Source organism: Lathyrus oleraceus, chromosome 5, assembly GCF_024323335.1.
Source record: "Lathyrus oleraceus cultivar Zhongwan6 chromosome 5, CAAS_Psat_ZW6_1.0, whole genome shotgun sequence".
NCBI lineage: Eukaryota > Viridiplantae > Streptophyta > Magnoliopsida > Fabales > Fabaceae > Lathyrus > Lathyrus oleraceus.
This window is the reverse complement of record NC_066583.1, coordinates 312137936-312210024: the sequence shown is the minus strand read 5'-3', so window position 1 is coordinate 312210024 and position 72089 is coordinate 312137936. Positions and strand designations below refer to the sequence as shown.

General features: G+C 37.5%; 1 protein-coding gene across 4 annotated transcripts; it reads right to left on the bottom strand.

Annotated features, from left to right (window-relative positions):
• Positions 1–23734: 23734 nt before the first annotated feature.
• Positions 23735–37309, bottom strand: LOC127084236 (uncharacterized). 4 transcript variants are annotated; one of them, XM_051024648.1, is made up of 28 exons: positions 37117–37309; positions 36836–37022; positions 36611–36738; positions 36373–36489; positions 35943–36089; positions 35240–35632; positions 34998–35152; positions 33459–33580; positions 33249–33340; positions 32872–33118; positions 32730–32787; positions 31028–31176; positions 30851–30921; positions 30587–30757; positions 30065–30136; positions 29823–29924; positions 29222–29311; positions 27223–27298; positions 27058–27151; positions 26878–26947; positions 26400–26579; positions 25416–25538; positions 25246–25329; positions 24971–25155; positions 24746–24884; positions 24605–24664; positions 24320–24424; positions 23735–24230 (listed from the first exon to the last, which is right to left on the bottom strand). In XM_051024648.1, exons 1-28 carry the CDS (start codon positions 37222–37224, stop codon positions 24117–24119), a joined length of 3639 nt encoding a protein of 1212 aa, XP_050880605.1. In that variant the 5' UTR covers positions 37225–37309; the 3' UTR covers positions 23735–24116. The 4 variants fall into 4 exon arrangements, with proteins under 4 accessions (XP_050880605.1, XP_050880606.1, XP_050880604.1 ...); XM_051024649.1 differs by having other exon boundaries at positions 35255–35632; XM_051024647.1 differs by having other exon boundaries at positions 34998–35632.
• Positions 37310–72089: the final 34780 nt, after the last annotated feature.

Sequence of the window (72089 nt, the reverse complement as noted above, 5' to 3'; positions counted from 1 at the left end):
TGCGCCCTCACTTCTCTTGTTATTTTTCATGTTTTTTCGTCTTTTCCATCTTTTGCTATTGTCGCATTACGCGAAAAACCGGCGGGAAAACAAAACAACAGAGCCGCCACCGTGCGTTATTCATCCCAAAAGAGGGAAAGGAAACGCTCGAAGTAAACCTGGAAAAGACGTGGTCTCGCGACCAAAGAGAATGGGATCGGGAGTCGGTTATGCGAAGGGAAGGTATTAGCACCCCTACGCATCTGTCGTACTCGACGGGATCCACGCACAAAAGGAAGGAAAATGGTTGCTAAAATACTGCTCAAACAAACACACACTGGCTGAAAGAGACACAGGAAAACAAAGAAACTGACTCGGCAGGATATCGCATCTCGGGCCTACTTAGTCTATCAAGCATATACATCAGAGTCGAAGTAGTTCGGACTGGGAAAAACATGCTCGCTAGGATGTCGCATCCTATGCATACGTATCTTCTTGGACTAAGAAGAATCAGAGCATCCGTAGCTCGGCTCACGCACACAAACAAAACCACACAGGCAAACATGGAATCCGAATGCCAATCGATGGACTTACGTCAGATTCCGAACCAAAACAACCCACACTGGAAACCAGATGCCACTTGATGGACTTATACCGGACTCCAAGCACACAACAAGAGGATACAGAATGCCAATCGCTGGGCTTACATCCATCTCCTAACACACACAAAGACAAAACAAAAAGGGCGCCCGGAGAGATCAGCTCATCTCCTGCCTACGTACCTCATCTGGTATGAGGATCAGGGCGACGTAGTTCCCCTATGCAGGGACTAAGGACTAGCCTAACCAGATAACAAAGGGAGACACAACTAGGGAGACTACGACTCGAGCCTAGATGTTATCATGCATATCATCCCTAAGTTAAGGTTGCTATCTAACTTGCACAGGGAGCAAGCTATCCTACACAGCATAGGCAAAGCAATCAAACAATCACAAATAGCACACACTATATACACACAAAGTGGGCTCACACAAGGGTTAGGTTGCAAGAGCAACACAACTGTAATCGGGTGATGTTAGCTCTTAACCCTAACATTGAGAGTTAGGGTGAAGCAGATGAAATAGGAAGTGAAGATGAGACTTCACAGCTCTTATCCCTGGCCTGGGAGAGCTTTAGACAAAAGAAGTGTGGGTTCAGAAAGTGGGAACCCTCCTACACTTATGACACTGACTCAACTGTACAACTGTACAAGGATCTTGGGTTACTATCCACAATGCATCAACACCAGTTGTGTGAGCAGAGGGATGACTCAACTGAATAGCAGGAGATGGATTGCACATCTCTTGTATCTGCCAATTGCCTTATCAAAAGGTCAAAAATAAACAAGCACAAGCATTGCCTCTTAAGGAGGACTTCAAACAGGTGCCTGGCCAAGTAACAGGCCAGGTCTTCCAGACTACATGGAGAAGAGATCATTATACCTCAATGCTCAAGCTAGCAAGAAAAGCAAAATCAAGTTCACAAAGGAACTATAGCAACTAAAGTACCTGAAATCAATCCAACATAATCAGTATACCAGACAAACAAAAGTCAAACAGAAAATTACAAGTCCACAGCACAAACAGACAACAAGCATCAATGCACATAGGTGCAAGCCACAAGGCCTAAGCATAAGTCTCAATTCCTACAAAACAAATTCAAAGTTAGTCATAAACAAGCAATAAACCAACTCCAATTGAGTGCACATCATCAAGTATAAGCAATTGTGCTCTTTGACCTGAAACAAAGCTCAAACATTAAGCATTAACCACTAGTACAAGACTAGGGTCAAAATGGGAGCAATAAACCAAAACAGAACATGAAACTTATCAAAAATCAAGATCAATCAAATAAGAAACAAATCCAAGTGGTCTCACATTCATGTCATCAACCAATATCATTTCATGAGGCAAAGAGTGCAAAGCATGCAATTTGAAGCTCATAGAAGCAAACAGAAAGATACAATTCAAATCAACTCACAAACATTTCAATAAATCCCCAAAAAATTCATGGTCAAACAGCACTCATAACATGATCTACACACCAAATTTCAAGTCATTTCGACCAAGGGAGGCAAGTCAATTAAAATCCATAAGTCAAAGCATGTTCAAACAAGCTCATACAAGGCACCAAATTATACATCAACTTCAAGCAAGCACAAAACAGAATTAGCATAAGATAAATGAACCAAATCAAAGCCATGGCAAACTTCAAGGTGTCTAGAACACACATGCAAAATTTCAAGTCCATCCAATAAACAACAAGAATTTCACAAATCATCTAAGATCATGACTCACAAAAAGTCCACAATTGGTCAAACAGAAGAGAAATTCTCAATAAAATTGGAAATGCACTCAAAAATTCTTCAAAAGTTCATACTTTATCCTAACATCCAGAAGTATCAATATGCAAAAATTCAGATCATTTCAAGTTCATATGGCATGGTAAATAAATTCCACAAATTAGACAAGAAATGGTGTGACACACATTGTCACACCTCTATTCAAAAAATCATATCTCATCAACTAGAAATGCAAAAATAGCAAACTCTATACCAAAATGACCATGAAAATGTCTAGTTTAAGCACAAAAATTTTGAGAGGCATTGGATTAAGCATCATCATTTCCCAAGCAAAATGGCAAGGCATAGCAAGATAACACATGTATGAACATTCCCTAGCCAAAATAAAAATCCACACGTGCACAAATTCTGGAAAAATCACCATAAAATTCTAGAGATCATGAGGAACGTCATGGAAAAAACCTCACATTATTTGGACAAATATTGAATGACTTATGATTTTTGGAAGATTGGCATAACAAATGAAATTAAGATTGAAAACGAAAATGATTAATTGAATTAAAATGAAATAATGGCAAAATTGTAAATAACTGGCCAAGGTAAAACGCTGCGTTTCATTTAATTGAAACGCAGACCAATCAGAGCGCGGCACCTGGTCCTATGCATGAACGAAAAACACAAAACGCATGCAAACATTGGCTCGAGTGGATCAAAATATTTTCTGGAAACGCAGAATTAGGGTTCATCACATCTTCATACGGATTCATCATCAAGAACATTTTGTCACCAAAATCAAAAACGAACATATCAATAGCTTCATCTTATCATGCACATCAACAATCTAACATTGATTTGACCTAATTCGAACTATTAAACACGGATCGATCAGAATAAGATTTGAACATCAAACTTAAAATTCACATATCTTTCTCATTTCTTGATGAAAATCAAAACCACAAAGCTCAGTGTACTCATGGATAGAAGGTCTACAGAATGCACATCACAATTACATGAATCAAGAGTATCGAATTCCAACCTCTATGAAGATGCAGATCTGGAATCGTGGTTGTTTGGCCTTGTAGTATGCAAACAGAACTTCTTTGATGCTCCAGGAGATGAATGAGTGAAGATCCAATGCTCAATGATGCTTGATGTAGCTCAAAAATGCAACTGCCATTGATGGAGCTTGATCTAACAGTCCAAGAAACAGCTCAATAGTGGTGATTTCTTGCTTCAATTCTCTCCAGAAATGGTGGTGGATGATGGTTCAGTGAAGATCCATGCAAGTTCTATGAAGAATTTTCAGAAAAAATGAAGAGGAAAAGTTGAGAGAATTGGTGATTTTTTTGATCTAGATCTGAGATGAATGATTGTTAATCACAAATTCAGTTAGAATTATCTATTTATATGTGCTGCTAATCAATTTTGTTAATCAAGCTTAGCCAAAACCAAAGTGATTAGTGAAATGAGTTTTAAGCTAAATGGCCAAAGTAACCTTCATGTGCATGAGAACCTTGCTACAGTGCACATTTTTCTGTCCAAACACACTCCAAATATCATTTTGAGGCAAAGGCAAGTGAAATTATGTGTGGAAAATGCATATTTTTGAAAGTCACCTTTTTCCCTCCCTTTTTAAAATTCAATTCAAGTGAAAAATGCAATTTTTGTGTGATGATTTTTGATGAAATATGATGAATGATTATGATAGAGCATGTTAAAAGGAGATTGTAGCAAAAAACCCCACATGATTTGGCCAATTGGTGTGAAAGTTATCCAACTTTGAAGTTCAAATTTCCTTGACAATGATCAATCCATAATTTCTCAACCACAAATTAGAAATTCATGTTCTTGGACTTTTTGGAAAGGTGAGAGCAAGATATTCAACTTTCATGTTGGACAAAATTTCATTTGAAGCTTGTATGATGATGTAAATTTGAGGAGAAGACCTTTCCATTTTTGGCAGTTTGAAATTACAGGTCACTTACTATTTTTGGAAACTTTTCATCTGACCTCAAATTCTTCAATGTTGATCTTTGCAATGTCAAATGAGACTTGTATGGACATGAATGAGGCTTCTCAAACCATTTCCCACCTTCAAATCCATGAATTCAGGCACAGTTGACCACAGTTGACTTTCTAGGGTTTCAGATGAAATTCAGCTTGACTGTTGAGCTTTGATCATTCAATCCTTGGCCAAATCACTCCAAAATGATCCCTAGGTCATATGAACTTGTTGAATCAACCCTAGGGCCTTGCTTCAATAGGAATTGCACATGCTTGCTTGCTTGAATAGATCTCCTGACCAGTTGACCTAATCTTGTCTGATGACTTGCACTTGGGCAAAGGACAATGCAATGCTATGCAGTGGACTATGTAATGTTAATGACCTAATGATGAAAATGTATGTACAAAATGGTAGGTGCAAATTTGAGGTGCTACAGCTATGTATTTTTATTATATATTTATGGTTGCACATTGTTATAAGCAATAAGACCATGGGGGAATAGTTGAAGCTTCATGCCTACCGCCCCCATGTTTTGGGTTCAAACTCTTGTTGCCACATTTTCCACTTTTTTTCCTTTTTCTTCATATTTCAACCTTTGTTTTTTTACTTCTTTTTGCAATTTTTTTAACCATCCAAAATTTTTCTTTCTATTTTTTGTGACACGTATTTCTTATTTATGACATTATATTTGTAATTTAAATTTATTTTTTTCCATTTATATTATCCTGATTACGACCATTGTAAATATGTCATTTTAATGTTTAATACAATGTGATACTTGTGGATTTTTATCCCACTTCCTTTGAATTTTTTCATTGCTAAACATCATATTTTAATTTATGGATTCGATATTTCCCATGTTATTATTCCACCGATTATTTTATCGATACATTGATTGTATTCATCCATGTTTTAACTCTTTGAATACAACGTTTCCGTTGTTGTCAATTTGCACAAACCGACTCTAAGCATATTACCTAGGGTTTTGCTTGCACTTCTTAATTTCCATTTGCATCGCACGTCCTTGTGTTATGTGACTTTGATTCGCATCCTCGCATCATGATTTTAATCCGTGCATGCTTCATTTTTACTTCTTTTGATTTAATTATTGAACATGTTGTACATATAACTTATGTGTTGTTATTTCCTTCACATGGATTACTCTTGGGTCTTCTTACAATGAGACAATTCTCTTGTGCACTTACACTAATTTACTTATGTTTGTTGATTGGGCTTGATTTAATTATTTCATTATCTTGTATCCTCATTCGACAAAATGTACCCCCATTCCCATGACGTATAATAAATTTTTACCGCTTTATTTTTGTATGCTTGCTTGTTTAGCTAGTTCAAACACAAGAATAAAATCAATCATTTCTTCAAAAAGATCAAAAATAAAAACTCGATCCAACGTCGAGTACTTTCTCAATAACCAAATCAATCCATGTCTCGCCATTCCAATCCATATTTATCCTCTTTATATTTCAAACTTCCATTTCATTCAAACTCTTTTTCAATCGTTCATCAAATGTTAAATCCAACATCAAGCCATTTTCTCAATAAAATTCCAAAATATGTAATGCATATTCAACACTTTTCAATAAAGATGGAAACAGAACGCGGTGGATACCATGAGCTCCTAAGACTAAGATTCTAGATGGATATCTCGCTCATCTTAGCTCTCGATGTCATTCAAAACCGTCAATACGGTTTCTTCAAACCCTTTCTCAATCAAATCTCAAAACACTTAAAAATATCAAACACTTTTGCAAATAAGATGGAAACGGAACATGGTGGATACCATGCACTCTTGAGGCTAGTATTCGAGATTGATATCTCGCTCATCCAAGTTCTCGCCATTATTTAAAACACATTCAAATAAATCAAACTCTTTTCTCGCCGTCGTGCAATTAATTCTTAAACCTTTTTCTCAAACGAAAGGTATTTTGTTTCAAGACGATGCAAAAAATGTTTCGTCCACTTGAACAAATGAGTAAGCTTACGACGTTTCCCATAAATATTGATTTGTAAATCCATTCAATAGTGATGCAAACGTTCCCTTATCCACTTGTTTTGGGTTGTCCAACAATGTTTTCATCGATTGACCCAAAGTAGCTTTCGTTAAAATCGACCAACAAAGAAGCATTTTCTATCCAGAACTATGTAAGCCTTGAGTTCTCTATTACACCCGTAGGAGCAAAATTTGTAAATCTTGTCAGACTCATTAATAAAAAGGTTAGGTTTAGTCCCTTTCTTCGCACATTAATAAAAAATCCAAAAACATTTTCTCTTTTATTTTGATCATATTGTTCTCTCCCTCTTAATAACTCAAGAAGCCTAACATTTCTAAGCTAACACTAACGCGCATAATTAACCTAACGGTTCTTGTTGAGTATTATGGACGTGAGGGGTAATAATACATTTCCTTTGGGTAATTGACTCTCGAACCCTGATTTTGTTGTGACAACCAATATCATTGTCGTTCTTTCTTGGGTTTTACTGATATTTCCTCTTTCCTTTTTAGGAATAAATAAAGTTCAAAGTCGACTATGTTTAGTCAATCCCACGAGTGTGGGATTGCACTTCACTAAGTTATGTTCTCATTTTTCGAGGTGCGACAGTGGACCCTCCACCGCTCTCATCCACCCAATATTTCTTATCCCCGTCCCTTTTTAACCAAAAACCAAAAAACACTTTTCACACCCTAACCTCTCTCTTACTTAGAAAACTCTTCATCTTATCTCTAAAGCCTTTGCCTCCATAACCAAAACCTCCACTTTCCTTCAAACCCGCAACACAAAAACTATTTTGTTTTCTTCAAAAATTTCAAACCTTTACCTCTCCAACAATCAAAACCTCAACAAACCCACAGCTTTTCTCAATAATTTTTACACATTGAACAATGGCACCGAAGAGAGCTAGTGGAAATCTGGCGGCAACATCACAGCCACCCGGAACGTAAAAAAAAATAAGTGGCACCTCCAATGTCACTAGTCCCAACGGGATAATTTTCTAGATCCCATAACAAAAATAATGCTAGAATACCTTGGCTCATTGTAGGATTACTCATATAAGGTATGTTCATGAACAACCTTTAGAAGCTTTAGGTATATCTAATGATGTTGAATGGACTTTGGATCAAATTGAGCGGAGACACTTCATGTCTCTTAAAAATCCAATTTATGTTAGGGTCACTCTAGAATTCCTAAGTTCTCAAAGGTATATATGCACACTAAGCTTATAGATGAGTACGAAATGGTCACTGTTATACTATTTAATAAAGTATTTATAGTGATCGTTTCCAAACTAACTATTGTCTATCAAATGCCTGCTGGGGGAGGATAAAGTGCCTACTAAATTATTGTCGTTGTGTTTTGACAATAAAGATTTTTGGTGTCAAATATCAAAGGAGTGTTTTGATATTTGTAAATATATAATGTTGAGAATATTTGTATAGAATACTCTCACATCGACTATATCATATAATTATATGTAATCTCTCTATATATAATATAGTCTTAGTAGTGATTTTCAAAATACATGATTTAATTCAAATTGCTCTCTCTCTCTCTCTCTCTCTCTCTCTCTCTCTCTCTCTCTCTCTCTCTCTCTCTCTCTCTCTCTCTCTCTATAATATATATATATATATATATATATATATATATATATATATATATATATATATATATATATATATATATATATATATATATATATATATATATATATATATATATATATATATATATATATATATATATATATATATATACTCTCAACATGGTATTCAGAGGCTATTAAGAGGCAATAATTTATCATGCTTTATCTGATTGATCGACTGTCTTCCAGTGAGAACAATTTTGAAAAACTTTGTCCCTACTCTGGTTTTCCTTCCACTCATTACAGTGAATCACCCTGGCATCTGTTTTTCGTAACCCTATGGTCACCACCGCCTACCGCCACCATCACCACCACTAATTCTTGTGAATTTCCCGCATAACCACCACCGCAGACAGAATCTTCTGCCCCAATCCTGCCCAATCCCAAAAAAATCGCCTCCAAAATCCTCATCACGCGCCCCCATGCGCCGTTGAAACCTCCACGCGTGGGACTCACGCATTGTTGCTAGCACCGCCCGTCTGAGCGCGTTCGGCCTCTTATTACGGCGTGGTTTTCTCCCTTCCATTCACCACCCAATACTATTTCCAGATTTGGCCTCGATTTTTATTTTCAACTTATGGAAAACAATGCTCCAGTTCAAAAAGCCTTGATTTCACTCTGATTTTTGTGTTTTTAGTAATGCGAGACACTGATTATGTCTTGCTTACCAAAGTTCCAAGCTACGATGATTTCATCAGGCGGTGTCAGATTAATAAGAACTCTAGCTCTAATACTTTTGTTGCATACACTGGTAATTCATTTGTTTGCATCTCTCAATCATCTTCTCTTGGCCCTTAGGTCATTGATTCTGGTGCATTTGATCATGTTACTGGTAGTAAAAATCTTTTATTTTCCCTCTCTACCTCTGGTTTCTTACCTACTATAACTTCTGGAAGTGGTTCTCAAACCCAATCCGAAGGGATTGGTACTATTCAAATCTACCTTTTCTATCAATTATTTATGTTCTCTATGTAGATAAATGTCAATTTAATTTACTTTCAGTCAGTCGTTTAAATCGTTCTCTTGATTGTATTGTCACCTTCATTAACAGTAAGGTTACCTTGCAGGATCGGAGTTTGGGACGGATGACTGGCATCGGATGTGAGTCTTAAGGCTTTTATTACCTCTCAGTGTCATCTCAAACATGCTTAACCAAATATTATCCACTCATTATTCATGCTCAGTTAGGTCAATTCAGTCTTCCCAAACTACAAAAGTTGGTATCAAGTTTATTGAAGCTATCTAATTTACATTGTGAGTCGTGTCAGTTAGGGAAACACACTCGTAGTTAATTTCCCAATCGAGTCAATAAACGAGCTTTGTACCCTTTTGCTTTTGTTCAGTGTGATGTTTGGGGTCCCTCATGTATTGTCTCTACTCTTGAGTCTAGGTACTTTGTCACCTTTATTGACGATTTTTCATGTTGCACGTGGTTACTTTTAATTAAAAATATATCTGAATTACTTTCTATTTTTGAACAATTTTATAAAGAAATAAAAACTCAGTTTGATGTGTCTATTCGTACCTTAAAAAGTGATAATGCTCGTGAATACTTATCCTAACAATTTCAAACTTTTATGTCCAACAATGGTATTCTCCACCAAATATATTTTCCTCATGCACCTCAACAAAATATGGTAGCCGAATGCGAAAATCAGCATCTCATATAAACCACTAGGACCCACCTTCTCCATGGAAATGTTCCACTTTGGTTTGGGGGGATGTTGTGTTAACGGCATGTTACCTTATAAATCACAAGCCCTCATTTGTCCTTAACAATAAAATCCCTCATTCAATCCTTTTCCCTATCCCCCCTTCACCCAATTCCTCCTCGAGTCTTCAGGTCTACATGTTTTATACATAATCTCTCTCCTAGTCTTGATAAATTATCAACTCGATCACTAAAGTGTGTCTTACTTGGTTATCATCGAACCCAAGAAGGTTATTGTTGTTATTCATATACTCTACAATGATACCTCATATTGGCTAATGTTACCTTCTTCGAGTTTGTTCCATACTTCGGGTCCAGCCACGTAACTCCGGAATCCCTTCAGGAAAGTGCCTTCACACCCCTTCCGGAAGTTATTAATGTTTTGTCTACCATTATTCGCCATCAGTCTATGGATCCTGGCCCACTAAATATTCCTACGGTTGATCCCCCCCCCCCCCACACACACTTCTTGACCACTTCAAATATATCAGCGCCATCCCCCAATGTCTGTCCTTGAGGTCATATATGTCCATGAGGTCATATATGTCCATGAGGTCATATTTGTCCCTGAGGTCATTGCATACTCTCCTCCGACGCCTTTTCCATCACCAAATCGGATCCTGCAACCTGAATCTGATCTTCTAATTGCCCTTCGAAAAGGTCTACGTCAAACACGAAATTGTTCTCCACATTATATTGATTTATGTTATCATCGTCTTTCCCTTTTACATTATACTTGTTTGTCTTCTTTGTCTTCTATTTCTATTGCTAAAACTCCAGATTAAGCGTTATCTCACCCAAAGTGGAGGCAAGAAATGATTTATGATATGTGTGTTCTTCAAAGCAGTGGTACCTGAGAACTGGTTCCTATTCCCCCTAGGAAATCTTTAGTAGGTTATTGATGGCTTTGTACAATGAAGGTTGGTCCATAAGGTAAGATTGATATATTCAAAGCTTGCTTGGTAGCCAAGGGAGACACTCAGATTTTTGGGTTGGATTATAGTGATATTTTCTCGCCTCTGGCCAAGATGAAATTAGTTTGACTTCTTCTCGCCATAGCAGTCATTCGACATTGGCCTCTTCACCAACTTGACATCAAAAATACATTTTTACATGGTGATCTTGAAGAGGAAGTATATATGGAGCAACCATCTGGGTTTGTTGCTCAGGGGGAGTCATCGAGTATGGTTTGTAGGTTACCCATGTCTCTTTATGGTCTTAGGAAATCTTTGAGAGCTTGGTTTGGCAGATTCAGCATTGTAGTACAATAGTTTGGTATCGTTCGTAGTGAAGCTGACCATTCTGTGTTTTATTGTTACTCAGCCCAAGGGTGTATTTATCTTATTGTGTATGTAGATGATATTGTCATACCTAGTAGTGATCATCAGTGAATACTCTAGTCGAAACAATATCTCTCGAATCGATTTCAGACAAAAGACATTGGTAAACTCCGTAATTTTTTGGGTATTAAGGTGGCTCAATCTAAAGATAGTTTTGTGATTTCTCACTAGAAATATGCTATGGGTATTGGAAGAAATGGGCTTGTTGAATGCTAAACCAGTCGATACTCCTATGGATCCAAGTGTCAAACTCCTACCCAATCAGGGGGAGCCTCTATCTGAATCAGTAAGCTATAGGAGATTGAAATTGAATTATCTCACAGTCACTTGCCCAGACATTTATTTTGCAGTTAGTATGGTTAGCCAATTCTTAAATTCTCCTTGCCAAGAACACATGGATGTTGTTGTCCAATTCTGAGATACATCAAATGTGCTCCAAGAAAAGACCTTGTATATGAAGATAAATGACATATTCAGATAGTTGGATACTCTGATGTTAACTGGGCAGAGTCACCCATTGATAGACGGTCCACCTCTGGGTATTGTGTACTTGTTGGAGGAAACACTATATCTTGGAAAAGTAAAAAAACAAAATGTAGTTGCAAGATCAAGCGTCGAGGCAGAGTATAGGACCATGGAAATGGAAACAGGTGACCTCATTTGGTTAGAACAATTGCTCAAAGAACTTTAAATTGAAGATGCAGGACCAATAACACTTGTTTATGATAAACAAGATGGATTGCATATTGCTTCAAATCCAGTCTTCCATGAAAGGATCAAACATATTGAGATAGACTGTCACTTTGTCAGAGAGAATATTGAATTAGGTGACATCGTCACAATCTTTGTTAACTCTAATGATCGATTGGCAGATGTGTTTACAAAATCTATGCGATGTCCCAGAACTAATTATATATGCGGCAAGCTTAGTGCATTTGAATTATATGCCCAAACTTGAGGTGTGCGTTGATATTTGTAAATATATAGTGTTAAGAATATTTGTATAGAATTGTCTCACATCAACTATATCATGGAATTAGTTGTAATATCTATATATATAATACAGTCTCTATGGTGCTTTTCAAAACACATGATTTAATTCAAATTCCTCCTAGTCTCTCCCATCTCAACTGAGTGTATACATGAACTTTCTAATGTCAAGGCTTCATATATCCAAAACCTCAATTTTATATATATGCAAAAAGAATTAGCACATACCATTTTAAGTAGAGGGGTAGAACTAGCATAGCTAGCCAAAAAGAACTCTTATTTATCTGGTGTATGGTAAATAGTATCCCTGTTAATATTGTGGCTTTTATGGTTAAGCACCTTAAAAAATTTAGAGACCCGAGAAAGGGGACATAATATGGCCAAATATTTGATAGTATTACCCAACCCAGCTATGACCACCGTGAAAAAAATAGAGCCAACTGGAAATATTTAGACATGCCAGAGCTAGTGCTACCATCTGACTCAATGATGATGAGATGCCACAAAAAAACACGTAGGCTTTATCACCCTACCTCCTACCAGACATTACACGTCAAACACTGCAGATCAGGAAAGGATGGACCGGGTAGAAGCCGAGAAAAATAGACAAGTCGAATGATTGAAGCCATGAAAGTTGACCAACACATGAAAAGTCAAATGTTTGAAGCCATGTTCAATTGGCACATTTTATAGGCAACTTTCCTCCACCTCATCCTCAGTAAAATCTTTGTAAGGTGTATATCCTCTCATTTTCTTGTTGCTTTACATTGGGGACGGTGTTAAGTTTAAGAGTGGTTTTTTATAGTATTTCTTGTTTATGTGTAAATAATGTTGTGAAATTTGTTTCCCCTACTGATGAATCATTCTGAAAATGTGAACAATTGTAAAAATGCATTGCACAATAAAAAAATGATAAACTCATGAGAAGTGAGTCCTAAGCTTAGATATTTTGAGAAAGATTTAGCGAATCATTCTTACCTTAACACCTAAATTATCTCGATTGGATCCTAATTTAGCTTATCTTGACTTGTAATCTTTTTTTACTTTATCGAATTTTTCTGAGTGGTGGTTCGGCATAATAATATTTTTGTGTGTTATGTGTCATTGAGATGAGATAGGAAAAAATAAAAATGAATAATGGTAGGAAAAGGAAATACGTATACAAAGTTGGATGACCCTTACTCGGTTATTCAGCCAAAAGGTGAGTTGATCCCCAATGTCTAGAAAAGTATATATATATATATATATATATATATATATATATATATATATATATATATATATATATATATATATATATATATATATATATATATATATATATATATATATATATATATATATATATATATATATATATAAGGACGTTTAATCGGAGTAACACGGATAATCATCATTCGATTTTCCTTCCCAAAAGTTATATAATCCCTAATGGAAAAAAAAATTAGCTCAAAACAGTACACCACATGAATTGAAAACTGGATAGAATTGTACAAAATGCCTTTATTTGATCATAATCATGTTTTGAAAGGAAAAAGTGGTAGGTGTGAAGATTTATAGTCAAGACTATGGCGATGTTTTCATCTTTGGAGGAGACTTTAGTAAGCATTTTTATAAGAACCTTAAGTTGAACAAGTATCGATTAATATAAATTTGGCTAAATAAAACATGGATTTTGAGTGAGTACCCGTGTATGCATCTCTTCAAGTTTTTTAAGAAAACTTGATTTTTCCTAATTTTTCCTATGCTAGTTAAATTTCTAGAGGACAAGCAATGATTTAAGTATAAGAAGATTTGATCAGTAGTATTTTTATTTTTTTCGCAATAAGTTTTCATCATTGATTCCTAGTATTCCTAATAGACGGAACCTCAAACCTTAAGGGAAGTGATGTTGGGGTAGTATTATAAAGCTCAATAAAAATTCTCATAGAGGAATCCTTGAGGTTCGGGTTCAGAGCCAATAATAATGAAGATGATTATGAAGCCCTTGTCGTCGGAGTGAACCTCACCAGAGAACTGGGTGCTTAAAATCTTAGAGCACAAAGCGATTTCTAGTTGGTCGCCAATCAAGTCCTTTGTGAGTATCACACGAATGAGGATAATCTTATCAAATATATCTAGAAACTACATAACATGGGTAAACATTTCGAATTCTTTAAAATATTTTATGTACCTAGATAAGCGGGTCTCTTATAAAAGCTCTCCAGTACCAAGAAACTCGACCACAATATGACAATGATACAAGAGAGACCTTAGTCACTCCCAGCATAAAGAAGAAGAAATTTAACACCATAGATGTCGCCCACGCCTCAAATTAGATTTGGCCTATAATCTTCTATCTAAAATCTAACGAACTTCCATTAAACGAGGTCGAAGCAAAGAAAATAAGAAAGTTAATGACAAGGTACATTGTGGTAGCATGAAAGCTCTACAAGATATGAAGGGTTTCCCAATGGCGAGATTATTAGGCAAGGATGAGATTTCCATGGTTCTCATAGTGGTCCAAAAAGGAGTCTGTGGAATCTATATTGGCTGGCAAGCTCTCACTCACAAGCTTCCTAGAGTCACCTACTATTAGCCATCCCTGATGAAGGATAACACATAGTTCATTAGAAAATGTGATAAATATCAGAGACACCCCAACGTTCACCACACGACAACCAAAATTTTCCACTTTGTCACATCTCTCTGGCCATTTTATCAATGGGGCATGGACATTTTAGATCCTTTCCCCTTAGTGTAAAGTCGACTATAGTTTTTACTTGTTAGAGTGGACTACTACACTAAGTGCATAGAAGTTGAGGTCGTATCTGAAATCTCATCAAATAGATTCTACTTCTATTGGAAGCGAATCATTTGCAGGTTCGGTTTGCCAATAATTAATATCAAACAATGGAATTCATTTCATCAGCTCAACTGTGGTGGAGTTCTACCACCAACTGGGAGTTCAAATGAAGTTCATTTCAGTTGTCCACCGACAAGCTATTGGTAAGCGGAATCACCCAACAAGTAATTCTTTGTGAGATAAAAATAAAATTAGATAACACCAAGGACATTTGGGATAAATTGTTGCATTATGTGTATTCTTTCTTTTTTATTCTAGTTAATTTGACATTCTCTCGTCCAAGGTGTATATTTGTATTTAAATATAATTTCTGCAAGGTTCTGTGGTCGAATCATACAAGAACACACTCCACCACTAAGGAAAATCCATTCAAGATGGTTTATGACATAGAGGTCGTGTTACTCGTTAAGATTGGCATGCCCGCATGTGGCATGAACATTTTAATGAAGAAGGTAAGACACGCCTGAAGATGACCCATTTTTTCTATATATTAACGGGGTATCTGACAATTATCAAGCCAAATCAATGGAACTTCTATGTGTAAATAAAATAAAACAAGATTAGATGCACATCTTACATGATCGAAGAGGATATAGAGATCACCCACATTCATGAATTCGCAACCAAGCAAAGAAATGTCAAGTAATATAATTCAAAGGTAGTCTTAAGGGATATGAAGGAAGGTGATCTCGTGCTCAGGAAAATGGTCACACCTAATTGAATTGTAAAGCATCTTCCTAATTGGGAAGGCTCGTATCGGGTGTATCATAAATTGCCTCATAGCACATACAAGCTTAAAGAGTTGGATGGATGATTCATTCCCGGAACTTGGAACTCAATAAATATGAGATATTATTATAGTTTATTGTGTTATGTTTCCCGTGATGGAATAAGGAGATGAAATTTATCCCGCCAATGTATGAATTATCAAAAATAATTATTGAATAATAAAGGTAAGGTGGCACTCTTTTCCCCTACAAAGGTATGAGTGTTTAATGAGACGCCCTATTTTCTTAACTTACTAGTGCCATGAATTTTTTTTTATATTGAAGATCTAGTTGGACCCTTACAAAGGAACCCTTATCACCTTATCATACTATATATTGTTGGACCCTTAAAAAGGGATCCTAGGCGCCTTATTAGGCTATCTTGATGGACCCTTACAAAAGGACCATTGTTGCCTTATCGGGCAGTCTTGTTAGACCCTTACAAAGGGATATTTGTAACTTTATCGGGATATATATTGTTGTCCCTTACAAAGGGAATATTTTCTCCTTATTAGGTTGTATATAAAGAGGACCCTTACAAAGGGATCCTTACCACCTTATCAGGTTATTTATTATTGGACCCTTACAAATTGTCGCCTTATCAAGAAATTATATTGGATGCTAAAAAGGAGTCATTGCCTCCTTATTTGGCTATTACACTCGACCGTGACAAAGATTCATTATCGTCTCAATAGGATATTCACTAAATCTTAGACTAGGAACACACCTTATAACAATGCCCTAGTACTACAAATAATAGAAAAGCCAAGAATTTTAAAAATAAACCACCAAAAGGCAAGAACATTTCCATTAAAAGTACCCCTGTTACTAGCGGACCTACGAAGGAAGAAAGTAAAAATAAAGGATAGAATACAAAGACAAGACTATAAAGAGAATAGGAAAAATCCTAGGGGTTAGGTGGGGACACAAGTGGTTCGCCCTCTTCTTGAACTCAAACCTCCTCGTTGATATGGGTGTTAGAACAAAATTACTTTGTCAGATATTCCTTAAGTTTTGTTGATAACAAAGTATTTAAAGAACAATTGGATATACTAATATTTGTTCAAGTGTGGAGGATCATATACTAAAATTTCATATAGAATCCAAGTATTGGTTCTGACTATGAACATTCGATGACAAGCATAAAGACCGAAATCTGATGGATCAGAAGCTGAAGACCAGGCTCTGAAGAAGTCAACTTTTGAAGAGGTCAACGTCTGAAGGTCAGAGTCTGAAGGAGTCAGGCTCTAAAGACCGGACTTTGAAGAAGTCTCCTTCTAATGATCAAAACTTGAGCAAGTCAAAGCGCAAGGACCATGGTGACTTTGATGAGTCTCTATCAACCTCTGTGTCTACTTTGTCACGTGAAGACCTAAGCTTTATTTTCTTCATAGAGTCTTCTAGGATACAACTGATAATTCCTTTTGTAGAAAAGATTTTTCAAACTAGCCTTCACCAACATTGACTATTTGGTGAAACATTCCAACGTCTCTTTTGAAACTTCTCAAAGGACTCTATTATGTTGCACCTTCAACGACTCTTTTCTTCTATATTTAAGGAGCTAAAGTCTTGAAGAAAAAGACACCAATTGACACTCAAAGAGAAGTTACTCTATCAACATAAAAGCATAAGCTGAACTTATGATTTCTTATCCTTGTATATCTTAGAAATCCCTAAGTCTTAAAAGAGTCTACTTGCATTGTATTCTTTATACACCTCTGATTGTATATCAAGTGTTTTTACCTAACAATCATTTATCGATTAGGTAAATTGTTAGAAGTCTCTTACTAATGTTTGAGCATTTTAAGTGTCTTGCTTGTGTGCTTGAGCATAGAAGTCTCTTTCTTGTGGGCTTGAGCAATGGAAGTCTTGCTTGTGGGCTTGAGCATTGGATGTCTCCATCTTGTGTGCTTGAGCATAGAAGTCTCTTATTTTAGTGGTTGAGCATTGGAAGTCTCTTTCTTGTGTGCTTGAGAAAATTGTAATCTTGTGTGATTATAGTGAAAATATCTTGTAAGTACAAGGGGATTGGATTACCCTCAAGTTGTGATAGGAACCACGATAACTTTGTGTGTTATTCTTCTTTCTTGCATTTCATGTGCACTGCCTACCTCTGACTGAATCAGACCTACAACCTTATGTTTAGAATCTGACCAATAGTTTTAAAAAGAAAGGAAAATTCAACACAATTCAACCCCATCCCCTTTCTCGTGTTTTTTCACCTTTAGTTGGCATCAAATCACGGTTTGTGCTTAACACTTAACAGTAGTGAAAAAAGATCCTGAAAATAACATATTGAATCATGTTCGGTGTTTCTGAATTTGGAAGTGGTACTCCTAATCCACACGCTACTATAAATCATGATTATAACAATTCAGAAAAGAACAATTATACAGCTAAACCTCCAACTTTCAGTGGAGACTCTACTGAGTTTGAATGGTGAAAGATCAAGATGTATACTCTTATCATAGGTCTTGATGATGAGTTATGGGATATTCTAGAATATGGCATTGATATTCCAGTCAATGGAGTTTGAATGGTGTCTGATAGAAAAACTCTCACACCAGCTCATAAAAATATCTATAGAAAAGATCATATTGTTAGAGGCATCTTGGTTGATTATCTATCTCATTCTGAGTACATCAAAATTATTGATAAATCTACTGCTAAGACCATTTTTGAATCCTTATGTGCTACTTATGAAGGGAATCAACAAGTTAAGGAAGTTAAGGCTAATCTTTTGGTTCAGCAATATGAGTTGTTCAGGTGAAGGAGGGTGAAAACATTGAAACCATGTTTTATAGGTTTCAAATTCTTGTGTTTGGACTTCAGGTTCTGAACAAGAGCTACAATACATTTGATCATGTCAAGAAGATTCTTAGGAGTCTTCTTGATAGATACACACCTAAAGTGATAGCTATTCAGGAGGCTATAGACTTAAACATGTTAAGTCTTGAAAGTCTTATCATTAATCTTCAGAGCCATGAGATGGAGCTCAATGGAGATGAACCTGTCATATTTTCAAAGCCTTTGGCTTTGCAATTTGTTGCTAAAGTTGCCAAGGCTCCTCGGGTCTGGGAGTATGAATAAGCCTCTCATGTAGAAGGTTCTGAAGATGAATCAGATGATAAGGAAATGGCCTTTATCCTCAAGGCATCAGTATCTGGACAAGAAGAATAAGAGATTCTCTAGAAGAAGTAGTGGCTTCATAGGATCTAGCTCTAGAGAAAAGAAGGATGATCAGAAAGGATGCTTCAACTACAAGAAGTCTGACATCTTCATTGTTGGATGTCATGAACTACAAAAGGACAAGTCAGAGACGGGAAGCTTTCAGAAAGATAGCTTAAAGAATAAATTCAAGAAAAGTCTCAATGCAACATGGGATGAACTTGACAATGAATAAGACTCTGACAAGGATGAAGAGCAAGTCAACCTTACCTTGATGCCTCTTACATCTTCTGAAGCAGAATCTGACTTAGATTCTAGTTCAGAGTCTGAGGATGAGGGTGAGGTATTTTCTAAACTATCTCATTCTGATTTAATTACTTTGATTTAAGATCTCATGGGATGGTATCAAGCGAAAGGCAGACACATGAAAATATTGAAAAAGCAATATGATCTTTTGAAGGAAGAATTAAATTATGTTCAAAGCAATAACGAAGCTCTAGAGAAAGATAATATTTCTCTAGTAAAGGAATTCCCTAAGTCTTGAAAGAGTCTACTTGCAGTGTATTCTTTATTCACCTCTGATTGTATATCAACTATTTTTACCCAACAATCATTTATCTGTTAGGTAGATTGTTAGAAGTCTCTTACTTGTGTGTTTGACCATAGAAGTCTCTTGTTTGTGTGTTTGAGCATTAGAAATCTCTTGCTTTTGGGTCTGAGCATAGAAGTCTCTTACTTTAGTGTTTGAGCATCGGAAGTCTCTTGCTTGTATGCTTGAACAAATTGTAATCTTGTGTGATTATAATGAAAATCTCTTGTAAGTACAAGGGGACTGGATTACTCTCAAGTTGTGAGAGGGAACCGAATAACTTTGTGTGTTATTATTCTTTCTTGTATTTCATATTTTCTGCCTACCTCTGACTGAATTAGATTCTACAATCTTGTGTTTAGAATCTGACCAAGAGTTTTAAAAAGAAAGAAAAGACAACACAATTCAACCCTCCTTCTTGTGTTTTTCTCACCTTCAAGGGGTAGCCATCAGATAAGGGATGTTATCCTCCTTAATAGTGAGAACCATTCCTTGATCAAACTCATATACCTCGTCCACCAGCTAATCATTTATAACGACCTTGAACAGGTCAAGCTCGCTCAAGTCCATATTTTGATAGAGATAAGTCACTTGAACTTTATCATTTTCAAAGGACATATCCTTAGAATTAACTATGTCATTATAAGCATCTAACAGGTCTTCTTCCAGCCTTTGCTTAAAAAGAGTCTCAACCTTGACTAACTACTTTAGCATGAGCAGTTCTGCCTTTACTTGGGCGATCTTCTTGCTGGCTTTATCCATGATTTTCTATGTCTCTTTCAACCGCTCACGCTAGTAGATTTCTAAATCTCAGTAAATGTCTCCCACTTAATGTTTAATTTGGTCATAAGATTGATAATTGACATGTTTGACTGACTGTAGGCGTCGAACATCACACGCTCCACCATTAGACCCTTCAGCATGCGGGTCTCTATTAAATTTTACATCTAATTGGACCCTATGTGAGTCGCCTTCTTGTGGTCATTGAGGAAGTTCACCAAAAACTCAAGATGTGTTTGCATGTAAGTCTTGGCATCAAAGTCCTCATTCTTGAGAGATGGTACCTTATTCGCTAAAGGGGTGTGGAATATGCTCTCTTTTTGGGCATTCCTTTCAACTCCACGATCTCTGGAGCATCCAAGTTACTAAGTGGTCATGTCTTTATGTTTGCGACCTTAAAAAGGAGAGCACGTCTTTCCGACCAAATCATACTTTATAGTTTTCAAGGGTCAAGAGGAAATGATGGCTCCCATGTCGTCAATCTTCCTCTTTCCTTTACCTAACAAACGCTAAGGTGGTTGTGGGGATCATCATACCATTTCTCGCCCCGGACAACTTTCTTATTGACATGAAAAGCCTTCTTATGCTCAACAAGCATGAGCATCACCCTTCTTGTGAGCAAATAGGAAAAGGGTTGCTTAAATCAACATTTTAATCACATGCGTTTGAATGGACATCAAACTTAAGCAATCATTTTTAATTTCCTTATTTTCGTCATCGCTCACATGATGCAAATTTCATCCAAGATATCAAGAACCTTAATCTTTATCTCAGTTAGGAAGTCGTAATTGGAACCATTTATCACAGTTGTGTGTTTTGCCCAATAAAATGGAAATTTGTCTTCATCGGTCTCCTCGAACATCACCATAGAAGGATTATCTCGCTATCACACTCTCATGAACTTATTCTTCCAATTCTTATAACTTTTTGGTAAGGGATGAAGACGACCCTCCCAGGCAAGGCGCCTAAGATAACACATTTGATCTTGCTCACGGTCTTAGTACCATAAAAGGAAATGAAGAGACCTGCAATATGAGGGACTTCTAAGTGCCTACATAATATCTCAAACGCCCTAATGAAAACTAATTTGTTGGACAATATCTGAGTGGGACGACATTGATAGTTCTAAGAACATCATACTCAAACGTCGTAAAAGAGATCAACACCCTCAAAGTCATAAACGAAAGGAAGGTACATGTAAAAGAAGTTTCCCCATAATCAACAAGGACGCCATGTTAACCCTTTTATCTTCAGAGCGATGTTCTTGAGGACGACTTCTTTGCCCCCCTTATTTAGATTAATTTAAGATTTTACAAAAGAAATCCAATTTCTCTTGGATGGTATAAATGATCTCATAATCTTTACCTCTTAAACATTTTGAAGATTTAGATGCCACCAATAGTCCTAATTTTCTTGGGAAAGAATTAGGGGAGGGGATATTATCATTACTTAAATCTCAAGTACTAGTATAACTTCCAAACATCCCTAATTCGACAAAGTTGTAATCAATAACTTTTCTGACTGCCTCACATTTTTGACACATTGGTTCTACATCTATATATACTTCACACGAGTAAAAGGCTTTATCACATCGTTATTCTCATCTAAATCTTTAATGACCGTCATTCTAGAAAAAGATAGGACAAGGAAAATGAGAGATTTAATACTTGTGCTGGAAATGATTATGGATTGATGATGAAGTTGAACTTAAGAAAGAAGTACCAAATAAGAGAATTTCAATCAGAGAATGGAGAAAGCGTGGGAAAAAAGCGATCAAGAGTCCATTATTTATAAAGTCAAAGTGCATATGTCGCATAAGTTATCATTGTCGGTAATATGTACACGCATACTAGTAAGGGTGGAGCATTTAGGATAGACACATGATGTAGGACCAAATGTTTGTGTCTTCCCAAGACAAACTCTTCATAACAAAGCATTTAATGTTTCACGTGTTCCCCATAACTGACGCTTGAGGGTCTCTCTCTCTCTAAGCTTTACTTGAGGGACTCACCTACAGGCCTCACATGAAGGACTCGTCTCCAATCCTAACTCAAGGGACTGGCCTCCCTAAAATTTAGAGAGACCATCATTCATCCAATTTAATCATTTTGCTCTTCCCAAGTATCATGTTTGAGGGATTATGGATTGGGATAACTTGTATTGGATCCTAGAGGAAAGTTCATGACCTGCAAAGGTGTTATGAAAGGCTCATTAAAAATAGACAAACACGGGTTTAAGTCGCACGACTGGAGCTTGGATCGCCCGACAGTATCTGTACCCACTTCAAAATTGCCTCCCAATATATGGTTAATTGAATGCCCTTAAAAGAGTCGGTTTTGGTCAAAGTATGCTCCTCCGATCTAGGTGAAAGAATCGCCCCCTTATTCTCATGTATTTGTTGGAGTTAATGGAAAAATATTTCCTTCCCATAATTCAGCTCATAGTGTATGTCTACAAATATCTCAACCTTTAGTTATAGATGATTGACAAATTTCAAAAAAAAAACAAAAGCTATTCACTAATTTCAGAGAAAAAAAAGGATGCAACCTTTCTTGTTCTATGTACAAATTGTTTGAAAGAATATCAAGATCTGTTTCATTCTAGGAAGAGCGTCAGATGACCCTATATAGCCAGCAACAATACAATAAACAAGTTCTATTCTAGCAAGCGTTTCAGCCGCAAACTTCTGCTTGGATATCTTCCATAATTTTTACTTATTATGTTGTCACTAGACTGTTTTTAGAGAATCATAAATCATAAATAAATGAATTAAGAAAAACTTGAAAAGTAAATCTCTCTGTTAAATCAGATTACTACACTTTTAATTAAAAATATTTTAAAACCTACTTGAAAATAAGAAAGTATGACATTATGTGAGAACATCAATATCTTGTAATCATTTTCCATTATACTGACGAGTTCATATTAAATATGGTGTAAAAGATCATCTACATAAAACTATTCAAAAAATCTCAAAATTATGGTGTGAAGATAATTTTGTTGTGATTCAAGTCTAAAAGATCAGGTCTCGCTTTGGGTTTTTTATTAAAAAAAATATCCTCAATAACTAAAATACTCATGTTTTAAATAATAAAAAAATATACACAATGCAGAACGCAGAGCTCATGAAAAAAAATAGAGATGTCATCAATTGAGTTGATAATATATAAAACTTAGGAGGAGACAACAATTCAAATGACAGACACCTCTATATTTTAACCTTTTTTTTTTGTCAATTTAGTATGAAAAATAGAGGTGTCGCCACCTCCAAAACAATTGGAGCCTCCTCCTAAACCTTATACACAGTCTATCCAATAGATCATGCGCAAACACCTCTATTTTTTAAAATGCAGCGTCAATTAGCATGTGCTTATTAGCTTTAGGAAATAATTGGAAACTTCAAGGGAATTTTTATGAAAGGCATGGTTATTAGAATAAAAAATTCCCAGCTTCCTTCATTCATTTATTTCAATATTTTCAGTGTGAAACGTCAGCAATTTGCATTAATAAGTCAACTACAAGCAGATATATATACATACAAGAAACGGACATACAGTCATTAACTAAATGCTTATTGTTTCAACAAATTCCATTAGGAATGAACAACAAATATTTTCACAGGGTCATATATGACTATTTTTTTCTAGTGACACTTGTAACTTAAAACTTTCAGCACGTCATCAGCATTAGTGGCCAGGGGATGAGGAACAAAATTAAAAATAAGTAAAGCCTTGCCAAATTTAACTAAAGCTCCACTACTCCTTTCAAAACCCACCATCCCACAGGTAAAAAAAAAACTTTGAAAACCTATATTTCATTTTACAACCGAAATGGCGCAGCCGCAAGCCCTGCAAGTCTCAACAGTCGTGCAAAACTACAAATACGCATGCCTGCTTTTGCAGCAGCCAATGATGGGGGAACATTTCATACAGAGGATAAACTCACATGAAATAGCTTAGTGCTTTCTTGACTCTTGAACCACCTTCCCCATAGAGTTCATTCCATTGTAAAAGCTCCGTCATATTAACAGATTCAGAAGAAACACTTGCACATACCTGATTCAATATGACATTTAAGGTTAATTTTGTTTTGGGGTTCTGCATGGCTGGAGGGAGATTATAAAAAAGGTTCCTTTCACACGTACCTGTTGGTGAGCATGTTTAAAATCTTCCATATTTAAAGATCGGATATCATCACTTCCACGTAATGCAGGTGCAGGTCTACCTTCTGCTTGAGCAGCAGCAAGATCCTGTCATGCATCAAACATGTTACAGCACATTGAGTAATTCATGCAAACGTGATTTCAAATTTACTTATTATTTAAACAGAGCACTCTAAGTTAGTCTCTAACTGTTAATTTACAGTCAAGAACAATGACATACTCAGGGTGCCTAGCATGATGCTAATGCACCACTCTAAAGAACCATACCTTTTTTTCTTTTTCTAATATCTCTTTAATAGGACGGTGTGCAGCAGTTACACATAAGTTCTGCAATAGAAGAGCAAGCATGAAGGCACCGATAACCTTATCCTTAAAAAGTATAGAGTAAAAGGAAAAAGAACACCCAACCTTGAGATCACTTCCAGAATATCCGTCAGTCATAGTTGCAATTGCACCCAGATCAACGTCAGAAGACAGATCTTCCTTTGCAAGTATAACTTTTAATATTTTTGCTCTATTTGGAGCATCTGGTAAATTTACCATTAATCTGAAGAAGTTCGAAGACCATGAAAACTTCAATATCTCCCCAAAAAATAAACGAAAAAGATCAAACTAAAGTGTGAATGAACTCACCTCCGAGGCAGCCTTCGTATGACAGCCTCGTCAAGGTCATAAGGTCTATTGGTGGCTGCGAGCACAAGAACTCTTTCAGTATCCTTTGTACGTAAACCATCCCAGTTCACCATGAATTCATTTTTCATCTTGCGCATGGCCTCATGCTCCCCTGGATTTTCCCTCCGACCCAACATGCTATCAACCTATACAAGAAACCATAATAGTTTTCTGAGTAATCTATTTTGTATGGGATGAATTAATACAAACCAGCAGCATTTTATGAAAAACCTTACTTCATCAACAAATATCACACTGGGCGCAATTTTACTTGCCAGGGAGAAAACGGCTTTGACGTATTTTTCACCCTCACCAAACCACTGAAGGAAAATGCGGAGATCGCTAGTTACAATGAACAGTGAATTGATAAAAAATAGTATAATAAACACAGTGAAGCAAATCTAACCTTAGATGTGATGCTTGACATGGAAATATTGATGAAGTTTGCACCAGCGTCGGTAGCAACTGCCTTGGCAAGCATTGTCTTACCTGTTCCCGGGGGACCAAATAATAGAATTCCCTTGCATGGCTGCACAATAAGTAAATCAAAATTCAATCAAAATGAACAGTATTTGAATGTTCATTTTGAAGAGCAGTTTATGACTGATGAATCAAAATAAAGGGTAGCATTGAAGCAACAGTTAGGAATGTTTTGTTTTACAGCCTATAGATCTGCAATGAATTTCAATCCTCACTGGACCCAGGTGGCATAAGCTTTGTAGAACTAGGTTGCCCCCCATAATGGAATAGATTTATTGAAAAAATTTGGATGAAATTTTCTTCAAAAACCAGCTTTCAAAACCAATTGCAAATGCTTTAGTTTTTCAGGTGAAACATTAAGCAACACGGCTATGTAACTTGCAGAGAGTGTTATCACATATTAATGCACCCAGTAAGACTGGACAAGTAGACCAGCAAATGACAAAAACATCTCATTGTTTACTCTTTAGTAATCAGTACACAACACAACCAGTTTTGAGGGAACTAGGGACGAGCAAGGAATGAAGGTGAAAATAGGACTTTGGGAAGTGGGCCATCTGAGACAGAAAGGAAACGGAAGTATATCCATATTTCACTCTTGGATGTTGTTCATGAACCAAACATAGATTAAGTAATTGTGTTGTTAAGTCCTTCAATTTTTAGCAAATCAAACACGATTACAAATAAAAAGGCATTGCAATTTACAAGATACAGGCCAGATATATCGCATTTCTTTTTCCATCCGCCACTTAGATCAGAAAGATTAATTCCCCTCAAAAGCATCACAAACTCAATAGAATAGTTAAAGAGAAGGAAGGGGACAGAACATCAATAACGATGTCTAACTCAACTGTTTTACAACACATAGTACTAAAACAAATAGAATGTATGTCAATCAGTAAAAGAAGACCTTGGTTAACTGCCCCTTGCAAAAAAGCTCAGGCCTCTGTAAAGGAAGCATCACCAATTCCTTCAATGTATCCTTAACATTTTCAAGAGCTCCAATATCATCAAAAGTAACACCAATGTCACTAGGTGGAATAACATCACCCAAAAGCCTCTTTTCAAATTCGTTTTCTGTTACAACGTCCTGATTACATAAAAACACAAGCAAGATGATTCAAAATGCAGTATTTGTAAGAAAACAATTGGTTAAACTTTTCCACAGTAAGGCGATAACAGTATTGTTAAATATTGGCAATGACAAATTGCTGTGGCAGGTTTTTTTTACCACTGTCATGGCTAAGTTGTGAAGGATGGCAGCGCCATGGTGGATTTTTGTCTTACCGCCATGGTCTTACATCCGCAACCAATATTACTGAGTGGTAACAAACTACCAAAAGACACTATTTCCAACAATCAAAGCAGAAAAAGTTCACAACAATCACCTTAAGAGACTTCTTTAGGCTCTTCGACTCATTCTGGATAGCCTGTAAGATCCCAATTCCATACTGGATACTGGTAAAATAAATATTTTTTATCAAAAGAATAATAAATTATTAACAAATTTGTGAAGTTAGCATAATATTTCAAATAACAAGCAGATGAAATCACAAGCTAATAATTACCTCTCACAAGACAACACAAGCTTTGCATCAGCGTCGACATCAGAATTCTGCATCAGATGGTGGCTTAAAGCCCAACCAACAATCTTCTCTGAATCTGCAATATAGCAAAAATGATATAGCCGAGAGATTTCAGCAGCAAATCCTTAGCACTTTTGTAAAACATACTTTCATTTGTAAGTGTCAGATCCTTGACAGACAAGGCCTCGAGTTCTTCAGATTCCATCCCACTACGGCTTAAAACCTACAAAAAAATTGTTAAATTGTGATTAAAAGCACTGTGACTGCAATCATAATTGATAAACCATAAAACAGTCAAACTACAAACTGAACATGATCAAATGGAATGTGGAACCATTGAAGTTAGAACAGAATGAAATAAGGAAACAAAAAGATACAGAAACAGAATGATAACCAACAAAAGGCTATTAATGACTCCCATGGTTGTCAGACTCACGAGCGCACTCATAGATTCGAGAGTTTACTAGTCTAGAGGGCCAGAATAAGTTGAATGGCAGGCAGACTCGTTTTGATGGTAGACCCATAGAATCACAAGTCAATGGCGTGCAAACTATGGCCAATGTTGAGCAAAGTTGGTATTATTGTTACCAATGTGGAAGCTGATGTTACATACCAATGGTGCCAATGTTGAATTAGGTGGAAGTTCAAGCAATCCAACTTTGCTTAATGATGAAAAATGTGCTTCATCCAGGGCAGAGTTTGATGATGATGATGATAGAGAAGATTTCATAGGAGCTTGGGATGTTTGAAGCCATTAGCATATGTTATGTGACTTTTTGCTGTATGTAGTAAAAAGGAACTAAGAACTTAACTGCATACTTTGCTACTTTGCTTGCTTTATTATGTTTCTTCTTGGTAACAAGTTTATTATGGAGTTTGAAACTTGAACTTCTATGTTAATTGGTGCTCTATTATGATTACGTGTCATTTTCAGAGCTTTGTTATGTGACTTTTTGCTGTATGTAGTAAAAAGGAACTAAGAACTTAACTGCATACTTTGCTACTTTGCTTGCTTTATTATGTTTCTCTTGGTAACAAGTTTATTATGGAGTTTGAAACTTGAACTTCTATGTTAATTGGTGCTCTATTATGATTACGTGTCATTTTCAGAGCTTTTTTAATCAGCTTTAAATTTTCATACTCTTGCGAACGAGTTTGCATATGCTCAAGAGTCTGACATCCTTGATTGACTCCAACTAAAATAGATATCAAACTAAAGTTTGTCTAGTTTCTTGTTTTTTAGGTGCAAAAGTTTGTCTAGTTTCTTGTTTTTTAGGTGCATCCTGTTTCTGATATTAACAGCTTACCTCACATTATGATATAGTCATATCATATGTACAGCACATGAAAACTCCAAAAAATTCTAAACCAGATAAGGAACTAGTCATGTATTATATTGCCATCATGGGTACTACACCTAGACTTGAGTCATAGATCATTCCTGCAACCATACTGCTATTTTTCTTATTTTTTCCTTTGGTATTTTTTTCATACCCGAACCAAACAATAAGTAGAGCTCTCAAAATGGCCAGGCCAAAAAGCTCGAAAAATGAAGGGCTTGGCAAGAAAAATAAGACTTGTTTATTATCCGGGCTTTTTATAAATAGTAAATGTAAATCGGGCTGGCCTGAAAAAAATCATAGCTCGCAATGGGCCAGGCAGGGTCAACAAAATTGTAGCCTTATAAACAGAGCTTTTTGGCTCGGCCTGCATAAAGCCCAAGCTCGTCACGTAGCCTGTTTTGACAGCTATAACTATAAGTACCAAGGAAAACAATTAGAATACATGGCATGCTACATTTTTACATGGCCATTATCTAGCATTGATTGAAAGGAAAAGAATGCCAAATTTAAGATCAGGAAATATATTTCAGCTTCCATTACCAGCAAAATAATATTTGTTGTATGCATATTACTTGGAAGCAACATCATGAAATGCATTGGGTATTTCAGAACATGTTCAAAGAATATATACATTACTGAAAGTCCTAGTTCCAAGATTATAGCTTGGATGCATAACGAAAGTGGTTCTTAAGAAAAGTGTCATATACAAGCCAAAGCAACATTGGTGGACACCTAATATGAAGTATAAGCCGAAAAAAAAATGCATGTTTGAATCAAATTGAAAATTGCACAAAGTTACTTACAGTGCGCAAATGGTGCAAATTTCCTTTGATTTTAAGAGTCTCCACATCTCGATCAAGTTGTTGTTTCCATGATGCTAGAAGCACCTCATCCTATAAATGGGAAGATAATATGATTACCATTGACGTAATAAACAATGAAGCACGGACACCCCGAATAAGACCCCAACACTGACACGGCTATACTGGTAATAATTTGAATCAAATGAATAAACTAAATGTAATCACAAGTGTCAGTGCAGGTGTCCGACAGGGACACGGACACGCCGATTTTTAGAGGTGTCGGTGCTACATAGGTATAAAAGCTTTTATTAGTGCTTGTGATTGGTGAGTTCAATCCGTGTGGTGTGGCCCCCCTCATCTATAGAATCAAAGTGAAATTTCAACACCAACTATGGGCCAGCATTATCAATATGCTTCGAGCTCAAGGTATGAGGGGACTCAATAAATATAAACCATTTGTGTACTTCCAAGTTTAACCCAACAGCTTAAACTTGTGGAATAATCAGTTTGGTCTAGTGGTTTTCACTTAGTTAAGGACGTGCAGCTTTTTCAAAAGAAAAAAAGAGAGGAAAACTAATGAAATGCAACTCGCTGGACAAACCTGTGGCATGTGAATTGTTACTTTATTTGGAAATAGCTTAGTCAAAGTTTTGTTTGGTTTTGGGACTTCTTTCCCCCTGTCATGTAATCTTCCAAAACTATCCTGGAAAAAAATGAGATGAGATGTAATTATAGCTGAGAAAGCCAGAAAGAACTTACGTTGGGTTGTGCATGTAACAAGACTGAACTAATCATACATTCATCCCAATAAAAGACTGAACTAATTAAGGATATAGTTTCTACCGGGAAAGCCAAGTCAAGAAGGGCAGTCTGATTGCTGCCAAACTTCGTAAAAAGCAAACCCCCAGGATGTGACTGCAAGGAAAAGTAGTTATGTATTAACCACACAGTTGCTTATACACATTCATTTAAACCAAGGATGAAATAGAAATGCAAAGGACCATATATTTAGGATTTCCGTTTAGCATCTAAATGTTTTGAAATGCTAAAATGTCATATCTCACTTCAACTATTACACACATCTTTTTCAGTTTCTCAATTAATAAAGTATAAAGCCCACGACAACTAAAAAATACAAATTTTTGGCCTCCGAATAACTTGTAATTTCGTCAAGCCTTCATGTACCTAAACCAAATGGTATGGATATATAAAACATTGTTCAGATTATCAAGCCACGGGTTTTTAAATCTTTTTTGTGCAATTGCGTGTTTGTGTGCGTGTGTGCGTGTATTTAAGCTTCTAATGCCTCAATGCAAATGGCATTTTAGCATTACAAAATAGTTACCCTTAAAACATATTGATTACCTTCTCCTTTCGACTGTCGGTGTGAGTATGTGAACCTATTACCACCACATTGTCAGGAAGCTTTTCAAGCTTACTTTTAAATGAGTATGGATCCCCATTTCCTACTATAGACTTTTCTGCTTCTTTCATGAACAAAATGAAAGGTGAATTTCTACTCTCACTAGTTACCACCTGAAACAGAGATATGTAAACTCTTATTGCAAGATTAAGGCACAGTAAAATGTTGTTAAAAGAGGTATTTACTAGATCAGAGTAAAAGGCAACCTCAAACAATGTATTAATAAGTAACTTGTCGAGTTCGTCAATGCCACTGTTTTCCAATCGAAGATCAGTGACTGAAAAGAGATAAAGACAACTTCAAGATCTAGGACCAAGATAATGCTCCGAGAGTATAGAGTAACAAGAATATATTTGTAGTTTATTAGAAAGGTAGGGCATTACCGTTGCAGAAAAATCCTTGACCTCCCTCACAGGCACCTCCAAGATCAACTCCATCAGGTATAGGTTTATCAAATCTTACACCAATTTTTGACAAGGGATTATCATCGAAAATTAAGACAACTTTCCCTCGACTTCCATTAGATGGACCCCTGTACATGTAATTGCTAAGCAAAATTATAACCGAAAATAAAAACAAAGGCATATGTTTGGTATGGGTGGGAAATATTTCTGGGAAAAATGGAATTTACAAAACATAGTATGGAGGAACTAAACAGAAAACAATACAAGACCTACATTCTACTAAAAAAGGAGAGAAATCTAATGAAGGGGATATAAATAAAGCAACTATAGTTTTCCAAATTACAATGGAAATATCATTTTAGCCCAAAGTTAACATAGATGAATACAAAAGATTTCCTATCAATACTTCTTGCCCTACATTTGTAAGACTACCAACAAAACAAGAAGGAAAAAAAAATTTAATCATAGCCACTGTCATTGATCATTTGCAAGAAGTCACAGCCACAGCCACTGAGCATTTGCAAGAACTCACAGCCACTGTCTGGAAAAATCACGGCCCTTGTGGCCACTAATCTTCACAGGGAAATATTCAGTTTTACGCGGCCTGTCTGCATATTATTGAGGCCATGTGTATTTTTTGTGATTTTCTATGTTTTACATAAGAAAACCTGTTTCTGATTTGTGGCTAAAGCCACATTTCTTTCACACTCCCTATTTGAGATATTAGACCAAATGGAGACTGGCCTTCTTCCTCTCCGGACACTGAACCATCTCTCATGGCATTTTGGAATGATCAACAGCGCTCAGCTTCATTTCGCATATCATAGCACAGCCCTCTTTTGATCTCTACTCTGTTCATATCTTCATGTATTCAAAGAATACTCTTTTTTAGGGTATGTTTGGATTGGTGATATTTGATGGAATGGAATGATAAATAATGAGATTCCATTGTTTGGATTTGCAAATAATGGATAGAGTGGAATCATTCAATCCTTCATTTTTTGATCCATCCAATTTGGGGTGTATGCAACGAAATGAAGCATTATTAATAAAATATTCAAACAATGGAGAGGAATCCATATTCCATTCCGCTCTGCTCCATTCTATCCCGTTATGGTCCATTCCGCTCCATTATTTCCATCAATCCAAACATAGCCTTAACCTTAATGTTCGTCGAGTGTTATTTCAGACCAAGCCTCATTTTGCACATCAATAGCACAACCCTCTTTTGATATCTACCTGAGATCTATCTACAGTGCAGTGTCTCGCCTCACCCTCTCTCTGGTGTGGCACAATACAATGTTTGGTAGGATCCGTGGTACATACAATCCTCCGAGTTATAATCTTTCATCCTCCTCCCAATGGTAGTCCAAATTACATGTTTGACAACATTAGTACTAACAAAGTCATTTAAATAATAGTTTCTTACGTTAATATTAACTTCTACACCTCAGTTTTTAGAAGTTTTCTCATTTATCTTCTCCATAAGCACCCATAAACTTATAAAGATGTTTAGGTACATGAAGAATCAAATATTTATCTTACTTGAATAGCCCTCATTAAACAAAAGATAGTCCAAACTAGGCCTATACTATTTGATTATTTGCAGAAAGATGTAGACAGCAATGTATGTTGATGAAAAACAGAAACCGATTCAGATCAATTTACTACAAACTTGTACCTTGAAGAAGATGTCTGATACAAACACCCAGAAGATGAACTATACTTAACCCGGTCGCCTGCAGGATTATTATTATAAATATAAATATTGTGATAAAACTAGTGCTTCTTAAAAGATGCAATAAAAATAGAAGAGCACATACCTAGTTTAAACAAGCAATTTTTAGCTGATCCAGATGTAGATGGTACATTATCAGTTTCCAACTTAGCTTGAGATTCAAGTCCATGTGGAGTAGGAGCATTAGAAGAGCTAGGTGTATCTGTTTCACTAGCTGGTGGATCCATGCTCTTAGCCGTGTCTGTGGCTGTAGGACTTTGTTTGGCACAGCTGCAAGATTTATCGGCAGCAATTCCATCTTTGAGAAGCTCAGCTTCCTTAGAAGATAAACCCTTTAACAAAACAAATAAAAAACTCATTATCAGAATTATTAGTAAAAAGAAAACTTAAAAGAAAGAAACATTGAAGAAAAAGATATGCAAGGATTAATCCAAATATCAGACCAAGGAAACTTAATCTTACACCCAAAAGCAACTGGCTATCGAATATGAGCAATTTAGCCCCGAAGTATTTCGCAAGTGCTTTTACAAGCATCTCCTGATATATTTCTGACCCTGCAAAAACAATTTATAGAATTGCAGGGGGAAATGAGTTGATGATAAAGGAGGCAAAAACCAAATTGGCATTGCGTGTATTGAGCGAGAGAGAGCAATGGTGCAAATAACTACAAACCTGCAGGTCCTGAAAGTAGAATACGGGGATTTACGGTGGTGAGATCTGTGGTATACTTTGCATGCTCTTTATGCTTCAGGTGTATAAAACAAGCTGCAATCAGGACATTTTTTGTATTCTCACTACAAAAAGATAATCAGCAACAAAGTTAAAAAAGAACGACATCAAGCAATTTGCATGGACTCAATTAAAAGTGGAATGTTTGGCATAACTTTTTTTTTAATAGAAGAAAGAAAAGGATACCAGAGTTGACATGTTTTTAGGCTCTTTTCCATAACATTGCAATATATATAGATATAGAATACAAAAAGAATCTAGTATCTATTATATACTATTAATTAAGAAGCTGCCTCTATAAGACATTTGGTATTCTCTTTCAATTCACCAAAAATAGTTGTAGATAAATCTTCCTTTCCATATGCTTGCTGTTCGACTTCAATTAACGTTCATTTTTCCGACTGCTTGAGGAGAGATTAGCAACATTACATCATCCCATTGGTTGTTTATTTAGCTGGCATCCTAGCTGACACATCATATGTACTCCAAAAATGAGACAAGTCTTATGTCTGTATCTAGTAGATATACTGGCTAAATCCAAGAGGAGGCAGGGTTTTGGGGTTGATGAGAGAGTGGTCGGTCAAGTTGTACCCAATAAAATGGGTTTGTTTTAAGGTCTTTTTGAGGGTGATTGATTACAGACTTCAAAATGAAAAACATAAGTTTGGTAAAGGGATAAAAATAAGGTTGGGTTAGAATTGAATAGAAAGATTGATTAGTTGTATACAAAATTATGTCGTTTAATCCATGTATCTAACTACGCCTACTAATAAAAGGCTTATATTGTTATCGATGTTGTTGCCGCGTTTGACTTAAATTTCATACCACTTTGTCTGAAGTTTATGTAAAATAATTAAGATCTAAATACTACAATGGTCAAAAATCCACTTACTAGACATTCAAATGGTATAACTAAATTACTATTTAATATCATCTTCTATTGTTTATAGAAACTTTGACACAGTTATTTCAAATTAATACGCCAAAGTAGATGGTAACGTAGTTCTAAAATATAAATGTCTAACTAATGTAGGAGAGGTTCAAAGAAGGACGTGACTCATGGTATTGGTGGGCCTAGTAGAGGTGGCCCTAATTTTAAATCTCAAAACTGTGACCTCCTAGGAGCAAGGCAGCAACTCCAACTGTTGTACCAAATCACCCCCTTCTTGTTGTAACATAAAAGTGACTTATTTCATCTTGCACAACTATAGACATTCTAGAGAATGCATTGTGAAATAAAATTATTTTTGTAGCACATTATTTGATATGAAAAATAAACAGATGCACATAAATTATAACATAAAAACCATTTATTTGGATGTAAAGAAAATTAATTTGGATGTAAAAGAAACTTAAAAAAGCATAAAATACAGCAGTAATACAAATAACAAAAAATGATATTTAGAAATTCACCAAATATAAACAATATAAAAACATAGCTGGAAACTCCATGAAAGTCATTGAGGCATGAATTAGTTATACCTTAAATAGTATGGGAAGCTGTCAAAGGACACTTCTAGTTCTTTTCCATCCAGTATTGCGGCATGAGCATCTTCTTTGAAAACAGCACTACGTACAGATGTACCCGAAATCGAAGCGGCTTGTGTGTCCTCCACCCCATTTCTTTCTTCCAATACCTGTTTACAGATACTTTTGCTCAATTTCAGTTTACAAGTAGTAGATCCAGCTAGAATCCTGAATAAAGGCCTTAGCTTATCATTCACCCCAGAGAATTTTACATTGCCTGGCTCTGCGCCTGCATCCTCTGGATCGTAATCCATAGGAGAGTTCTTGTTGCTAGCCTCAGCATCAGCAGCTTTATCAGTTCCTATATTTGGAGTTGAGTTGCCTTCCAGACCATCAAGCTCAACTTCTGTACCATCAGGGAGGACAGTATGAATAGAAACATCAGCACCCTGGTGAGGCTTACTGGCAGTCTGAGATGGAGATTTCCATCTTTTAAGATCTTGTCTGAGGTTAGAAAGAGAAGCCAAGATAGAAGCCCCAGCCACGGCTGAAGGGTCTCCGCTTCTCCTTTCAAGCTGCATAAATTTACCAACGCCACTCTGAACTTCTGCACCCTTAGCTGCAACTTCAGTGTTTACTTGCTGAAAAATCTAGATTAATATAAATCAAGGAAACCCTTTGAGAAAGAGAGAGAGACAAACCGACGTATATATAATTACTTGAGAACAATAATTCCCCTTTAAAAAGAAAGGAGGGATGAACCAAGAGCATTTAAATGAAGGAGAAAAACAGGACACAAATTAAGGATTTCACAAATAGTAATTATGTCTAGTAAAAAAACAAATCTTAACTTTTTAAGAAATGAAATGCACAATTTCCAATACAAAGTTTCTATATATAGTACAGTAACAAATACCTAAGGGCGCATGTTAGCATTTCTCATAAATAAACAAAGGATACATAAGAATGATTTCCATGCAATCCGAAAACCACCTCATCACCCGAGTTTAGCGCGCACCAGGCATTCTTCTTGACAAGTGTCCCATTGACTAGCACAGATCCTTTGCTACCCGTACTTTCTAACACAGCCACATCACTTCCCTCGCTCTGATCATTTCGAGAAACAACAGTAATCATACTGCACATACATATCTAAGATATTCACCCCAAACAACTAGAAAGAAAAAAAAGGAAAGAAGGCAACAAGGCACACACATCTCCACGTGGAATTTTATAGGGCCCAGAAACATTTATGAAACAATAACCAGAAATAGTCGAGTATCAATTGCTGAGGTGTGTGCTTGGAAAAGCCTAATCATAACAATAACCACACCACACACTGAAGAAAAAACGCCACGAAAAACTTACATTACTCCTGAGATATATATACCTGTGTGTGTTTGATTTTGCATAAATTTCCACTTATTGTATGATCCTTCAAATGAAAATTGCAATTTCTGCTTGAGCCAATAGTGAAGTTGGGTATGGAAATGGGAACATTTGGATGCTGCATTAATCAAATACAAATACATTTCCATGTAAACAAATTTAAACACAAACAAAAAAAACATTTAGAATTGCTTTCAAAAGTATTCAACTAATACAATCATCAGAAACGAATGAATCACCTGTGCAGACTGGGACAGAAGCCGACACCAGGGAGCTGAAGACTCGAGGATTGGATTTTGTTTCTGATATATACTCCATGAAGAGAACGAAGCCCTAGGTTTATCAGCTACCAGAGTCGGCGAAGAACCTTTTCACATTAAAAATAAAATAAAAATACAAAAAACTAATAATAATAATAGTAATAAAAGTAACGGAAAATTGAAAAGTGAGTGGTGAAAACGCACCGTCAGCGATCGGCGGTGTTGCATCGATTTTATCATCAGCAGGTACCGGTTCTTCGATCTGAGCATCGGTGGGAGCACATTCTCCTGGATCGGCGGGAGGTTCTGGAGTACGAAAATCCTTGGAATTCTCCGTCGGAGATATCGATATCGGTTTTTCCGAGGAAGTAGCAGCAGCACCATTGTCAGGCTGAGAGAAAAAAAAAGTAATCAGAAAATCGAATCGAGGAAAAGTGAGAGAAAGAGTGGTGGAAAGAACGTTAGGGATTGAGAAAGAGGAAAACCTTTTGGCGCTTAGGGGAAGGAGAAGGAGGTTTGTCATCGGAAGATGAAGAAGGTCTTTTAGCGGCGGGGAAAGATCCACCACCACTGTTGCGTCTCGTTGAAACCATGCTTGTTTTCCTTCCCTCTTCTTCTGAAAGAAAGAGAAATTGAGAGTGAAGCGATATAATGATTTTACGATTTTTTTTTTATTTGTTTATATGCGTGTTGTGTTAATTAATTGATTAAATGGTTAATTATTTTTTTTTGGCTGGTTGGGGACTTGGTTGGGAGTTGGAACATCATGATTTGGTGCACAGTACAGCACTTTAGGAGACGGTGTATGTTAGTGTTGCGGCCATTGATTGGGACAAGTTGCAAGCGTAATTTAGCCAGGTGTCAATATCATGCGCCGAATTATTGTGCTAGATCCTGGTCGTTCGGTTCTAGTCGAGCTATCTAATGTTTTCTTTCGGCACAATGCTTGGTTGGTTGCCGGATTTTTTTATTTTTTATAAGTATGAATAAATAAATTTAAAAACACTAACTATTAGGCATTATGGCAACCAACGATGCACCAACAACCACCTGATCCACGAGATTGGAGAAAAGCAAAATAGTGAAACAATGAAGGAAGGTAGGAGAATACTATCATTTTGGGTTCGGAGATTTTCTCTTTGAATAAAGAGTTTATTTCATTGAAAATATCATGTCTTAAATCGGATTAGGTTATAGAAAATGTTTATGTTTATAATATATGTGAAGCGAATTATTATAGAGGTTTGAGTGTTCTCAAAAAGATTTATTTCTATATGATCAAGTTCAATATGAAGGAAGACTAATAAAGTAATAAATAGAGGATCATATAAAATATATGATCATTATTTAATTATGCATTAATGATCATCAAATTTCAATGCACCTAAGACAAATATTGACAAAATAATGGTGTGGGGAAAAATTTTGTGAGTTTTAATCTTATTTATTATTATGAGAGTGTTATGCGGACTTTGACATCAATGGTAGCATGTCATATAAAAGGTGATTTATACACTTTGAAAATTGCTCTTGAAAGATTTGTTAGTATGTTCGTAAAAGTTTATTTTACGAAGGTGGTTGTTGCTTGTGTAGCTGTAAATAGAGACTTATATGTAAAATGGCTATTATGGGAATATTTTCAAAAGATCGTGTCCTTCCAAGGAAGAAATTGTATGTGGTGATTTTGTAGAAATATAATGGAGTTGTTATAAGGAATGAATTGTCCATAAAACCTGGTGAATCGGCCTTCAAACCTAGGGAACGAAACATCGCACTTAGCGAATCGAATTTTGAACTCGATGAATCGTCAATTAAAGAAGGGCAACAATCGCCTACATAAAAAAATAAAATGGGATCATTAATGCTTATTTGCGGTAATCAATTGATGGGATTGACATTTATAATTTCTTGCATGATGATTGGATTAATGTGGAAATAATTTATAAAAAAACTATTAATAAGGAAAATAATTATTCATCTTGAAAGGACAAATGTAATTTCAATATGCCAAATTTAGATTCTCAAACAAATTGTGATATATCATCATGAAAAAACAAATCCAAGATGGAGGGAATGGCGGCGTCCGCATTCCATGTGAACTTATGATAAACAAAAATTCTTATCTTTTTATTTTTAACTTTTTATTAATCATTATTATTTTAATAAAAATTATTATTTAGAATGGTATGGGTACTCGAGAAAAACCGTATGAATGACATTAATTAATTTTTACATAAATAACAAAGTGGATATGGTTGCTTCGTAACATACTTGTTGTATTGGAATTGTTGCCTCCAATACTGTCAAAAAAAAATAGATTTTTAATAGTATTTTTTATTGGACTCAATTGGAAGTTCTCTTATGGCATTTGGTTTATGTGAAATAGAATGGACATCAAAATTCATCTTATCAAGATTGATTTACTTTTTTTTTGCATGTGAGAGTCAAGTAGAAATAAATGGCCCTCAACTTTTTACAGCGGTTCATTTTACCTTGAGAGAGTTGGGAAAATGTGAAATATGGCTTCAAATTCAAAATTTAGCAACAAATTTTACTGAATCTTGGCTCGTCATGGGTGACTTTAATGAGATTGTTAATACAAATGAGAATGAATAATGCAAGGTGATGTCAGAAAAATGCTTTCAATTTACTAATGGGATCAACGACAACAATTTAGTGGGTGTGTTCGCAACGAGCGAACAACCTCTAGTCTTTCTATCGAGATTTACTTGCAGGACCGGCTACAAAGTCCTAGACTAATATGTGTTGAGTATATGGTGTGTTTGTTGGTAAAGTGTTTGGATTAATAGAACAATAAGTAAAAATGTTTGCAAGAAAAGGTGCAGTAAAAGTAAAAGGGTAAAAATAAGATTAAGACGTAAATGAACAAAACAAATGAAATGATTTGATAAGTTAAATGGTTTAAAAATAAAATGTGGAAGCAAATGTACATTTTTGCAGGAAGTTAACTCTTTTCTCTTAGACGCTTGATACTTCAAGTGTTTTCCTATTGCAATGTTACAAATGTCACCCCTTAGAAATGAAAATCACATCTACTTAAATAGTAACAAAAAAACTGCTAGGAGGTTATGGTCCATTCATGATGCGCCATGTGTCAGGTTCTATCAACCCACGTCTCTAGTAACTTCCCCATGTTCTGCTTCCAACGATTTGTATCCATCATGACACGTTTCGCTTTGACTTCGACAAGATCACCCCCTATGTCGACTTCACTTCGACTTGGCTTAGGTTCCTCCTGACCGTCGAACTGACTTCGACTGCATCTCTGATGTTCTGATTTCTCCCTTCAGTGTGGTCGAAATTTTCCAGCTAACAAATTACCCCTCTAAAAGGCATGTTTCGACCGAGAAACTTGGCGTTTTGACTTTCCCAAATTTTTGTTGGATGTCTAATCGTTAATGATGCTCTACACAGTGACGGTTCCTTTATGCACCACTATTTCCCAGAAAAAAGCCATCATTAGAAGTTATTTCCTATGTCGTTAGTTTTTAACTAACGCTACTAACTTTCCCACTACCACTGAGTCAAACAGTTGTCGTCAATCGACTGACCCTTGGTTGCCATTCTGTTTGCCTATAAACACCAATTTTTCATGTTCAACATTTTTCTTTCTGCTTCTTCATCTGTGCATTTTTCTGCAATTCTTTAAAGCGATATTACTCTCCTCGTTTTTCTCCTTCTTTCAATGTAATGGCTTCCTCTACTAACACCAAGGACATATCAACCTTCAACATTGGCAACAACCCAATTGCGTTTCAACTTACTGAAGCGGAATTTATGAAACATATTCCTCAACCAACATCTACTGATGAGGCTGTGGTGAAAATCTGGCAACGTCAAATGCTCATTCCATTTGTTGTTGCTGACAAACTCATTGTCTTCCATGGGCCGTATCTAGACACCAAAACAGAACCCAAAAATGTTGAATCCTATTTTCCTGGTTTTACTCTTGCTCTCCCTCCAGCTTCTGAAAAGGATGGTACCATCGACTTGAAGTTCATGTAAGACCCTAATTTTGACCCTAAGATCCCTTATGGCATCATGTTATTGCACAAGTGCATTGCCTCAAGGATCATAGCATGTTTGGCTTCTTAACCCTAGGGTTGGAACTTGTTTGAGTGTTTTGAGACCACCAAGCATGCTTGTATTGTATGTTATTGCTTTTCTTATTTGATTACTAACCAAAAGCACAAGAATATGTCACTAACCCTTTTTGTTTTGAAGCTCAAGTGATCATGTGCTCCTCAATGCTCATAGGAGGCTCCTAAGTCCAATGAAATGGCTAGATGAAGATGAGAAAAAGCATGACAATGGTCCACAAAGCTCCTAATCATCATATATGTCTCCCAAGTATCTCAATTTGCCAATTTGATCAAGATAACCCAAAGGGCTTGAAGATTGTTTCCCAAGGAAACCCTAATTTCACTGTGCTTTGACTGTGCCTTGCCCATGAAGCAATCTCAATCTCTGATCAAATTTAATCAAGGAAAGTTCTTTCATTCATCATTTTATGCATATGTGAGCCTATTTGAGGCCCCTCAATCATTTTTTCATCAAGATTGGAAGTTTGACTTTGAAAAGTTGACCAGTCAAGTCATTTGACTAAACTGAGGATCAGTAAGATATAACTTTTGATGTATTTGTAAAATGAAGATGACCCCAAGAGAAAACTTGTTCCTAAGAACCATATGAACAACTTTCATGTTCATAAAAAATCCATTTAAAAATTTTAAGGTCATCGTTCATTTCAAAACATTATAGGTCATTTTGACTGAAACCCTAATTTTAGGACAAATTACCAAGGGCATAACTTCCTTAATTTTTATGATTTTGAGGTGAGACCAAAGTCATTAGAAATCTTGATATGTCTTATTCAAATGTTATGTTGGACAAAATTTCATAATCCTAAAATAAATACATGTGATAATGCAAAACATTATAGGTCATCTTGGACCTAATTCATTGAATTTGAAAAAGTACCCAACTTCAAATGCCCATAACTTTGTCATATAAAATCCTAATTATGCAAAATTTGAGTCTATATTTACTATATTGAAAGTATCTACAACTTTTATGTTGGAGGTTTTTTCATTTGAAGCTTTTACCATGAGGACCTAGGGGTTTGAATAAGCTTGTTTTTGGTGAACTTTTTCAAAATGATTTGAATATGTTTTGTACTTGGATTTTCCCAGCCAGTTTTCATCAATTTGCACATGCCAAATGATTTTTTTCCCAACATGACTTTTGTTCCTTATTTCAAGAGCTTCCCAACCATTACTCCCAATAGTCCATGGGGTCTACCATTGGTGAGTTTCGAATTCATTTCCATTTATGTGTATTTTGGTATTTTATGATGAAACTTGAATATGCAAGTTGTTTCCCTCCAAAGTGCACATCCAAATGCATTTCATGTGAACTCAGCAAGTTGTTTCAGCCATCATTGGGCCTTCCACACGTCTACACAGGCCCATGCAATCCAAAATTCAAATTCCATGCACATGAGCAAAGTGTGATCAGCTTATGCATTCACCTATAAATAAAGGCGCCATGGGCCTCATTCAATAACCTTTTGGAGAACCCAAGTGCTGCATAAGTGAAACCACATGCTCACCAAAGGAATCATTCCATTTTTTCTCTAATTTTCGAGCTTGAAATTCAGCATCATTAGCTGAGTTTTAAAGCCGGATTCCTTAGCCAATCACTTCCATTACATTCATAGATCAAGAAGGAGCAAGGATCTTGGAGAATTCGTGGCCAGAAGTTCATCAATTTGAAGGTATCCATTCAAACTTTTTGGATCTGAAACTCCTAATTCAATGTAGTTTGCTTGTGTTTCTGTGGTTTTCTGAAGTCCCCACACTTAAGGCAAGATGTTGATGCATTTAATTTACCATTTCATGAGCAATCCGTGTGGACGCCATAATTTTCTCCTTCACATTTCTCTCAATATAGGAAGAGTGAGAGAAATCCATTGGTACAGTGATGATCTCCATCACAAGAGCTTTATTTCCATGGCCTTGTTTTTCATTTTCATTAAGGTTTATTTTCCTGCAAATTTGGCCGCATTCTGTTACTTCGCCGGAGAAGATGGTGGTTTCCACCACCACCACCACCACGTGTCTTGCTCCTTGGCCATAGGATCTCCATTTCAGGATCTAATCGTGTGCATCCGTTTTGATTACTTCATTTAATGCTTGATATGGCGCTTTTGACTCAAGAGTGGCGTGTTCCCTCAGATCTGGACCATTGTCTTGTGCCACGTCAATTAATTAAATGCATCTGTGATGGCTCTGGCTTTTTCACTTATTCCATTTTTCTTTTTATTTTCTGTTAATTCACTTCATTTTTAAAAATTCATTTGAAGTCAGAAAAATATGAGACCAATTCCAAAAAAAAAACTTGAAAAATCTAGTTTCATATTATGATTTTTAATTATTTTTGTGACTTCATTTGATATTTTTTATGAATTACTTGGTTTTTAATGATTTTAATTCATTTTAAAATACTTTTTGACTTTTAAAAAATACAAAAATATTTTCATAGCATCTATGGATCATGATAAGTCAATGAAAAATGGTCTTAACAATTTCTTATTTGTTTTGAGATTATTTGAGATTTTAATTCATATTATGCTATTTTTAATTGTTTTTAATTGTTTTTAATTACTTTTTTATTTCAAAAATTTGTGAGAAAATTAGTCAAAGCTTGTTTGACTATGTGGAACCTATGAGAATTTAAGTGGACTTTTTGAAGATGCTTTGAATTGAATTTGAGGTTCCTTTTGGCTTGTTTATTTTTTATTTGTATTTTCTTTTAATTAAAAAAATGCCAAAAAATATCATTGACTTCTTGACTTGTTATCTTCATTTATCTTCTATTTGGTGTTGATTGAGGTTGAATTGATTCAACTTTGATCAAATTCATTGAATCTTGTGGTTTGAAAGTCCTTAAGGATCGTCACTTAGAAAGATGAATGAATTTGATCAAGGATGAGTTATCCCTTGATCAATTGGGTTTGTTTGTTGACTTCTTACCCCTTCCCTTTCATCTTCATCCCTTTCTTTCCATCAATGGCCAATGAGTTAAAGTCTTGAGGTTGGTCTGGACAAATAAGAAGTTTAACCTTTTTTGATCCAAACCAAACTCAACTTGATCCATGATTAAGTGAGTTATTTTGTGTCAAAGATAGGTTGCTTTTTGGTCAAGCAAATAACCAAAAGTCAATACAAGGTCTTTCCCCTTTTGTTTGGCATGGCAAGTTTATGGAGCTTGGCTTACTAGTCATGATCTCTAACTTGTGTTTTTGCCTATATTCTTATTGACCGACCTCAGATAGGTGTGACTACTACATTAGTCCACCTACGATTGCTTAATATAGCGCTACATTGTCTTATGACAAGTTAACATAACTCTACTAATTACTAACTTTAATTTGAGCTTTTAAATTCTTTGTCATTTACTTTTAATGTCATTTATTTCTTGCTCATTATTCATCTTGATTTTCATCTTTGCTCACTTGAGCACATATTTTATGTTTATGTCATTTTTCTTTTACTCATTTGAGCCCATTATTGTGTAAATATATTGCTATCTTGTGTTGTTTTGTGTTTGTTTGATTTGAACCCAAATGCAAAAGGAGAAAGGACTTAGAATTAGGATTTACCCATGCTTAATGGAGTTCAAGAGCAACTAGGCCCCATGCCTTTAGAATGCAAAATTTGTTGAAGAGCAACTAGGCCGCATGCCTTTAGAATGCTAAAACTCAAACTTGATCTCAAAGAACTTCTCCTCAAACTTATTATTAGTCCATTCCCTTTATTGTGTTGTGAACTTTTTTATGTTTGCTCTTGTGTGATGGGGATCCCATCTTGAGATTGTGAAAAGAGGACCATTGTCATGAGTAGCCAAGTTAAGAGCCAAGCCAAATGGAGATCCTAGGAGCTTGAATTAAAATTATTGATTGCTTATTTGTGTGCTAAGTCCAAAGGAAATGAGCATCTTGAGTCATCTCTATGACTCCAAGAAAAGGAACTCCAAGGATTTTATCTTTCCCCTCTTATCTTTGTATGCTTTAGGAGTAACCCTTCTCTCTTCTCCCCACTCTAACCAAGCCAAAAATCATTTTCAAAACTTTGACTTTATTTCAAATTAGAAACCTAGGCCTTAGGCCTTTGACTTTTCAAAACTCTTTTCATAAATACTCATTGTGAATAAACTTTAATCCAACTTTGACCTCATTCTGTAAATAAATCTAACTTGTAAATATAACTCATTTCAAGTTGTTTTGTGGTTTCAATGGCCACTTTGTTAAAATCTTTTCAAAAACATTAGTCATAGGTTTGAGTTATCATAGTGGTTGATGTAAATCTCACCTCATCCTTAGTGTTGAATTATAAGTCTTCCATGCTTATTATAGGATTAACCCCTCACTAGCATGTTGAAGCCTTCCTCACATGGTGGATTGTTGGTTTAGGTTGAGTTTTCTCCCTTCGATAACAAAAGACCTTAAGGCTTTTGATTAAAATCAATTCACCAATCTTTGAAATTTTTACCCCGAACTATGAGGTTTTAATCCTCCTTTGTGATGGTACGTAGGCAATGGGTTCATCCATTCAAACAACAAAATTTGTAAATATAATCTATTCTCTTCTCATCCCTCCAATATTTTGCATAAATCTTGTAGGTGTTTAATTGGCTGCATTGTATGGTAAAACACTAGCTGGATTCTAATGTCTTGACTGATGTCATGACATGTTTGTGTAACTGCATTGTAGGTTAGAATATCTAACCGTACTCTGATGTCTTGACTAAGGTCATGACATACTTGAGGAGTCTACTGCAGGATTAGCTAATACAGGATTTATTGAATGTCAAAGTGGACGTGGTGACATTCATCCCTGTCAGCAGATACTGAGGAATAGAACAATTGGTGTTCTATTAGAGCTCAGTATTCATTTCCAGTCTGGTTATCAAGGAAATACCAGACCTGGCATAAAGCCTACTGTCTGAATGTCAAACTGGATGTTATGACATTCATCATTGACAGCATATACTGTACAATAAACAGAGTGGAGTTCTGCTACACTTCAGTATGTTTCTTAGTTTGTTCTTCAAGAGTAAAACAGAACTACTAAAACGCTAAATGTGTAAATGTCAAATTGGATGCTTTGGCATTTATTATTGTAAGCTGCTACTGTAGAATGGACAGTTTGGTCCTGTACAGTTCAGCAAAGTTTGTACAGTCTGTTTTCAAGAAAAACAGACTTAGCATATGGTCCTTTATGTCAAGCTGAATGTTGTGACATTCATTCCTGACAGCATATGCTATATTGTAGGTTGTTTAGTTTTCTGTTTCAGCTTTTTCTCAGGCTATTCTTCAGGGATTCAACAGCTGAGAGAAAATCCAGGAAATCAACAACCAAGCTACATTTAATGAACCTAACAAATAGCCTATTTGTTAGTAACCTAGATGTGGAATTTAGGGGAACTCGCGTGACCTTAAATTCAGGAGAATACAAGTGCAAAGGCCCAAGTACTGCAATATAAAAGGAAGGCGCTCCTTCATTCGGAACTAGGGATTTTGAGGCGTGAAGATTTAGTGTGTCCATCATACTTCACTGCTGTATTTTTGTGAGTCTTGTATTAGACATATCTTATAAACCAAGTTGTTATCTCGTAGATGATTGCTTTGGTGTAGGGTGTTCATTGAGTTGTAAGTGTTGTGTCACTCTAAGCTTGTAAGCGTGAGTGCTGTGTATCTTGATTAAAGCTGTTAAGCACAATCAAGAATTGTTTGAAGTGTGACTTCAAAATTGTCTTTAATATTGATTAAAGGTAGTAATCATTGAGGTGATTGAGGGGGAGTGAGTAGGAACTCTGATCTTAGTGTAAGATTGAAATTGCATTGGGTAGGGATTAAGTGAAGAGTTGTAAACGGGTGAGTTTAGCTTTGAATTAATACTACTGATAGTGGATTTCCTCCCTGGCTTGGTAGCCCCCAGACGTAGGTCATGTTGGACTGAACTGGGTAAACAATTACTTGTGTTATTTACTGCACTTACTTTTAAGATCTGCATAATTCTTGTCTGTGCAGAATTGGATGTCATAACAACCCGTGTGACATCGAAAGTCTGATAACTAGAATTTCAATTGGCATCAGAGCAGGCACCCTGCCTGTTAATTTCTGGGTGAGATCTAGGGAAGTTACTTTCTAGTACCATGGACAAGGATATAGGACACTCAAATAGACCACCCATGTTGGATGGCTCTAACTATGATGACTGGAAGCCTCGTATGATAGCCTTCTTAAGGTCTCTAGATAGCAAAGTCTGGAGAGCTGTCAACAAAGGATGGGAACATCCAACGAAGACATGTGAAGATGGAGTCAGTGTGCAAATTCCTGAAGAAGAATGGGACAAGGAGCAAGAGGCATTAGCCCTTGGAAATTCTAAGGCCTTGAATGCATTATTCAATGGAATCAGTAAGAACATCTTCAGGCTGGTACACCACTGTGAGCTAGCTAAGGAAGTTTGGGATACCCTCAAGATAACTCATAAAGGTACTTCCAAGGTGAAGATGTCCAAACTTCAGATGCTGACCACCAAGTTTGAAAATCTGAGGATGAAAGAGGATGAGACTATTCATGACTTTCACATGAATATTCTTGAAATTGCAAACACCTCTGGTGGATTAGGTGAGAAAATGGCTGAAGAGAAACTTGTAAGAAAGATTCTCAGGTCCCTGCCTAAGAGATTTGCTATGAAGGTCACAGCCATAGAGGAGGCTCAGGACATCTGCAATATGAAGGTGGATGAGCTCATTGGTTCTCTCCAAACCTTTGAAATGGGCATGTGTGAGAATGCTGAAAAGAAAAACAAAAGCGTAGCTTTTGTATCTAATGCTGAAGAGGAGTCAGAAGCAGGATATACTGGAGGTGATGAAAGCATATCAGAAGCCTTAGCCATGCTTGGGAGACGGTTCAACAAGTTCGTGAAGAAGATTGATCAAAGAGGTAGACTTAATGTCAAGAACATCCCGTCTGACATCAAGAAAGGATCAACTTCTGAAGAAAAGTTCAACCAAGGCAATGGAATCCAGTGTCATGGTTGTGAAGGGTATGGACATGTCAGAGCTGAATGCCCTACTTACCTCAAAATGCAAAAGAAGGGGCTAGCTATCACATGGTCTGAAGGAGATTATGAAAGTGAATCTGAAGGAGAATCTGCTAAACATGTCACTGCACTAACCAGTGTTTGTGCCACTGATGATGACTCAAGTGCAGATGAACTGACCTTTGAGGAACTTGCTGCAGCTTGTAAGAAGCTATGTGTCACCAGTGCAGAAGTGCGTGTACAAGGAGAAAAGCAGAAGAAACTCATCAAGGAGCTGGAAGATGAGAGACAGAAGCATCTGACGGCCATAGAGGGTCTAAATGGTGAGATAACCCTGCTGACCTCCAAGCTGAACCAGATGACTAAATCCATCAGAATGATGAATAAAGGAACTGACACCTTGGAAGAGATCCTAAAGGTGGGACAGAAGTCTGGAACCACATCTGGTTTAGGCTTTGGGAAAAGATCCTCAGCTGAACACAAACGCCCAAAGGCTAAAGTTCAGAAATTCAAACGGAGGTCACATCCAATGTCTCAACATCGGGGTACCAGGATGAATAATCATCAGAAGAGGAAATTCCAGAAATGGAGATGTCACCACTGTGGTAGGCTTGGGCATATAAAAGCCTTCTGCTACAGGCTTCATGGTTACCCGAACCAAGTCCCTCATGTCAGGCCTAATCATAAGACATATAGGCACCATGTCTCAAACAAGAAGAGACAATGGTATGCTAGGTTAGCTCACACAGCTCTAAGGGCTTCTACCAAAGAAGACTGGTACTTTGACAGTGGATGCTCAAGACATATGACTGGTATGGAAAATCTATTGGTAGATATTCAACCTCACACTACCAGCTATGTGACCTTTGGTGATGGTGCTAAAGGAAAAATAAAAGGTGTGGGTAAGTTGGACTGCATTGGAGTTCCAAAACTGAATAATATGCTGTTAGTAAGAGGGCTAACTGCAAACCTCATCAGCATAAGCCAGCTGTGTGATCAAGGGTTCTATGTTCAGTTCACTAAGGAGCTATGTATTGTGACAAATGGTGACAATCAGGAAGTTATGAGAGGATCCAGGTCCAAAGATAACTGCTATCTGTGGGAACCTAAAGTCTCAAACTTCTCCACAATCTGCTCTTCAGTCAAGGAAGAACAAGAGGTGAAGCTGTGGCATAGACGCCTTGGACATCTCCACTTACGGGGAATGAAGAAGATCATATCCAAGGAAGCAGTCAGAGGAATTCCAAAGCTGCTTATTGATGAAGAAAGAGTCTGTGGAGAATGCCAGGTGGGCAAGCAAACCAAGATGTCACATCCGAAGCTAGGACATCCTACTACTTCCAGAGTTCTGGAACTGTTTCACATGGACTTAATGGGACCTATGCATGTTGAAAGTCTGGGTGGAAAGAGATATGCATACGTGGTGGTTGATGACCATTCTAGATACACGTGGATAAGATTCATCAGAAAAAAGTCAGATACATTTGATGTCTTCAAAGACCTGTGCATCAGACTCCAAAGGGAAAAGGACAGTTGTGTTGTCCGAATTAGGAGTGATCATGGTACGGAATTCAAAAATTCCAAGTTTGATGAGTTTTGCTCGTCTGAAGGAATAAGTCATGAGTTCTCTTCCCCTATAACTCCCCAGCAGAATGGGATAGTTGAAAGGAAAAATAGAACTATCCAAGAATCTGCCAGAGCTATGATTCATGCAAAGAAGCTCCCTATGCACTTTTGGGCTGAAGCTATGAATACCGCGTGCTATGTTCACAACAGAGTCACCTTGAGAAAAGGGACCTCCTCCACTCTGTATGAAATATGGAAAGGCAGAAAACCCACTGTGAAGTACTTTCATATCTTTGGAAGTAAATGCTACATTCTCACAGATCGTGAACAGAGAAGGAAACTGGATCCCAAAAGTGATGAAGGTATATTTCTAGGATACTCCACTAACAGCAGGGCGTACAGAGTGTTCAACTACAGGACCAATGTCCTGATGGAATCTATAAATGTTATTGTGGATGATAAAGAGGAAGGAATCGATGTCATAGAGGATGTTGAAACATTCCCTGACAGTTCAACAGACATTCCAGTCAAGTCTGAAGAAGTACAGGAACCTCCTCCTGAATGTGAAGTAGATGCAACCACCAAAATGTCATCTATCAGAATTCAGAAAGACCACCCTAAGGATCTTATCATAGGGGATCCCAATAGTGGTGTGACTACCAGGTCAAGGGGAATAAGCTCAAATTCCTGTTTTGTATCCAAGGTTGAACCAAAGAATGTGAAAGAAGCCCTGACTGACGAATACTGGATCAATGCCATGCAAGAGGAACTTGAGCAGTTCAAAAGGAATGAAGTATGGGAGCTAGTTCCAAGACCTGAAGGGACCAACATCATTGGTACCAAGTGGATCTACAAAAACAAGTCTGATGAGAAAGGAGTAATTACTAGGAATAAAGCAAGACTAGTAGCTTAAGGATACACTCAAGTTGAAGGGGTTGAGTTTGATGAGACGTTTGCTCCGGTTGCTAGGCTTGAGTCCATCAGATTGCTGTTAGGTGTAGCATGCATTCTGAAGTTCAAACTGTTCCAAATGGATGTGAAGAGTACATTCTTGAATGGCTACTTGAATGAAGAAGTCTACGTGGAACAACCTAAAGGGTTCTGTGATCCTAACCAACCTAAGCATGTGTACAAGTTGAAGAAAGCCTTGTATGGGTTGAAACAAGCTCCTAGAGCATGGTGTGGAAGGTTGACTGAATTTCTGACCTCAAATGGATACAGAAAAGGTGGGATAGATAAAACCTTGTTTGTGAAGGATGAAGAAGGGAAAATCATGATTGCTCAAATCTATGTGGATGATATAGTCTTTGGTGGAATGTCAGAACAAATGGTAAAACATTTTGTTCACCAAATGCAATCTGAGTTTGAAATGAGTCTGGTTGGGGAACTGACTTATTTTCTTGGAATGCAAGTCAATCAAATGGAGGACTCTATGTTTCTCTCTCAAAGCAAGTATGCCAAAAACATAGTTAAGAAGTTTGGTATGGATAATGCTAGGCACAAGAGAACTCCTGCTCCTACTCATCTAAAGTTAACCAAAGATGATGGAGGGCCTAGTGTTGATCAATGCTTGTATAGAAGCATGATAGGTAGCCTACTATACCTAACTGCAAGTAGACCTGACATTTCTTATGCAGTTGGAGTGTGTGCTAGATACCAAACAGAGCCTAAAGTGAGCCACTTGAATCAAGTCAAAAGGATTCTCAAGTACATCAATGGGACTTGTGACTATGGGATGCTGTACTCACATGGTTCTGAACCTGTCCTATCTGGGTACTGTGATGCTGACTGGGCTGGTAGTGCTGACGACAGAAAAAGCACATCAGGAGGTTGCTTCTTCTTGGGAGACAATCTCATATCTTGGTTCAGCAAGAAGCAGAATTGTGTATCCCTGTCCACTGTTGAGGCTGAATACATAGCTGCTAGAAGCAGTTGTTCCCAACTGGTTTGAATGAAACAGATGTTCACTGAGTACAATGTCACTCAAAATGTCATGACATTGTTCTGTGATAATCTCAGTGCCATCAATATTTCCAAGAATCCCATCCAACACAGCAGGACCAAACATATTGACATTAGACATCATTTCATCAGAGATCTGGTGGAAGACAAGGTGATCTCCTTGGAACATGTAGCCACTGAACTTCAACTGGCTGACATATTTACAAAGGCTCTGGATGCTACTCAGTTTGAAAATTTAAGGGTCAAACTGGGAATATGTCTCTTTGAGATCTTATAGCAACCAATGATGTTTGGAATGTATTGTTTAATATCTCTGCCTATTAAACAATTGGATCTATGCTCTGATTGGTCAACAGATCATAGCTATGTCACTTACAACAAGTGTGGCAACAAGAGGATACTGAGATATCCTAACGTGAGGCGGCCTAGGCACCTGCAGGAATTCAAGGACGCTGTTCATGCAGGAGTGGTTCTGGATGTCAGAAACAAAGTCATGGCATCTGATATGGCTGTACCTACTGTAAAGCAAAAGTGGGTGCTAACTTGGTTGAAGCTGTGAAGCAAGATCAAGTGGGTGCTAACTTGGTTGAAACTGTGAAGTAAAACCAAGTCTGTAATTCTGTCAGCTATGTGTAATTCTGTTTAAGTTATGTTGGTCTGTAGTTTAGTGTGTTGCTTTGGCAACATTTTTGCCAAAAAGGGGGAGTAACAGGTGATACCCCAGGACAACAGAATGTTTTGTTAAACAGATATTCAGGACAGATGTTCAAGATCCTCTTATCCAGAGGTTGTGCTGCAATTAGAAGTTTTTATTTAACTTCTGTATGTGTGCTGTTATGTGAAGTTTTTGCTTAACTTCCATATGTGTGAGTGTGCTGCCACTCTGAGTGTATTAGCTAGGTCTATTTCCTGCTAGATGTGTGATTTCCGCTGCTATGAACTCTGTTATGGGGATCAAAGTGTTTTAGCCAAAAATTTGCCAAAGGGGGAGTTTGTAGGTGTTTAATTGGTTGCATTGTATGGTAAAACACTAGCTGGATTCTAATGTCTTGACTGATGTCATGACATGTTTGTGTAACTGCATTGTAGGTTAGAATATCTAACCGTACTCTGATGTCTTGACTAAGGTCATGACGTACTTGAGGAGTCTACTGCAGGATTAGCTAATACAGGATTTATTGAATGTCAAAGTGGATGTGGTGACATTCATCCCTGTCAGCAGATACTGAGGAATAGAACAATTGGTGTTCTATTAGAGCTCAGTATTCATTTCCAGTCTGGTTATCAAGGAAATACTAGACCTGGCATAAAGCCTATTGTCTGAATGTCAAACTGGATGTTATGACATTCATCATTGACAGCATATACTGAACAATAAACAGAGTGGAGTTCTGCTACACTTCAGTATGTTTCTTAGTCTGTTCTTCAAGAGTAAAACAGAACTGACTAAAAGGCTAAATGTGTAAATGTCAAATTGGATGCTTTGGCATTTATTATTGTAAGCTGCTATTGTAGAATGGACAGTTTGGTCCTGTACAGTTCAGCAAAGTTTGTACAGTTTGTTTTCAGGAAAAACAGACTTAGCATATGGTCCTTGATGTCAAGCTGAATGTTGTGACATTCATTCCTGACAGCATATGCTATATTGTAGGTTGTTTAGTTTTCTGTTTCAGCTTTTTCTCAGGCTATTCTTCAGGGATTCAACAGCTGAGAGAAAATCCAAGAAATCAACAACCAAGCTACATTGAATGAACCTAACAAATAGCCTATTTGTTAGTAACCTAGATGTGGAATTTAGGGGAACTCGCGTGACCTTAAATTCAGGAGAATACAAGTGCAAAGGCCCAAGTACTGCAATATAAAAGGAAGGCGCTCCTTCGTTCAGAACTAGGGATTTTGAGGCGTGAAGATTTAGTGTGTCCATCATACTTCACTGCTGTATTTTTGTGAGTCTTGTATTAGACATATCTTGTAAACCAAGTTGTTATCTCGTAGATGATTGCTTTGGTGTAGGGTGTTCATTGAGTTGTAAGTGTTGTGTCACTCTAAGCTTGTAAGCGTGAGTGTTGTGTATCTTGATTAAAGCTGTTAAGCACAATCAAGAATTGTTTGAAGTGTGACTTCAAAATTGTCTTTAATATTGATTAAAGGTATTAATCACTGAGGTGATTGAGGGGGAGTGAGTAGGAACTCTGATCTTAGTGTAAGATTGAAATTGCATTGGGTAGGGATTAAGTGAAGAGTTGTAAACGGGTGAGTTTAGCTTTGAATTAATACTACTGATAGTGGATTTCCTCCCTGGCTTGGTAGCCCCCAGACGTAGGTCATGTTGGACTGAACTGGGTAAACAATTACTTGTGTTATTTACTGCACTTACTTTTAAGATCTGCATAATTCTTGTCTGTGCAGAATTGGATGTCATAACAACCCGTGTGACATCGAAAGTCTGATAACTAGAATTTCAAATCTTTTCACAAAAACCAACCTACAACGCATACTTGCAAAAAGGGTTCCCTTAGAGTACTAAGGATGTTTTGGATGCGTAAAACCTTCCCTTTTCATAACCAACCCCCTTACCCAGATCTCTGACATTTTTATTAGTTTTTTATTTAAAAAACTTCTTACTCGGCTTTTGTTCGCTTTTTAGCCTTTCCTTTGGACAAATAAAAGTGCGGCGGCGACTCGAATTGTATGTTGACTTTTGGTTTAGTCAATAAACCTAAAAGTAACGAAAACCCCGCTACAAAAAAGTGGCGACTCTGCTGGGGAATCAAGCCCCGTGGGTTTAGCCTACTTTTTGCTTGTATGTGTTGTATGTTTATATTTATTTGTGACATATTTTTGTGCAAATTTGGGATGACTGTATTGTTTGTAATGTATGAATTGCTTGATATATTAATTGCTTGTAGTCTTGGTGGTTTCTTGTGAGATGAGTTCTATACCCGAACTCGAGTGCACTTGTGATAGGAGAATGGCATAGTCTTGTTGACTTGTGTGGAGTTATTCCTTAACAAGTTAACTTGCAAGTCCATTCACTTGGTGGAGGTCTTATTAGGATCACTAATGTCACACGAGTAGTCGTGGTTAGGCATTACTCTTTCCAATAAGAACCTTAGAAACCAAGGACCTTAGATACCTAGCCCATCTTGGCCTATTTTAGGACGTAGTGCGAAGGTCGTTCAAGTGTAAGACTTGATACGGTTGTTATGCGATACTACACTCACAAGAGTCTCTCTTGAGAATATTTTTGGAGGACGAGTAGTCGTTTTATCCGATAATATCCGAAAGATGGGATGATGACTATGGGAACCTTTTAGAACATGATTGTCAGGTTTAACCATAGTACACTCTCGTTGGGTGGTTCTTAACCGAGACTCCATGCTCGTGACTCTCAACAAACCCGTGATTCGCGGTTGATCCGTTCTCGTATATCCTCAATATCAATGGAACTTGGGTGTTGATAAGGTGTAAACCATAATCCACCAAAATGAATGATTGATATTGATGATGACTTGAGCCATCTCGTGACCTTTGTATGGTGTGACTTGCTTGATCCTTGAGTGTGATTGTTGCATCCATGCATTCATGCATTCATCCGCATTCATGTCATCGATAATAAGATTTTACAAGGAACTTAAAAGGTCTATTTGCAAATTTTCAGACATGGATAAGCAAAGAAGGAATATGAAGAAGTATAGTTTCAGACAACCCGACCTGAAAGAGTTAAGGCGTCTGACATCTTATGTATTAGAACCCTTAGAGTTCAAAGCTCGCCATGGGAAGCTTCTAGCTATTCTTTCTACCAAGGTGGATGAGGGTCTGATGAGTGTGTTGGTGCAGTTCTACGATCCTTTGTATTGGTGTTTCACTTTTCTGGATTTCCAGCTTTTGCCCACACTGGAGGAGTATGCTTATCATGTGGGTATACCTATTTTTGACCGGTTGCCGTTCAGTGGTTTGGAGAAGTTTCCGTCTTCTCAAGAGATTACTGACATGCTTCATGTGGAGGTATCCGACATTATTGCCAATATGACTACCAAGGGTGGAATTCAAGGTCTCCCGTCTGATTTTCTGATTGCCAAAGCTACTTTGTTTGGGAAGGCCATGAGTAAGGAAGCTTTTGAAGCCATATTTGTACTCCTCATCTATGGGCTAGTGTTATTTCCCAACATCGACAACTTCGTGGATGTGAACGCTATTAGGATTTTATCTTCTCTTAATCTCGTTCTGACTTTGTTGGGCGACACTTATTTCTCTTTGCATATGAGGAATGCGAAGGGTGGTGGTTCCATTGTATGTTGTCTGCCTCTGTTGTACAAGTGGTTTATTTCGCACTTGCCTCAGACGCTTGCCTTTAAGGAGAACAAGGGATGTCTACGGTGGTCTACGAGACTTATGTCTCTCACTAATGATGATATCTCTTGGTATAATCATGTTTATGATGGTGTCCAGATTATTGATTATTGTGGTGAGTTCTCCAATGTACCTCTTCTTGGTACATGTGGTGGAATTAACTACAACCCTGCTTTGGCTCGCTATCAGCTTGGGTTCCCCTTAAAGGACAAACCTAACAACATTTCGTTGGAAGGCTTATTCTTTAAAGAGGGTAAAGATCCCCAAAACCTTAAGGATAAGATGGTCCGCGTCTGGCGCAAGGTTCATAGGATAGGGATGAATGAGCTTGGTCCGAAGAACTGTGTTGCTTTGAAGCCTTACACATCTTAGGTAAGGAAGAGAGCCCTCGAGTACCGCATGTCGTACGAGTATCCGAGACCTACCCATATGGTTATGGTTGGGCCTTCAACCCTCCCTAATCAAGGAGTAGAGGAGTTGAGAGACGAAGACCGCTCGCGTGCTTGGGTTCGTGAGCGTGAGGAGCTTCTTCGGCAGCTCAAGGATAAAGATGCAATGATAGATCCTGCTCTGCTGAAGAGATAAAACTCTGATGGAGAGATAGCAACAATTCCGCAGACGACTTCGCCGGGGAGAGGGTAAAGTACCGGGTATCAAACCACTGACTTACCGAATCTTCAAAAAGAAAGCGAACGTGCTGAGGAAACAGACAAATCCTGCTGGCACACTGCATGGGGAGAAGAGGTAACAACTCCACTTACAACCCTGGTGGGGCTATTAATAACAGTTCTACTCGCGACTCAGAGGGGAGTACCAATCAATGGCTATACTCATGACTGTGCTGAGGAGACAAATAAAGTCTGGGGCAGACGACCCACTGGAGAAAGTGACGGGGCACCAAGATGACAGACCATCAACCGCCGAAACTCCTACAAGAAAAACACCCATGCTGGGGGAAAACTGTTGCTGGAGAAACGAAGTCTTCAACAACACTCTGCTTGCGACTGTACTGGGGAACAGCCCCAACAACAACTCTGTCTGAGGAACAACCTCAACAAAGATCTGGAGAAAGAAAATACCACCAAACCAGGAATATGAACAAATGTCTTACCTGTTGGGAATCATGCCACCCTCGGGAGAGCACTGAGATATTCTTGAGTATCCTTTCAATCTTGTGAATGTTCACTTTGTATAAAACAACAAATTTTGAAAAATTTGATTTGTTTAAAACAATGACATTTTATCAATTTAAAACATGCAAAACATTTGTTGAATTGAAACAAATAAGAGTGCAAATAATTGGATAAAAAGCTCAAATTGATTTGACGGGATGGTAGTCTGCAAATGGCAAGACTCCATAGATCTGTACAAATTTGAAATCAGTGATATATATTGGAAGAGGGCTACATTGAACATAATGATCCTTTCTCTACCAATTTGAATCTCGATGTATCCGAAGCTTCGGTTGACGACGAGTCGAGAATCTTCTGACGAAATGACGACTGATGAACCAGAAAGTCTTGTCAGGATGCAGTCACTTGCCAAATCCCTAATTTTTGCCTAGATTGCCCCAGGGTGAGGTACTCAATCTAGCGGGATGCAAATATATTATTTTTTCAAGTCTCTAATTTTTGCCTGGATTACCCTTGCGGGTTCTCCACCGAGACGCTCATTTTTGCCTAAGCCGCCCTTTCGGGTTTTCAACTTAGCGAGCTATTCTGTTTTTTTTTCATTCTTTTTTTTTCATTTGCATATACTTTTTTTCTAGGCAAAGTATCTCTTGACTGCATCTGAATTCACAGGACGAGTGAAATCCTCCCCATCCATTGTTGTAAGCATCAAAGCTCCGCCTGAAAAGGCTCTCTTAACAACATACGGACCCTCGTAGTTTGGAGTCCACTTGCCCCTGGAATCGGGCGTGAAAGACAAAACTTTCTTGAGCACAAGGTCACCTTCTCGGAACACACGAGGCTTGACCTTCTTGTCGAATGCTTTCTTCATTCTCTGTTGATATAGCTGACCATGGCACATGGCAGTCAAACGCTTCTCTTCGATTAAATTCAACTGGTCATAACGACTTTGAATCCATTCAGCATCAGTCAACTAGGGACTTGAGGGTATAATTTTTCTTTTTTCTTTTGGAAAAATTTTCCTGATTTTTGATTTTTTCATCTTTTTCACCCTCTTCTTTTTTTTTTTTTTTTTTTTTTTTTTTTTTTTTTTTTTTTTGATAATGCCCCAGTTTGACTGTTTAGCTGATTCTCATGATACAGCTGAATGAGCTTCTTTTGGTGCTCAAGAAGACGGGTAATCTCGTCAGGAATCCCCTTCAACATCATCTTCCTCTGCCTCAGATACAAGGACTTCAAGATTGGGAGATGGCGTTGGATCATTATGTTCAATGGGTTTAGAAATCCCTGCATAATGACTTTGGTTAAGAGAAAAATTTCAGAATTTAAACAAGCAAATCATTATGCAGATGAAAGAATGTTGCTTTTACAGCTTTTATTTTTGTTTTTATGGTTTTTTGTGATCACCGATTTCATAAAGAAAAGCAAAAAGTGAAAACAAAGGAAAAACAAATGTTTTGACAATGCAAAAATTGAATGAAAACATCATTGTATATATGCTTTGCCAACAATGTCATCACTTCTCCTTTTGGCATAGGAGAAGGGTTTTGAACAAAGTGAACAAATCACGCTGACTTATGAATGACCGTAGGAACATCCACAGCGACCCAATTGTGGCAGACACCACCAGGAATGATGAAATTGTTCAGATCCTCTGCATCCTTTTCCAAGATAGCAGCAGCCTCTTCTTCAGGTTGATCATCATGGATGAATCCTCCACTTGCGAACAAACCTTGCTCATTAAATGCCCCAGAACAGTAGCCAATGCCAGCCCGGGATTGGTTAACCAGGAATAAATCCATCAACAGGAATAAATCCATCAACAGGAATAAATCCATCAAAAGCACTAAGGCTGGCAAAATCCTCTGAATTCACAACTCTCTTGCTCAATCTGATCCATCAATCTGGCAGAGTTGGCTTTGGTATAATACCGGCAAAGTGCGTCTTCAAAATAAATGAAGATCGCAGGGTCAGACCACAAGACGGGAGACCAGAACAAAACATCTGCTTATGCAAATGATGCATGAAGTGTTTATGCATATGCTTGTTTTTTATATCAAAGGAACCCGAGGGTTTTATTTGCAAACTTTGAAATATTTAAGCATTTTGATCATACATGAGAATATCTCATCAGATATATCAGGTGAAAAAATTTTCCCGGTTTTTTTCATGTTTTGAAAATTTTTGCAAATAAACTCCTTTGAGTTCCTTGAAAATTTTCTTTTTCTGATGATATGGATGTATATGAATGCGTGAATGCATGAATGCAACAAACACACTCAAGGATCAAGCAAAGCACACCAAACAAAGGTCGTGGGAAAGCTCATTGTATCCCTAATATCAATCATCCATTTTGGTGGATTTAGGTTTTCACCTTATCGACACCCAAGTTCCATTGATATTAACGGTACATGAACCGGTTCAGACATTCTTAATATCAACCAGCCGCTTTGGTGGATTTTAGGTTTTACACCTGATCCGGGATCCATTGATATTAACAATGCTTGAACGACTCAACCACGAATCACGGGTTTGTTGAGAGTCACGAGCATGGAGTCTCGGTTAAGAACCACCCAAAGGGAGTGTACTAGGGTTTAAACCTGCCAGACATGTTCTATCAGAGGTTCCCATAATCATCGTTCCATCTTTCGAATATTGTCGGAGGAACGAATACTCGTATTCCAAGAATATTCTCAAGAGAAACTCTTATGAGTGTAGTATCGCGTGACAATCGTATCAGAACTGACATCTGAACGACCTCCGCACTACGGTCCTAAAAATAGGCCAAGATGGGTTTGGTAAACTAAGGTCCTTGGCTTCTGCGGCACATGATTGAAAGAATAATGCCTAACCACAAATAACTTGTGTGACATTATTAGTTCAACATGACCTCCACCAAGTGAATGGACTCGCAAGTCAACTGGCTAAGGAATACTCCACACCAGTCAACAAGACTATGCCATTCTCCTATCCTAGAGTGCACTCGAGTTCGGGTATAGAACTCATCTCACAGATCACCAAAGCAAACAGCAAATGTATATCAAGCAATTCACACATTACAATCAATACAGTTATCCCAAATTGTACAAAAATATGTCAAATAAAGAATAATAATATAGCACAACAAGGGTGAAAAGTAGGCAATACCACCAAGGATTCTGGTGAGATATTCCCCAGCAGAGTCGCCACTTTTCTGTGACGGTGTATTCGTCGCTATATGATCTATCGATTAAATCATAAGCAAGAGATACAATGAAATTTCGAGTCGCCACCGCACTTTTATTTATCCAAAGGACTGGCTAAAAAGCGAACAAAAGCCTAAGAAGTTTTACACGTAGAAAACTAATAAAAAGATCAGAGATTCTGGGTAAGGGGTAAATTACGCAATGGGAAGGTGTTAGGCACCCACTACGTCCTAGGTACTCCTAGGGAGCCCTTTTCACACTTGTTATGCTAAATTGTTATTTGTTATGACAAAAAAGATTGTGCAAACATGATTGGGATGGTGAGAAAAGAATATACAATTTATTGGGTTATTGGGTTATTGGGTTTGAACGGATGAACCCGCTGCCTACGTACCTTCCATCAAAGGTAAGGATCAAAACGCCGTAGTTCGGCTAAAAGATTTCCAAAAGTTGGTGGATTCAGTTTTAAACACAAGCACTGAGGCTTTTCATTATCAATGGGAGAACACTCGACCAAAAACAACATCCACCATGCGAGGATAGCTTCGACGTACTAGAGGGGTTAGCCCTGTTTTAAGTACGGAAGTCTTACTGTCGACTCACTAAGGATAGGCAAGTTTTACATCAACCACAATGATAATTGAAGCCTATGGCTAATGCATGAAAAGATTAATGGACAAAGCCAAAACAAGTGAATGAGTGAAGTTAATTGATTGTGATTATGAAAAGTGAAGTCAAAGTATGATTAAGATTGATTTGAAAGAAGTATTATGAAATGGAGTTTGAAAAAAGTCAAGGACTTGAGTCCAGGTTTTTAATTAGAAAAACATGAAAATGTTTGCACAACACTTATGTCAAGTTTAAAAGGTAAAGTGTGAAAAGGTTTAGGACATAATAAATGATGAATGGATGAAATGGATAGTAAAACTTCTTAGAAGGTTCACTTCTTGAAATCATATGGGAGATGATTCAAGTGTGTCCTTTGGAATAGCAATGGATAATAACAAACAAGCAAGAAAGCGGATATCGGATGCCAATCAATGGTCTTATACCAATCTCCTAAAACAGAACGGGATATCAGAGGCCACTCAATGGACTTACACTAATCTCCACAGGCAAAGAAATAAAAGCGGATACCGGATACCAATAGATGGATTTACACCAGTCTCCTAAAACAACAGAACAGGATATCAGAAGCCACTCAATGGACTTACACTAATCTCCTCAAAAGAAAACAAGAAAAGGAAACATGAGAGTCAACTGCCAATCTGTCTGGACTTAGGTTAACTCCACAGTATGCTCACAGGAAATCCAATGCCACATTGCAGGGACTTACAGTGGATCCTCACATACAAGAATAAAAGCAACAACATGATCACAGGTATGCAAATGCCAACTTGCTGGGACTTACAGTTGCAACCTCACATAACAAGAGAAAGCAAAACATGGATGTCAGATGCCAATCTGTCTGGACTTACTCTAACATACACAGTATGATCCTAGGAAAACAAATGCCACCTTGCAGGGACTCACAGTTGTTTCCTCACATACAATCAAATGCATCAAGCAAAGATAAGATGAGTAGCCAAGGTGATGGTCTTATACTCACTTCCATATCATAGGAGCAATGGCCAATGAATGGTCTTACAATTGTCCTCAATGGGTAAACAGCAATGATAATGTCACAAAGACAAATGAGATGATTATGCATTGATGAGCAATTAATGATGATGAGTGCACAAAGCATGAGAGCAAACATGTGTATATGAAGCAATCAATCAATCAACCAATAACAAACAGCACACTCTATAGCCAAACAAGGGGGCTCACACAAGAGGGTTTGACTTTGAAAGTCCACTGTAATAGGTAAATGTCGCTCTTAACCTTGCCATTGAGAGGCTAAGGTGAAGCAGATGAAAAGGAGATGAGGGGTGTGCCTCATTGCTTCTATCTCAGATCAGAGAGAGCATCAAAGAAAGTGTGGGAGTTCAGAAAGTAGGAACTCTCTCCACATTATTGACTCGATTAGATCTTGGGTATTTATCTCAATGCTTCAACCATGTAATGGGAGCAAAGAGAGGACACACTGAATAGTGGGGGATAGATTGCTTATCCCTACCTTCCACCAATTGCCTCAAATGAGGACTTTTCCTGCTTAGGACAAATTTAAACAAACACAGGCATTGCCTCTTAAGGAGGACTTCAGACAGTTTGCCCGGTCAAATAACAGACCGGGTCTCCAGACTACATGAAGAAGAAGTAATTATACCTCAAAGCAAATGCTAAATAGCAAAGCAAGCAAGTTCAAAGAACTTATGCAACTAAAGTACCTGCAAAAGTCAAACCAATTAGTAAACAGCTCAACAGTCAAAATCAAAAGGAAATGAACCAATAGTCAACCACAGAGGTATCAATTGTGCAAGGCACAAAGACTCAAGTTACATGAGTCAACCTACAAAACAAAGGTTAGCACATTATATAATTCAACTCAAACAAATTTGAATGGTCTTCAAGGCATTGGTGCTTAACCTGAAACAGATGAACTCAACATAAGCTTAGAAGACCACTAGGACTAGCCTAGGGTCAAAGATGAAAGAAAAAGTCAAGGCAGCAAGGAAAAGTCAACCCAAACCAAGTCTAAACATTCAAGAAGCATTCTCAATTGGATTCATAATTATATCATGCATCATGGTCATTTCATGTGCAAAAGGATGCAAAGCATGGCAAGAGAAGCATACAAAAGTCAACTCAAACAATCTCAAAAATCATGAAATAAATCACACTCAATCCTAACATCTAACATGGTATACATGTAAAATTTCATGGCATTTGGATGAGAGGAAGGCAGTCAAGTAAAATCATGAAGTCAAACCAAATTCAAGTAAGCATGGTGAAAGTCAACAAGCATGGGTCAACTTCAAAAAATCATATCAATTTGAAAACAGAAGAGAAATGAGTGAAATTAACACCAATGCAAATCTTGAGATGTCTAGTTATCACATATGAAATTTCATGGTCATACAATAAGATTTGAGAATTTCACAAAGGATTTGGCAATGTGTATCACAAAAAGTCAACAAAAGACTAAGCATGGAAGAAAATTCACAATCAAATGGAAAACAGCAAGATTAATTCCAAGAAAATTCATACACAAACTAGACATGTGATAGATGGTTCATGCAAAATTTGAGGTCAATTGGATAAGAGGAAGCATGTGAACAAAAATTGGGAAAATACATGATCATGGTATAGCACCAAATGCAACACATAACTTCAGAAAATCATAACTCTCAATCCACAAATGATAAATGCACAAACTTTATATGGAAATGAAGGTCAATGTGTCTATTTTCACCACAAAAAAATTCAAGCTCATTGGATACAACATGACAATTTCACAATTGAAATGGCAAAGGGTGTCATTTATGCATACATGTTGGGAAAATAATTATCATTAAAAATCCAGCCAATGGAAAATTAATTAAAATTCACAATAAAATAGAGGACACAATTGTGATCATGATGGAAAAAATTTCATAATTTTTGGATAAAAATTGAAAGAGAAATTAATTGTGGAAGTTGGATGAAATTTGGATGCAACATGAACAAAATGCATGGTCAAACAAGGTCAACAATGGCAAATTGGTAATTCTGGGCTCATTAATCAAAACGCCCGCGTTTTGGCAAGGCAAATAAAATGTTCTGATTGGCTCCCAGCCAATAGAACAGTACACGCGCCAATGGATGTTCATGTTTTCTGTTTTAGATACCCTAGGGTTTACAGCAGCCAAGGCAAACTCCATGCACATTTAATCAATATCCAAACAAGACAAACAACAGCATGGTATTAGTGTTTCAACAACATCATTCAGCAACATACAACCACACAAACTTCATGCGAATTCTGGGCAACAACAGTGGTAGGGTTTTAGAAACAGGGCAAATGCAACCAACACCAACAACCAACATTAAAACAAAGCAACACACGATAGCAATGGTGTTAACATTCATGTAACCAAAGCAAGCAGTGAACCAACATGTTCATGTAAATTCCTGGAAAAAACATCTAGGGTTTATCATGGCAGGGTTTAACAGCATTATGAACATCAATCATGTAATCAACATGAACAAACATCAAGTAAACTGCATGGTAGCAACCATGTTCTTCATGACATGAACAACAAAACAACACAAGCACGAATTTTTGGAAATGAGCCTTAGGGTTTTCAAAACAAGCAGCATGGCATATTCAAGCAATCAGCATCATGAACAAAACTAGACCAAGCATACAACAGCATAGCATAATTATGGACAAAGTAATTGGTTTAAACAACAGCAGCATTCATCATCCACATGGATTCTCTAAGCATGTTCATAAGGCTTCAAACAGCAGAGCATAATCAGTATGGCAGCTTATGTTCATCATCATCACAACAAAATTCGACCACCAAACAAACAACATGGTATTGGTACAGGCCATATCAATCAGCAATAAACAAGCATAAACATGAAAATTTTCTGGGCAGAGCAATGTTTAACAGCAGCAGTATTCATTTATCATCATCAATGCATCGAAATTTTCACATGCCCAGAAATTGAAATCAAAGGTACCAATAGCATCATCATACATCAAGTAACAATAATATAACATCACATTTTAATGAATCAAAGCAAGCAAGGTGACTCGAGCAGAAATAGGTTTGGACACACAACATGAAATCCAAATTTCTTGGCCATGACATAACCATATCACATGAAACAAGTTGCAGTGGAACAAGCAGTTAAAAACCTATCTAAAACAACCCATAGTTTGGCAAATGGCAGAGGTCGAATACCTACTTGTTTTTGAAGAAAATTGATGTGCAGTGGTTATTTTGAGGATATGGCCTGAAACAGATGAAGATGATGGTCCCAAATGATGTATCCCAGAAGGAATTGAGCTCAAACTTGCTTGAATCGCATCTAGCTCCAAACTGCCATGGGAGAGGTCTTTGGAAAACAGAAAATGATGGAGGCTGGACAGATGATGAGTTGTGCTCGAAAGGGGTTCCAAAGGATGTCTAGATGAAGGAACAAAGTGGAAATGCTCAAGGGTTTTTGAGGTTTTTGCAGAAAATGCCCTTTTGCCCTAATGCAAGAATGAGAGGGTGATGTGTATTTGGTCTGTGGCTGCTGCTTCCTTAGGTTTAGAAATGCAGAAAAGTCACTTTTATATGACTGTTTAACATCCCTTAACCATGTGGTAAGTTGGTTTTACCTTAATGGAGTCATTTGCCAATTTTACTAATTATGAGCATTGCATTTGGAGGGTGTAAATGGCTGCACGAATTGGGCTTGAAAAGGCTGCAAATGACCTTTGCCAATGCTGTTTTGTGTGTGCTGCAGAACTGCTGTACTTGCTTTGCTCATGTGAAGCCAAATGCACATCTTGTCCATTTTGCATGTTGGTCCATAATAGTAGTGTAATGGTGGTATGAACATGGTTTTGGAATTGGAACAAGTCACAAATGACATATAAAACATTTTCCAATTGGCCAAATCAAGAAAAAATCAAAGAATCAAAAAGTCAAAGTTTGGTCAAACTTTGAATTTAAATGAAAAAGGTCCAAAAATGCCATTTTGATTGGCAAGGTTTTAGGTCATGAAATTTATATTTTTGGAAAGAGGATGAAAAATGTGGTTTGTAGGAAAAAACCCCACCAAATTTGGCCTTATGGTTTGAGAGATATGGCCTTCTGAAGTTCACAAATTTCTGAAATTGAATTGATCATATCTTGACAACCACACATGGGATTTGAGAGTTCTTGGACTTTTTGAAAATGGGAAGACAAGATATTCAACTTTCATGTTGGGCAAAAATTCATTTGAAGCTTGTATCATGATGTAAGTTGAGGATCAAGAAGTTTCCATTTTTGGCAGTTGAAATTACAGGTCCACTTTCTATTTCTGGAAATTTTCTGTTTGACTTGATTTTCTTCCATGATGAGGTTTGACATGATAGATGAGGCTTATACAAACATGAATGAGCTTCTTCAAATCAATTCTATCCATCAAATCCTTGATTAAATCCACAGTTGACCAAGTTTGACTTTTCTAGGGTTTTGCATGACTGGACCACTTCTGATGAATTCCAAACCCTAATTCCTTGAGAACTTGACTTCAAATGATGTCCCAAGATATATGAACTCTTGATTATTGATCATGGTGCCCAAATTCTGCAAGAATGGCCACCATCCATTGCTTTGACTGACTGTTGACTGTCTTTGACCTAATTGCTTCATCTGCAATCAACAAGGTTAAACTGACAATATTTTTGTACTTTTTGGTTAATAAACATATGAAAGGCAAAGATATACAGATGCAAAGTATGCTTGGTGATCAAGAAACAACCCACAAGGCAATCTACCCACTAGGAGGGAAGCAAAGGCATGCAATGATCCTTGAGGTTATGATATGAATGATATGGGCCATGAGGGATCTTAGGGCCAAAATTGGGGTCTTACAGATGCCCCTATTTAAGGTCATTCTAGCCGGAGAAGTGAAGTTTAGAAATCTTCATCTCGACGCGGTAGAATGGGCTTAAATAACAGTAATGAGACAAATTTTGGTCCCTAAGAGACTAAATGTATGCATGCAAAAGACACAAATTCTGTGGGGAATATGATTCACACAGAAGAAAAGACGATCCATCGGAGTAATGCACTCACCAGGAACAGAGACTCTGACAAGACTCTAGTTGGGGATAAACATCACTGACATAACGTGAACAAGACACGACTCTGACTAGGGGAATAACAGAAAACAGACTGGAGACCTCACTGGGGAGTGAAGGACTCACACTGGGGAGAAAGAATTCCAAAGGAAAATAAATCCATTGGAGAAACACAAGCTGACTCCTGGGGAGAAGCAGAAGGAAAACTCCGTTGGGGAAGTAACAAGCAAAATGAGGTGTTACCGGGCAAGGGTAACAAACTCAGGAAGGAACACCAAGGATACCGGGTTGTAGGTATGTAACAGGTGACCGACCAAAGACGTGAATTGGTGTGTGTTCCAAAACACTCATCATCCTGAAGAGAGCGAAAGCAAACTTGTTTATAGGATGGATATTTGATTCTGTAAAGAATGCAAATCTTACTCTGAGGGGAAAGCAACAAAGGATTGACCCAAGAGTGAACGAGACATATTATTCATTACCGGCAGACCGTGAATAATATACTCAAAAGGAAAATTATCCTGAACCGGGTTGTAGGTTGTTTATAGGATAAGATCCGAAATCGTGAATTGGTTTGTGTTCCAAGACACTCATCATCCGAAAGAAAGCGAAAGCAAACTTGTTTAAAGGATGGACAAAAAAGCGTGAATTGGTGTGTGTTCCAAAACACTCATCACCCGAAAGAAAGCTAGAACAGCAGACTTGTTTAAAGGATGGCTGAAAAAACGTGAATTGGTGTGTGTTCCAAAACACTCATCATCCGAAAGAAAGCTAGAACAGCAGTCTTGTTTAAAGGATGGTCAAAAAACGTGAATTGGTGTGTGTTCCAAAACACTCATCATCCGAAAGAAAGCTAGAACAGCAGACTTGTTTAAAGGATGGACAAAAAACGTGAATTGGTGTGTGTTCCAAAACACTCATCACCCTGAAGAAAGCTTAGAACAGCAGACTTGTTTAAAGGATGGTCAAAAAACGTGAATTGGTGTGTGTTCCAAGACACTCATCATCCGAAAGAAAGCTAGAACAGCAGACTTGTTTAAAGGATGGTCAAAAAACGTGAATTGGTGTGTGTTCCAAAACACTCATCATCCTGAACACAAACTGGTTAAAGGATGGGCAAAAAACGTGAATTGGTGTGTGTTCCAAGACACTCATCATCCGAAAGAAAGCTAGAACAGCAGACTTGTTTATAGGATGGACATTCAATTCTACAAAGGATTTGGACGACTGTTTCTAGGGCTCCATAGGATGTTTATTCTCCTTTTCTCTTGTATTGTATTTGGTTACCGAGATTGTATTACTTCTTTGGTGTAAAAAGTTTCCAAATATTATATGAGTATTCCACATATGTCTTAAAAAGTTTAATATTTTCAAAACATTTGCAAATAGATCCTTATAAAGTTCCTCTGGTTAAAAAAAACAAATCATATGCACGAGCATTGCATGCATCATATGCATAAGCAGGTTTTGGTTTCGAGCGGTTGATACAGTGGTCTAACTCTTTGCTCTTCATTTATTTTGAAGACAAGCTGACGCACCGGTACAACACTCGAGCAAATCATCAGAAGATCATGGAACACCTTGAACAAGAGAACCGAGATCTGAAAGAGGAGATTGCCCGACTGACTGCCATGACGGAGTCAGTTCTTGCTGCGCATAGTCAAGCTTCTCCAACTCCTGCAACTCCTCCTGCGAGGACAGTTATCTCTGAAGTGGTTACCTCAACAGTGCCTGCTGCCACCGCCCACTTCGCTCTGCACCTGCCTGCTGGATTCCCTTAGGAAATGCCACCCAATTTTGTGCCAGAGGGTTTCGCTCCCACTCTTGCTTCTATGCCGGCATCTAGCTCGGTCCTGTCTATGGCACCTCCCGTTGTGCACACTTTGCCGCGTGTTGAAGACACCATCTATCATTCCAAGCCATCTGAGGGCTCGGACGTGTATGAGATGAAGGATCAATTCCTTGAGCTACGCAAGGAACTGAAAACGCTGAGAGGCAAAGATTTGTTTGGGAAGAGTGCTGATGAACTGTGCTTAGTGCCCAACGTGAAAATCCCAGTCAAAATCAAAGTGCCTGACTTTGAGAAGTATAGGAGAAACACGTGTCCACTCAGTCATCTTGTGATGTATGCTCGCAAGATGTCGACCCAGACAGATAATGATCAACTGCTGATTCACTATTTCCAGGACAGCCTGACAGATGCTGCGCTTCGTTGGTATATGGGGCTAGAGAGTGCAAGCATCTGCACTTTCAATGATCTATGAGAGGCATTTGTGAAACAGTATAAATACAACGTGGATATGGCTCCAGATAGGGATCAACTGAGGGCGATGTCCCAAAAAGATAAGGAGACCTTCAAGGAATACGCCTAGAGGTGGAGGGAATTGACAGCTCAGATAGTGCCACCCTTGGAGGAGAAAGAGATGACAAAGATCTTCTTGAAGACTTTGAGCTCTTTCTACTATGAACACATGATTGCTAGTGCTCCCTCAGATTTTACCGAAATGGTAAATATGGGGATGAGGCTAGAAGAGGGAGTCCGTGAAGGACGTCTGTCCCGTGAGGATAATTCGGCAAAGAAATATGGAGGATTTGCCAGGAAGAAGGAAGGGGAGACTCATGTTGTTTCTTCCCATATCAAAAGAAGACCCTCTGTGAGGAGGAAAGAGGTACGACTCGTCGTCAACCAACACCAGGTGGCTCATATAGCACCTGCTTTCAGAGAAGCTCAACAACCACAACAACACCCTCGTCAACAACAACAGGCTTACCAGCCTCGCAACAATAACAACAACAGCACCATCAACTATGAGAAGAAGAGGGTGACTTTTGACCTGATTCCTATGACCTATGCTGAATTGTATCCTTCCTTAATTGATAGGAAGTTGATAACTCCACGTGATCCTCCTGTTGTGCCAGCCATTCCTCAATGGTGGTACAAGTCTGAGCTTCACTGTGTATATCATTCCGGTGCTCCTGGACATGACGTGGAGAATTGCTTTCCATTGAAGACCAAAGTGCAAGACCTTGTGAGGAGTGGGATACTATTCTTTGAGGATGTAGGCCTGAATGTCAAGAAGAACCCATTGCCCGAGCATGGGAAAGCGGCTGTCAATATGGTTCAGGGTTGCCCTGGAAAATATGAAGTTCTTTATGTGAATGACATAAGGCAGTCCTTGGTAGAGATGCATAGGCTGTTATGTGAGCACAATCATTATGAGCATGATCATGATAGGTGCCAAGTGTGCACTGTCAATGAAAGAGGATGCCGCAAAGTAAGGAGGGACATCCAAGAGATGCTGGACCAAGGGATGATTGAGATACTTCAAAATCGTAATGAGGATGAAGTTGATGTTATCACTCCCGTGTTCAAAATTCTTGATCCTGTTGTCATTAAGTATGATGGCAGCAACAAGAAAGTGGTGCTAACTTTTGTGATTAAGCCATCGGGCCTCGTCCCGTATGTTTTAGATAAAGCGGTTTTGTACTGTTATAATGTTGTTATGTTGGAAGATGGGAAGGAGGTGTCGTTGCCCTCAACCTCTGTTGTAAGCATTTATGATGTTATTGGAGTGACCTGTAGTGGTCGTGTTTTCTCGACTCAGCCGAAATCCCATGAAAACATCATGAAGAAGGATGTTGTCAGTTCTGGTGGTCCCGTGGGGACTTCTTCTTCAAATCAGTTTGTTCCTGCTGTGAAGGGTGTTGACCATGTTGTTGTTAAAGCTGATAAAGCTCCTATCATGGTTGGCCAGTCTGGCGTGTTGAGAGAGGATGGTGATGAGATGTTAAGGCTCATCAAGAGGAGTGAGTACAATGTTATGGAGCAGTTGCTTCAAACTCCATCAAAGATATTTGTCCTATCTTTGTTGATGAATTCAGAGCCACACCGTGAAGCATTGCAAAGGGTGTTGGACGTGGCATACGTGGATCACGATGTCACAATCGAACAGTTTGACAGCATTATTGCAAATATAATTGCCTACAACAATTTGAGCTTCTGTGATGATGATCTTCCCGAGGAGGGAAAAGACCACAATTTGGCCTTACATATATCTATAATTTGTAAAGACGATGCCCTGTCCAATGTGTTGGTGGACATCGGGTCATCACTTAATGTATTGCCAAAATCCACTCTCGCCAAATTTCATATCAGGGGCCTCCCATGAGGCAGAGTGGAGTGGTAGTAAAGGCTTTTAATGGATCGCGCATGACCGTGATCGGTGAATTAGACCTCCCGATCAAGATTGGACCTAGTGATTTCCATATCACTTTCCAAGTTAAGGACATACATCCGTCATACAGTTGTTTGCTTGGTAGACCATGGATTCACGAGGCAGGTCCGTGACATCCACCCTACACCAAAAGTTGAAGTTTGTCAAGAACAATAAGTTGGTGGTGATATGGGGAGATAAGGCTCTCTTGGTCATCCATTTATCTTCCTTTTCCTACATTGATGCTGAGGATGAGGTTGGAACTTCGTTTCAAGCCTTGTCTATTGTTGAGCCTTTTAGGAAAGGACTTTCTTCATTTGTCTCCTATAATGACGTGAAGTTGGCCCTCGAGCATGGTGAAACTAATGGTTTAGGGAAAATGATAAAGATGGAAGATAATAAATCCCGAGCTGGTATAGGGTATTCTTCCGGTGTTTCTGATGATCTTGGGTTGTTCCAGAGTGGAGGTTTCATTCACAACGATAGAGATCAAGAAGCTGCTGCCATTGTTGAAGAAGATGAAGAGGAAGACCTCGGCAACTTTGTCATACCTGGCGAGATCTGCAATAATTGGGTCGTTGTTGATGTTCCAACAGTTATCCATAAGTCAACGTAATATATTCATTTTGTTTAAAAACCCTTCTCCCATGCCAAAAGGAGAAGTGAAGACATTGTTGGCATAATTGATTAATACAATGATATTCATTTAATAATCGCATGTTAAATGTTTGTTTTTCCAAATTATTTTTCATTTTTGCTTTTCACATGAAATTGGTGATCACCAAAAAACCCTAAAAAAGATAATAAAATCAATATTTTCATCTGCATAATGATTTGCGTTGTTTGAATTCTGAAATCTCTTTTATATTCAAAATCATTATGCAGGTTAATCAAACCCATTGAACATAATGATCCAACACCATCTCCCAACTTTGAGTCCCCTGTATTTGAGGCAGAAAAAGATGATGTTGAAGAGATTCCTGATGAGATTACTCATCTGCTTGAGCACGAGGAGAAGATCATTCAGCCACATCTTAAGAATCTGGAAACAGTCAACTTGGGGTCTGAAGACTGCATTCGTGAAGTGAAGATTGGGGCACTCCTTGAAGAGTCTGTTAAGAAGGGGTTGATTGTGTTGCTACGAGAATATGTCGACGTCTTTTCCTGGTCGTATGAAGACATGCCTGGTCTGGATACTGATATC

What these genes read in the sequence shown, in the direction of transcription:
- LOC127084236 (XM_051024647.1), bottom strand. Translation starts at nt 37,224, where the DNA reads ATGGTTTCAACGAGACGCAACAGTGGTGGTGGATCTTTCCCCGCCGCT. An exon ending in GCAAGGGGCAGTTAACCAAG is followed by an intron (nt 25,539 to 26,399) that starts GTCTTCTTTTAC and finishes CTTATTGTGCAG; the next exon opens with CCATGCAAGGGAATTCTATT. An exon ending in ATTCTGGAAGTGATCTCAAG is followed by an intron (nt 24,665 to 24,745) that starts GTTGGGTGTTCT and finishes CTTCTATTGCAG; the next exon opens with AACTTATGTGTAACTGCTGC.